Here is a 68,815-nt window from a genome sequence, read left to right on the forward strand (position 1 = left end):
AGGCAAGACAAGCCCTAGGCCCCTCTCTGCACCAACTGCTCCACAGCCCTGCCCCTGGGGGTGAGGCAGATTCACTTCCCATTTGGGCCCAGTTTCCCCCTTCCATCTGGAGTTCAGACAAGCAGTGACTGCACCACTCCACCTTTCTCCACCCCTCCCCTCTGGCTGCGATACCAGAGCTCTTATTCTGAAAGGATCTCACTGAAACCTGAAGCCACATTTCCCTCCCACTCCACAGACAGACCTCCCTCACTTCCCCACCCCCATGACCTCCCTCCTTCTTTTCCTTCTCACACTGATTGGGACCCCCCTCATCCCACAGACTATCCCAGCCATCAGAAATTCCCCCTCTCTTTTATTGTCCCCTTGCTTCTTTGCAGACAGATCTGGGGCTCTCCTCGCTGTGGAATTCGACTGTGGATGGGTCTCAGCTTGTCTGCACAGCACATCACCACGGAGCACTAACCCTTGTGGGGGTACCTGGCCTCAGCTTCTCTCCCAGCACTGAGTAGGGACCAGAACGGAGAACCAAATCTGGGTCTCCCATATGACAGCACAGGGCCAGGGCACTAACCTTTAAGAAGCACCAAAACCAACTCTGCAGGGCTCCCAATCCCCAGGGAGTGAGAGAGTGGGCTGGGGAATGTAAGCTGGGTGTCACATGCTTTGGCACCTAGATGCAAGATGAACTTAGATGGTAATAAGAAAACACAATTCAACAGAGGTTGTGGCCACTTGTATTTTTTATTCCAAAGAGTGGGGGTGGGATGGGGGGAGGAGCAGATTTGATAGCTTTGGTCTTGACTCTGCAATGAAACTAGTTCTGTCCAAATGGGTTAGTGCCCAGTACTGGGAAGGTGTTGTGGTTACTTCACTTTCTGGAAGATCTGTACACAAACCTCATCTTCTGCTGTCATGCGCTTGGAAGAAGAAAGGGAGGGAGGGAGATAAAAGAAGAGACTTTGGGCAGGTCTGCTGGGGCTTCTCAGTTCAAACCCACAGTTCTCATGCTTTCCAGTCCTGGCTCCCCCTGCACACAGCACTGCCAATGCCTCTCAAACCTGACCCACACCAACCTCCCTGCTATTCCAGTCCTGACTGCCACCTGCATGCAGCTCTGCCAGTGCCCCATAGTTCTCCCAGTGCCCCAGAGCCCTTACTCACAGCCTCCCTGCTATTGAACTCCTGCCCCCTATGCAGCTCTGGCAGTGCCCCATAGTTGTAACCCACAGCCTCTCTGGTATTGTATTCCTGCCCCTCACCCCACACAGCTCTGTCAGTGATCCATTGCCCCTACCCATAGCCTCCCTGTATTTCCATTTTTCTCTTTGTGCCTTAAGAGGTTTTGCTGAGGTTTTAAGTGTCACACATAGGAAACCTTGTGTCTGATTCATCTCTTCCCTTTTCCTCTCACAAAGCCCCAGGAGCAACAGTTAAATTTCAGGGCAGGGCAGGGACATTGGCCGATTCACACTGAGCTCAGCCTAGTCAACTTTTGAACCCTACAGGAGGATGTTTGTGTGAAGTGGCCGTTGCCCGGAGAAACTCTGCATAACCTATGGGGCCTAGCTTGGGATCCAAGGCGGGGAGGAATGATCTTCCCATTCTGAGCCTCTGGCATTCCCCCAGTGAATCCCCTCTTGAGACTCCCCTTTCTGGGGTGTTAGTGTGCCGCACCCTACTCAGAGCTCCGTCTCACCAGATGCAGATGGTCCCCCTCTAGCCAATGCCTCCAGCCGCGGTTCCTCTTCTCTCCTTGCTGCTCACACACCAGCTGATCCCCTTCCCAGGAGACGACTGTCTGAAAGGGGTTGGGGGAGAGACAGGCAACACTGTCAGGCATAGGAAAAGACCTTGTCTGCTTCTTTGTACTGTCACCTTTCTACACTGACCCACTAAGTGCCCCTCTCTCTAAGACATTTTCAAATACAGCTCCTGTTTTGAAGGGTTTTTTTGTTGTGTTCCTAACTTTAGATCCCTTGGGTCTGTTTGTCATGTATGCTGAGCAACCTCAGTATCTTATAAGGTCAGACATTTCATGACATGCGATGAATCTGTTTGTTCCAGTGGATAAATCATCTGACTTTCTGATTTTTTTCAGGGCATTGCTGCAGGGGATAGATTTAAGGGTATCTGGGTACTGAAATTTTAGACTTCTGGGCTCTATTGTTTATTTAACCTTAACTCTCATTTCCCTGCTCATCACACATATTCATCATTAGACCTGAACACATTAGCTATTAGCCCGTCAGATCCAGCATAGCTCTGAGCTGAAGTCTACTCTGGCTCCTGCATCAGAAACAGGATTATTCTGATTATTAGGCAAAGCCCGGGCCACTGGCCACAGTCAAGCTGCCCTTTAAGTCGCTGGTCTGTCCTCTCAGCCCTCTCACCAGGCACTTGCGTCCATCCACTGGCCCCAGGTCCTCTTCAAACTCCTTTCCCAGGTCAAAGTCCATGATGTAGTTGCGCAGTGAGGTGATTGTGCGGATGGTCATGTGATCTCCAGCATGGATTATCTCCTTGTCTGGCTTCAGGAAGCAAACCAGTTTTCTCAGGGCCACATTAATGTCTAGGTGGGGTGAGGTGAAGGAAACAGATAATGGGGTGTTGGCAGCAGTGAGCTTCCCATAGCAGTGCCCTTCCCTGCTCCTCCCTGGTTCTCTTGCTACATTCTCCTTAATGACCCTCACTGCCCCATCAATACATCTCATTTTCTTCTCCAAGCAGGTTCCACCTGCCCAATTCAGACTGCCCACCCCTCCTGCACAGACTGGTGGATGTGCAAGGCTACAAACTGGGTTCATAGTCAGAGAGTTTAGGGCCAGAAAGTCCCACCAGATCATCTAGTCTGACCTCCCATGTATCACAGGTCACCAACACCACTCAGCACCCACACCCTAAACTGGACAACCAAAATTAGACCAAAGTATTACAACTGCCAGGAGAGTAGACTGTTGTGTGCCACAGGCAGAGAATAGGAGGGACCAGGGTGCACCACCTGTGTCTGAGGCCCCACAATGGCAGGGAAGTGATTATGTGAGAAATAACGGGAAAATCCTGGCTAGTGACCCACACCCACCCGCTGTAGAAGAAGGCAGCTCCCCCCCCCACCCGTCACTGCCAAGCTGACCTGGGGGAAGATTCCTGACCCCACATAAGGCAATCAATTGGACCCTGAGCATGTGAGCAAGAACCAGCCAGCTAAGCATGTGAGAGAGAATAATCAACGCCACCTCAGAGCCCTTGCCCGCACAACCTCCCATCTCCAGCTGGGGCCATCTTTGATGCTTCAGAGGAAGGAGACAAAAAAGCCCCAAATCCCAGAATACATGTGCCGGGGGAGAGGCGGGGTTCTCTTCCTGACCCCTGCAGGTGACTGGCTGAAACCCGGAAGCATGAGATTTTAGGAAGATCAGACATAAACCAGAAGGGAACTCAGGGCTACCGAGCCCTGCTCTCCGCCATCACAAACAACCCATCATACAATCCCTCTTAAATTTCTCCAGCTCTTTCGAAAAACTAATTGTTTGCTTCCCCCATCCCTAACTCCTGCTGGGAAACTGTTCCAGAATCTTACTCCTCTGATGCTTAAAGTCAACGGAACGGAACGGAACGGGACGGGACGGGACGGGGGGGGGGGGGTCGAAAAATCCCACCCCCCTTGGGGTGCCCTGGGAGGTGACATCTTTGGAGAGGGAGGGGTGGAAAAGATAGAAGGGGGAAGCAACCAGGGAAGGGTGTGGTTACCTAAAGCCCGAAGGTAACCGTCCATGTTGTCTTGGGAGACGAATCGATAATAGCCGGTCAGATTGGGAGGCATCACAGGGCAGATGGGCAGAATTGATGGTTGGAATGAGACAAGGGAAGGAGAACAGAAGGGATGAGACCGAGACAAAGCTGGGGACCTTGGACTCCCTCCTCCTCGTTGGTTCCTCTCCTGCTTTCTCTCCCTTAGTCTTGGGGTGGGAGGTGTTATATAGCAGCCCCATGAACAGGCGTCTTGCTGCCGTAAGAGTCCCATTGTTCCTTACTGGGGAACACAGAAAGGGCTGGGGCTGGCTATGTTCCTGGCACCTCCACTTCAGTGTGGGAAGGACCAGGGGGAGCAACAAGCGATCAGACACCAGGCTGAGCTTCCCGGGCCTTCCACACTGGAATTTTTAACTCATGGGTGCCAACCAGGAAGTGTCTGGTCGGCGTCCTCTCTCCATAATTCAGACAGAGTGAGCTTCCTCACAGCAGTGCTCTGCCACTGCCTAACTCGGGAGACACCCCGGCAGCTGTGAGCTTCCCCACGGCAGTGCCCTGTCACTGCCCAACCCGGGAGACACCCGGGCACTTACTCCCTATCAGGTTGAGCTTCATGACTGCTGTGGCCAGGGCTGCTGACTGAGTCTGGGGAACCATGGGAAATTGGAGAGCAAGGGACCCATACTCGCTGCCGCCCTGCTATTTCGTCCCCTCCCAGCGCAGGTGCCCTCCACCCTTCACACACAGCTCTACCGCTGCCTCTCAGCACTACGCTGCAGCGCCCCCGCTATTTCAATCCACCCGCCCCCCGCCGCGCTGCCAGCGCCCCTGCAGAGCCCCTCACCAGGGGCTCTGGAACAATTTGTTTAGTGCGGGTGCTGACAGCCTTTGAACCAAACTGTGAACCCTGTACAGGATGGAAACCACTTCAAGTCAGGGGGTGCAGCAGCGCCCCTAGTTCCAGCACCTCTGTCCCTCACCCCCAGGCTCTGCTCCCCCAGCCTCCTCGAGCTTGCAGCGAGGAGGGAAAGATTGTCTCCCACCCCTGTGCCTCGCCTCCCCACCATTGGTCCCTTCCCCCCCTGCAGCACCTGGCTCCCGCGCCCATCGCATTGGCTGCTGGCGCCCATCAGTCAGTGCTGGGCTCTGCTGACATCATGCTGCAGTAGAGGGGGTGGGCTGGGGCAGGGAGCGGAGCAGTGCGAGCTCGCTCCATCCATCCCTCCCTCCCCGCTCCGAGGGGCTGCGAGACCAGCCGGCCACCTGCTCAGAGCTCTGCGGCTCAACACCCTGCCCTCCGCCCCACAGAAGCCTGAGAGGAGTGAGAGCACAGAGGGGCGGCTGCACATCACCACGGAGCAGGAGGGAGCCGGCTTCCAGGATGGGCTACCCGCCGCCCGTCGTCTCCCTTTTCTTCCTATGTGCCTTGCTGGCCAGCAGTTTCTGCAACAAAGGTGAGCGGAAGCCCCCCAGGGCCGGGTGTCCCAGGGGGATGAGGGGTCCCTCCGGATTGTGGGCTGGAGCGCAGCGCTCGGGAGCCATCTGCTTTCCAGTCATGTCAAGAGATGACACGCAGCTGCGATCAGCTCATCAGATCCAGCTCCTGGCATGGCGGTGTCTCCAGCTCCCAGCTTGGTGCTGAGCGCTCTGCAGGATCCCTGGTTCTCTCTGTTCATTGCTCCGGTTCCTGTTCACATTGTCACTCTAGTTCTGTTACCCACTTTTCTTCTCTGTCTCCCTCGCTCTTTCCAGCTCTTTCTCACGTTCTCAGGTCGCCTAGTTCTTTCTTCCTCCGAGTTTAGTTCTTCAATTCTTTCTCTCCCCACATATCCTTCCTTTATTTCAGCTCTCTGGCTGTAAGTACCTTGCTTTTTGTTTCTGTCTGTTGAAATACAACACGTAAAATAATTGAGCTATCCAGCACCACACAACATGCCTCTATCTCCATCCTTTGATCCTAGAATTGTCCTTCCAGCATCTGTCTATTTGATTGATTTAAATGGAAATATGTAACCTATGTGAGTTGCATATAAGAGCAAGAGTATTTTATGTGCTAAATATGGGGATACCAACCTAGAGCTCATACATTCTGAGCATGGATGTTGTCCAAAAACACATACAGAGAGAGAGGTTACAAGATCTATGGCTGTAGGCACAGATGGGGAGAGAGAGAGAATAATTTAATAGGGCAGAGTAGCATACAAGGGGGCAGAAGGGATGCCTAGGAACCGGGAGTTCTGGGCCCCTTCGCTCCCCATCGGAAGATGCAAAGCTGGTTCTGGTTACTGGGTGCAGAGCTATGTGTGTATCAGTTTTGGAGGGGATAACCCCCTTATTATTAATTATTATTATTATTATTATTATTTGTACTGTGGTAGCACCTAGGGGCACAATCATGGATCAGAGCCCCCTTGGGCTAAGTGTCCTCCATTTCCCCTTGCATCTGCCTTTAACAAGTGTCTTTACCTCTCATGGGATCTTTCTTGGAGGTGGCAAGGGCCTTCCTCTGCCCCCAAATCTTCCCATGATCCCTGGAGACTCCCCTCCCAAGAAATCACCCCGGTGCCTTCCAATTGAGGGACGGATACAGTCAAGATTTATCCCTCCGCCATCAGCTTGTTGCCCCAGCAACGGGGCGTACCTGGTATTTACAGCCATCTATTCCCACCTCTATTACATAGTTTATAAATCAGAACCTGGCTCAGAGTGGAACGGGATCGGGGCTTTTCTGTGGGAGGGTATGGTGAGGTATGGAATTGCACACAGGAGGGGGTCCCTTTGCATACTGATGAGAATAAAGGGACAATGGATGTTTCTCTGGGTTTCAACACAATGCAGCATTAATCAATATGGTGAGATATAAATCCCAACCCACGGCCTTTCCTGCTACGCAGGCTGGATGTCCCCTTCTGATGCACCTTAGTCCTGACCTGGAGCCCTGCTTGCTGCCTGAGTCCTGGACTTGCTACACACAGCTCTGCCAATGCATCTCAATTCTGATCTGTGGAAATGAGTGGCTGACTCTTATAGGGGTCACGCTGAATCAGGACTGATCCCAATGCCCCAACATGGTGCAAGGCAGAGCTCTGCTGCAGGAAAGGACCCCTATATTAGAAATGGTGCCCTTGAGGTGAAAGGCTCTGTATCCTTTTCCCCAACCCCTCTGAGCCCATGCTGTGTGGTCGAGCATTGCCTGGGTGTGACTGTATCCTTGTCTCCCTGGACAGGGGGTGGGGTAGGATTAGCTGGGAGATGGGGGTTGAAACTAGGCCATTGCATTATAATCCCTGAGACCCATTCAGCAGGGATTGGATGGTGGGGAGGAAGTGTTCATTTGTAATGATTTTCCTTCTCCCTCTCACTCCCTTCCTCCTCCTTTCTCTCTTTCCCTGCCCCGGAGCTTGTGTGATAAAGATTAATTTGCTATTTCTGGGCCTGTGACATTTTTCAGAGCCTCCTGTTGGCTGCTGTCTCGAAGCTGAGTCTGGCCAGGCTCCAGCCAACGAGATTAATACTTCGGGCAACAAGGAGGGGCCAAGGGAATATGGGACATACCATGGAGCCAGGGATGAAGGAGAAAGGGACTCATGGAGTGGGACATATGCATGGAGAGAGCAGCACAAAATATCTATTCTGGAGCCCTTCAAACCCTGGCCCCACAAAGAGGTGGGGCAGAAGTGGTCAGGTTGCTCCTCGGGAATATTCCCTATGGAGACCCTAAGGGCGGCTCTGTCCTTTAATAATGACTTTATTAACCTGGGGGCAGGGTGGGATTTAGTTCTTCGAATCTCTCCTCAGAACTTGACTCCTCCAGCCTCTGGAGAGTTGCTGTGGCTCTTGTCTGAGCTCCCTCCTAGGAATGAGGGCCCCAGGACAGAGCACAGTATTCCCAGTGGAAGCTCTCCAGAGCCACATAGAGTGGAACTATCCCTCCCTACCCCTTATCAGCCTACTTTGGGCCCCCTTTATTTCAGGGTTGAGCGTGGTGCCCCCAGCCTGCATCTAGGGAGCCATTAGCTCTATGATTGTGGCTAACTTGTTCATATCCTCCTCTTCCTGTACCCCCAAACCCCCTCAGCAAACAAGCACAAACCCTGGATTGAGGCTGAATACCAGGGCATCGTCATGGAGAATGATAACACAGTCCTGCTCAACCCACCGCTATTTGCTCTGGACAAGGATGCACCATTGCTCTATGCAGGTATCTGGGTAACAGGCTTGGGGTAGAGGAGATGGGGCGGACAGAATCAGAAAGAGAGAGAGGATTGGATTGTCGCTCAGCACAGGGACTTTACAGCACCTCTGGCAAGGGCCCCAGTGCAGGTTAGAACAGTGTATGGGCTGCCCTAACATGCATCAGTTGCCTGTGGCCCTGGGAGCCTTTCACAAAGCCAGGAACACCCTGGGCAAGACTCCTGCTTCCCCTAGGAATGCCCTGTACCGGGGGCTTCTGCAGAAGGTGATCTACCCACGTAACGGGTGCCAGCAATGGCATAAAGAAGCCATGAGGCAAGCATGAATCCACATGCAGGGAGATAAAAGTGAGAGCATAAGAAGGGAATGGGTGAGGGAGAAAGGAAAGGGGTGTTCTCAAGATGAAATGGTGGTGGGGGGGACATAAGAACGGCCATAATGGGTCAGCCCAAAGGTCCATCTAGCCCAGTATCCTGTCTTCCGACAATGGACAATGCCAGATGCCCCAGAGGGAATGAATAGAACGGGTAATCATCAATTGATCCATCCCCTGTCGCCATTCCCAGCTTCTGGCAAACAGAGGTTAGGGACACCATCCCAGCCCATCTTGGCTAATAGCCATTGATTGACCTATCCTCCATGAACTTATCTAGTTCTTTTTTGAACCCTGTTATAGTCTTGGTCTTCACAACATCCTCCGTCAAAGAGTTCCACGGACTGACTCTGCGTTTTATGAAAAAATACTTCCTTTTGTTTGTTTTAAACCTGCTGCCTGTTAATTTCATTTGGTTCTTGTGTTATGAGAAGGAGTAAATAACACTTCCTTATTTACTTTCTCCATACCTGTCAAGATTTTATAGACTTCTATCATATCCCTCCTTAGTTGTCTCTTTTCCAAGCTGACAAGTTTGGAAGAGGGACAAGTTGCAGAGAGATGGTGAGGTGTGGTGTGGATGGGCAAGGACTGGGTGGCAGGGGAAGGTAACTCCTTGCTGTCCTCATTGGCCTGTTCCTCTTCCCCTTTCTGTCTCTCTCCCTCTCCTCCCCTGCTCTGGGGGCCACCAGGTGAGATATGTGGCTTCCGGATCCATGGGGCAGGGGTGCCCTTTGAAGCTGTGATCCTGGACAAGGCCACGGGTGAGGGGCTGATCCGGGCCAAGGAGCCGATGGACTGTGAAGCACACAAGGAACACACCTTCACCATCCAGGCATACGACTGTGGAGAGGGACCTGATGGGACCAACACCAAGAAATCCCACAAGTGAGGCAGGAGTGGGGGGCTGTGGTGGCTGGAGCCTACCTCTTAACCTGCCAAAGCCCAAATGGGGCATTCAGTGTATCACAGAGATCCAATGTGAGGGGGACAGGGACACAAATGATTCATGCAGGAAACTAAAACTGCTGTGGGATTCTTTCCTCCAGTGTGAAGAACTCTTTCTAGAACCTCCAGTTCACCAGTCTGCATTTTTTATGCCAATCATTGCCAATAATAAAAGTGAGGGGACACCAAGTGTGTGTAGACTGTCAGTAACTATGGGGCTAAAATGAGTGACACCTATGAAACGAGAGATGTCTGAGAGCTGTGTCCTAGGGGTCAGTGCTTTGTGCTGCTGTATAGGCCGGACCCTCAGGTTACATTACTAAGAACATAAGAATGGCCATACAGGATCAGACCAATGGGCCATCTAGGCCCAGAACCTGTCTTCCGACAGTGGCAGGTGCTAGATGCTCAGAGGGAATGAACAGAACAGGGCAAATTTATCAAGTGATCCATCCATTGTCGTCCAGTCCCAGATTCTGGTAGTCAGAGTTTTAGGGATACCCAGAGTATGGGGTTGCATGCGTGACCATCTTGGCTAACAGCCATTGATGGACCTATCCTCTATGAACTTATATAATTCTTTTTTAAACTCCATTACAGTTTTAGCCTTAACAACATCCCCTGGCAATGAGTTCCACAGGTTGACTGCACATTGCGTGAAAAAGCATTTCCTTATGTTTGTTTTAAACCTGCTGCCTATTAATTTCATTGGGTGACCCCTGATTCTTGCATTATGTGAAGGAGCAAATAATACTTCCTTAATCACTTTCTCAACACCATTCATGATTTTATAGATCTTTATCATATCCCCCTTTAGTCATCTCTTTTCCAAGCTGAATAGTCCCAGTTATTTTAATCTCTCCTCATATGGAAGCTGTTCCATACCCCTAATAATTTTTGTTGCCCTTCTCTGCACTTTTTCCAATTTTAATATATCTTTTTGAGATGGGGTGACCAGAACTGCACACACTACTCAAGATGTGGGCATACCATGGATTTATATAGAGGCATTATGATATTTTCTGTCTTATTATCTATCCCTTTCCTAATGGTTCCTAACATTTTGTTAGCTTTTTTGACTGCTGATGCACATTGAGCGAATGTTTCCAGAGAACTATCCACAGTGAGTCCAAGATCTCTTTCCTGAGTGTTAATTTAGACCTCATCATTTTGCCACCTCACTCTTTACCCCTTTTCCAGATTATTTGTGAATATGTTGAACAGCACTGGTCCCAATACAAATCCTTGGGGGATACTGCTACTTACCTATCTCCACTGTGAAAACTGACCCTTTGTTCCTACCCTTTGTTTCCTGTCTTTTAACCAGTTATTGATCCATGAGAGGACCTTCCCTCTTATCCCATGACAACTTACTTTGCTTAAGAGCCTTTGGTGAGGGACCTAGTTAAAGGCTTTCTGAAAGTCCAAGTGCATTGTATCCACTGGATCACCCTTGTCCACATGTTTGTTGACCTCCTCAAATAATTCTAATAGATTGGTGAGGCATGATTTCCCTTTACAAAAGCTGTGTTGACTCTTCCCCAACAAATCATGTTCATCTATGTGTCTGACAATTCTGTTCTTTGCTATAGTTTCAGCCAATTTCCATCCCAGTCTCTCTCTCATGAGAGAGGCTGGCCCAGAGCTCCCTAGAGGTCAGTGCTGCTGTGTGGAGACCCAAATCTCATTCCCTGTCCTGGACTTTAATTCTTTGAGTGCTGGGATGCGGCTGGCACCCCCTAGGGATCAGTGCCTTGGTCTGTCTTGCGGAAGACTAGGTTTCATTCCCTGATCTGGTCTCTTGCTTCCTCTATCACTGCCTCATCAATCAGCTGCTTATTCATCTCTGTCTCCATCAGGGCCACCGTGCACGTGCGGGTGAATGACGTGAATGAGTTTGCTCCGGTCTTTGTGGAGAAGTTATACCGTGTGACGGTGACCGAGGGGAAACTCTATGACCACATCCTGCGGGTGGAGGCCATTGACGGAGACTGCTCCCCCCAATACAGCCAGATTTGCTATTATGAGATCCTCACCCCGAACATCCCCTTCCTGATTGACAATGATGGTGAGAACCTGCCTCTGTATCCCTCTGAGACCACAGTTCACTCCATGTGCCCCCTGCCACCTCTGCCTGGTCCATTCCTCCATGTATGTGTGCTGTGTGATCCTTTTAGCTTTCCTTACATTCCTCCAGCCATCTACCTTGGAGTAGAGACAGCAACCCTTTTGTGTTCAGAAGTGTTTCAGCATGTTACAGAGCACAACAAAATGACATTGCATGATGACATAACTTTTTGGTTCTGCCGTGTTTGTTATTGTGATGGCTCAACAATAAACCTTATTTTAGAATGAGACTCTCCTTATGCATTGTGAGTGGGGAAATGGAGCAATGTTCTGCTAATGTGCATTTCTGTTTCTTTCTCACTCTGTCTTCCTCTCCCTTCTTTTTCTCTTTCCCTGTCTCTTGACTCTTGTCTTTCTCTCTCTGTCTCAGTCTCTCTGCTCCCCCTCATAGAATCATAGAATATCAGGGTTGGAAGGGACCTCAGGAAGTCATCTAATCCAACCCCCTGCTCAAAGCAAGACCAATCCCCAATTTTTGCCACACATCCCTAAATGGCCCCCTCAAGGGTTGAACTCACAAGCCTGGGTCAATGCTCAAACCACTGAGCTATCCCTCCCCCCAATACCTGTCTCTCTCTCTCTCTCTACTAGGGAACATTGAGAACACAGAGAAGCTGCAATACAGTGGAGAGCACCTATACAAGTTCACAGTCACAGCCTACGATTGTGGCAAGAAGCGAGCATCTGATGATGCCGAAGTGGAGATCCAAGTGAAGCCCACCTGCAAACCCAGCTGGCAGGGTATGAAGCCTCCTCTCCCACTCAGCTCTCACCTTGACTTCCTTCTCACCCCTAGCCCCTCCCATCATGGCCCAGCTACCCCACCCATACCAACATAATCCTACCCTGTCACCCTATCCCCTTCCTTCTCATACCCTAACTCTTCCTCTATACCTTCCCCTTTCACCCTTCCTTCGTCTCCCCAAACCCATGCAGTGTTAAGACTCTCCCCTGACCCTAATCTGCCATGATAGTGTAAAGATCCTAACCTCTGACCTTTCACCTTACCCACCAACATCTTCAGACAAACACAAAGCTGATTGCAAATGTGTACAAATTTTCATGTATTTGCTTAACTACAGGCAAACTCATCAGACCCATGTGCTGTCATCCTATTACAAAGCTATGGGGTAACAAACACCAGTGTGGGGAGATCCCTGCTTGCATCTGTGGGAAGTCTTGAGTGTTTGCCAGGTGCCATATTATAGGTGGGGCTGGTCTATTATTAAGGTTGCCCAATGCTACCCATTATATGACCCTGTTTTCAGTTTCTTATAACTTTGCGAAACTTTAACTGTTAGGGCTGAAATTTCCCATGCCTGTTGCCTGCCTCCGCTTGAATTTTTTTTTTTTAATTTCAGCCATTTCCAAATACGTTTTAAAAAATTCTAGTGACCTTTACTTTGGACAGTTCTAGAGCCCCTGTGCTTTGGAGTAAGGATTGAAATTTGCCAGGGAGTGGCCATTGTGTCAGGGATGTGCCCAGTGATGAGCTGCCAAAATCTTAACAACCGGTTCCCTCCTCACCCCACGAGGGGGTTGTGGCCCACCCCGCCCCCCAGGGACTCCTGCCCCATCCAACACCCAGCATTCCTTGATGCCCCCCCCAGATCCCTGCCCCATCCACCCCCATCCCCTGTCCCCTGACTGCCCCCAGAACTGGGCAGGAGGGTCTCATGGGCCACCATAGTGAGTGCCCACCCCGCCCCTAAGAGCCAGAGGGACCTGCCGGGGGGCGAGGTGGGGAGTCCTGGTGGTGCTTATCTGGGGCAGCTCCCAGGAAGCATCTGGCAGGTCCCTCTGGCTCCTAGGGGTAGGGGAGCGTAGCTGGGGGGGGAGCAGGGGGAGCGGCCGCTCCCCCCACTGATCACATCAAAAGTGGCGCCTTAGGCGCTGACTCTGTGGGTGTTCTGGGGCTGGAGCACCCACGGGGAAAATTTGGTGGGTGCAGAGCACCCACCGGCAGCTGTCCGGCCCCAGCTCACCTCACCTCCGGTCCTTCTCCTCCCCTGAATGCACCGCCCCGCTCTGCTTCTCCGCCCCCTCCCCCGGCTTCCCGCGAATCAGCTGTTCGTGTGGGAAGCCTGGGAGGGCTGAGAAGCAGGCGGCAGCTTCGCACTCAGGCCCAGGAGGCAGAGGTGAGCTGGGGCGGGGAGCGGTTCCCCTGCGCGCCCCCTCCCGGGTTATCTTCTGCGGCACAGGCGGCCCTCCTCATGCCTCCCCACCCCAGCTCACCTCCGCTCCGCCTCCCTGGGCCTGAGTGCGAAGCCGCTGCCTGCTTCTCAGCCCCCCCCGGCTTCCCACGAATCAGCTGATTTGCGGGAAGCCGGGGGGGGGAGGGTGGGGGCGGAGAAGCAGAGCAGGGCGGCGTGTTCAGGGGAGGAGGCAGAGGTGGAGCAGAGGTGAGCTGGGGCCGGGTGTGGGGTGGGGCGGGGAGCTGCCGCTGAGTGCTCTGCACCCATCAAATTTTCCCTGTGGGTGCTCCAGCCCTGGAGCACCCACAGAGTCAGTGCCTAAGGTGCCACTTTTGGCCAGTTGTTAAATTTAGAAGCCCTTTTAGAACCGGTTGTCCCTCGGGGGTCAACCGGTTCTAAAAGGGCTTCTAAATTTAACCGGTGCAAACTGGCTCCAGCTCATCACTGGATGTGCCTTTTGCTGTCCCTGTGAAAACCCAACCAGATCTGGCCAAGTTATAAGGCTTTGAAAAATCACAGTTTGCTCATGCTCAGCACAGACTTACTGGAGTTTAACAGCTAAAATCTCCAAAGACCCCATCCGCACTGAGCATGCTCCACCCTCTCCCAGCTCCTAGTGCTGACTAGGATTGCCAACTTTCTATTGGCACAAAACCAAACACCCTTGCCCCGCCCCTTCCCCAAGGCCCTGCCCCCGTTCACTATATTCCCCCATCCCTCTGTGACTTGCTCAGTCACTTTCACTAGGTTGAGGCAGGGGGTTGGGGTGTGGGAGAGGGTGAGGGCTCTAAATGGGGCTGCAGGCTCTGGGGTGGGGCCGGGGATGAGGGGTTCAGGGTGCAGGAGGGGGAGTTTGTGGGGGGCTCAGGGCTGGGGCAGATGGTAGGGGCTCAGAGTTGGGGCACGGGCTTACCTCAGGTGGCTCGCAGTCAGCAGTGCAGTGGGGCTAACGCAGGCTGCCTGCCTGGGCCCTGCAGCACCACGGACTGGATTTTTAACGGCGCGGATCCCTTTTTGACCAGGTGTTCCAGTCGAAAACCGGACATCTGGTCACCTTAGTCCTGACCAGAGTGCATGTGCCATCTCCACAGAATGACTGAGCATGTTCCATCCAGTCCAGGGCTACAGGGGCACACCAGACTTTCCTTGTAATTGCTACTCCAGGGGGGGTGGGGCTGGACACTGGAACTGAGAACAGGAAGCCTGTGTCACCTGTGGTCTCAGTCACTCCCACCCTGTGCTGGCACTAGGCAGCATGGAGGAGGAAGCCATCTGATTCAAATGCAGAAGGTACAAAAGCTGGACCTGGGGTGCTGCTGGGGGAGTAGACTGGGATAAGATGCTGGGTGGGGTGGGGCAGAGGTTAGGACTGGAGGCCATCAGGGGGCAGAGATTGAAAGCTGGGAGCCAGAGGTAAGCAGAGACTGGGACTGGCTGGGCAATGAGACTAGGTCTGGGAGCCATGGGAGGGAAATTTGGAGGTGGTGGAGAGGGAAAACTGAGATTGGATGAGGAGCTGAGGGAAGACTTGGATTGGCAGGGCAAGGAGACTGGGAGCATGGGTAGGCTGGGACTGGGATGGGGAGTCTGAAGGGGTGAGGCTAGAATTTACTGGACAAGAAGCTTGGGACTGGAATCAGAAGCCTGACAATTGGAGACTGGGACTGATTAGGAGAGGAAAATGGGACTGGGACAAGGAGCCAGTAGAGACAGGACTGGGATTGGGACAAGTTGGAAGGAATGGGGCAGAAGGGGTCAAGTCTGAGGGGGAACAGACAGAAGAGTCAGTGCCCACTAGAGTACACTCTCATCCAGAGCCTTGAATGGAACCCAAGATCTCAGAGTCTCACCATTCCTCAGCTGTCAGCAAATACCTGGTAAACCCACTGGCAGAGTGTCCCACGCCGCTCTAGTTCTGGTCCACACAGAGGATAACAACCTACTATTGCTCTCAGTTACTCCGTTAGCTCAAGTGGCAGGGGTCTTTGTGTTGGATCTAAAGTTTCCAACCCTGCTGAGGAGCCATAAGGGTGTCAAATTCCATCATGTGTAATCATATTCTGTGTATTCAGTTTTCTTTTTTAAAAACCTAGGAAATTACATTAAAAAAAACCCTATGTTAAAAGAACATTGTCTGCAAAGTCTCACTCAGAAGTTAGGAAATGGCAGTATTAAGGTTGCATTAGAATAGTCTTTAATTCTGTGATCACTTACTCTTTTTTTCTTTTTCTTTTTTTTTTCTATAGAACCCCTGCCTTATTCAGAACACAGAATTGGTCATCATCTGAGATAAATCAGGGCTGTGTAGGGAAGAGGGCTGTTGTCTGTAGGACCCTTGCCTCATTTGTTGCAGAAATTGGAAGGCATGTACTGAAGGAAGCAGGGAGTTGCAGGAAGAGAAAAGAGGGTCTCATGGTTAAGGCTGCCCTGGAGAATTGGATTCTATGCCTGCCTCTGCCACAGAATGCCTCTGTGATACTGGGCAAATCACTTCATAGAAGATTAGGGTTGGAAGAGACCTCAGGAGGTCATCTAGTCCAGCCGCCTGCTCAAAGCAAATAAATCATCCCAGCAAGGGCTTTATCAAGCCGGGCCTTAAAAACATCTAACGATGGAAATTCCACCACCTCCCTAGGTAACCCATCCCAGTGCTTCCCCATCCTGCAAGTGAAATAGTTTTTCCTAATATCCAACCTAGACCTCCCCCACTGCAACTTGAGACCATTGCTTCTTGTTCTGTCATCTGCCACAACTGAAAACAGCCTAGCTCCATCTTCTTTGGGAACCCCCCTTCAGGTAGTTGAAGGCTGCTATCAAATCCCCCCTCACTCTTCTCTTCTGCAGACTAAATAAGACCAGTTCCCTCAGCCTCTCCTCATAAGTCATGTGCCCCGCCCCCTAATCATTTTTGTTGCCCTCCGTTGGACTCTCTCCAATGTGTCTACATCCTTTCTGTAGTGGGGGGCCCAAAACTGGATGCAGTACTCCAGATGTGGCTTCACCAGTGTCGAATAGAGGGGAATAATCACTTCCCTCAATCTGCTGGCAATGCGCCTACTAATGCAGCCCAATATGCCTTTAGCCTTCTTGGCTAACGGCATATCCAGCTTCTTGTCCACTATAATCCCCAGGTCCTTTTCTGCAGAACTGCCACTTAGCCAGTCAGTCCCCAGCCTGTAGCAGTACATGGGATTCTTCCAACCTAAGTGTAGGACTCTGCACTTGTCCTTGTTGAACCTCATCAGATTTCTTTTGGCCCAATCCTCCAATCTGGCTAGGTCTCTCTGGACCCTATCCCTACCCTCCAGCGTAGTATCATCTGCGAACTTGCTGAGGGTGCAATCCATCTCATCATCCAGATCATTAATGAAGATGTCAAACAAAACCTTTGGAGCACTACGCTTGATACTGGCTGCCAACTAGACATTGAGCCATTGACCACTACTCATTGAGCCCGCTGATCTAGCCAGCTTTCTATCCACCTTATAGTCCATTCATCCAATCCATACTTTTTTAACTTGCTGGCAAGAATGCTGTGGGAGTCGGTATCAAAAGCTTTGCAAAACAGACTTTTCACAGGTGGTCACTAATTGTGTGTTCCTTGTTTTCTGGAGTCTGACTTGAGACCCTGGGTCTGATTTGCAAAAGTGCTGGGTACTCACAGCTGCAACTGAATTTAATGGGAACTGTGCTCTGAACATATACATTTCTATATAATGCTAAGTACTCTGATTTTTCAAACTGGTGTTGGTGTTTCAAACAACAAATTGGGTGTTTCAAATTGGGCACCCAAAATTAGTGCTCACTTTTGCCCTTAATCTCTCAGTGCCTCAGTCACCCAGCTGTAAAATGGGGATAATACCACCCCCTTGTTTCACAGGGGTGTTGTGAAAATAAATTCATTGATGTTTGTGAAGTGCTCAGATACTGTAGTGATGAGTGCCATAGTAAAGTCCATGAGGAAATTAATTCTGCCTTCAGAGCAGGGTTTCAATAGTATGCAGTAAATGAGGCCTGGGGTCAGATATTGAATTACATGGAGAAAAGAAAGTACTGAATAGCTGCTTATTTAAAGAGCCCCCTCCATACTGTGCACTGAATGAAATGGGTCCTGTGGAACAGTATGTGATCACGTCACTTAAGATTGTGCCATAATGCATGTGCACAAGGAAGCAGAATTTCCGGCATATCCTAACTTGTGAGTGCTTGGCTTTGCAACCTTAATGTAGTTTTTATGTGTGTTTATTATGAATACTGTATTTAGGTGACCACTGATTTTGGGTGCTTCAGTTTGAGACAACTTGGGCCTTTCAGAAGTGCTGAGCACACATAGGTCCAGCTGAAGTCAGTAGGAGCTGGGAGGATTCAGCACCTCTGAAAATCGGGCTGAGAGATGTCAAAAATCCAAGGGTCTCTGTGATATCCATCAGTACCAGGGCTATAAACACACAAAACCCACTCTCTAATCTCCTGTGAAATGTCCACCTGTGTTGACCCCAGCTTTAGAAAACCCAGTGGATAGGTTAACTTTTCAATGTGGAAAGGGCCAAAAATCTGTCATTTCCAGGGAAAATCAGTAGTGGTGGAGGGTCTGTGCCAGCTGCCCTGACCTGGGAAGGCCTCAGGGCAGGGCCCTTAACTCCTCTTTCTCTCTCTCTCTCTCCTCCAATAGGCTGGAATAAGCGGATTGAGTACATGCCAGGTGCAGGCAGTCTGGCACTGTTTCCCAGCATCCACCTGGAGACATGCGATGAGCCGCTGTGGAACATCCAAGCTACAGTGGAGCTGCAGACGAACCATGTGGCCAAAGGGTGTGATCGTGACAACTACTCAGAGAAGTCACTGCGCAAACTCTGTGGTGTGCATTACTCCTTCCCCAAGTGGAGCCAGGGTGTGGCGGGGGGTTTACCCTCCCTCACCCTGCTCCACGGGGAGCCAAAGGGATGCAGACCTTCCAACTCCTGCAGCAAGTAGAGCCTGGGGGATACCTGGCCCACCCCCACCCCCAGCACTGAGAGGGGTCATGGGACACTACCCACACACTGAGGGGAGAGGACCCCCTACACCTTCCTGCAGCCTCTGCCTTCCGGGGAGTCATGGACCTGTCCCTCAGCACTGAGGGGAGCCACTGGAACAATCCCTGCATCCTTTCCACCAAAGGAGCCCTAGGCAGCTCCCCCTGTCCCTCTCCTGATATCTCCCACTGGCCTGAGGGGAGCTGCTGGCAACCCCTCTGCATCCTCAGAGACCCCCGGCACCTTCCCAACCCCATGTCACACTCCACCCAGCCCCTTCTACTCTTCGTCCCTGTGAGTCTGTCTCTGCCTTGACATCTGTCTCTATCTCCGTTCTGTACCTCGGTAGGTGCTGCCTCAGGTGAGGTTGACCTGCTGCCTGTGTCCAGCCCCCTGGCCAACTGGACGGCACGGCTCTCAGTGCATTACAGCCAGGACAGTAGCCTCATCTACTGGTTCAATGGCAGCCAGGTGGCCCAGGTGCCTGTGGGCATTGGGGTGGGTGCTCATGAGAGGCTCAGTGACCACTTCACCCTGTCGCTGTGGATGAAACATGCTGTGGTGCCTGGCAAGGGCAAGAAGGAGGAGGAGACAGTAATCTGCAGTACGGTGCAGAGTGGTGAGACACCCTGGAGACAGACCCTCTTCCTGTGAGACTGATACTCCCCACCATGAACCCTCAGAATAGACTCTCCTTCCAGATGGGAATCTCTTCCCAGCTCCAGACTAGAATGGACCATTCCGTCCTGGTGGGATTCTCTCCCTGCCCCCTTCCCCAGCCAGGCTGGGCTCCATTGTAAGTTCTGGGAGCAGCCAGCCCCTGGAGAGATACCCTGACCATATTGTAAGGGAGAGGGGGTGGAATGGTTTCTTCTGCACTATTCTGAGTGCAAGGCTCATGTCCTGTGTGTTGAGTGGGTGGGATCTCAGCCCAGTTGCTCAAGCTAACCCAGCTCTCTAAGGGTCCCAGGCTAGTGCTTTGTGGAATTTTCTTTGATCTTTCATCTCCCTCTCTGCAGAGGATGGCTACTCTCACTACTCTCTGGCTGTGCATGGCTGCCGAATTGCTTTCCTATATTGGCCTTTGCTGGAGAGTGCGAGACCTGTCAAATTTCTGTGGAAGTTGGAGCAGGTGAGGAAGGATCTGCCTTTCTCTGTCTCTCTCTTTCTCCCTTCCTCTGCTTGCTGATCTCTCCTTCTGCCTTTCACAGGTCTGTGATGATGAATGGCATCATTATGCCCTCAACCTGGAGTTCCCCACTGTCACACTCTATGTGGATGGTGTGTCCTATGACCCTGCGCTCATCCATGACAATGGCCTCATCCATCCCCCGAGGCGGGAAATTTCCCTCATGATCGGAGCCTGCCGGGCTGGTGAGTGCCCCCCCTCAGTATTGCCCCAACGAAGGGGTGGACTGGAGAGGAGGCAGAAGGGTCCAGAAGATGTTCTACCTAATGCCAAGCAGTGGCCAATGCAATGAGAGCACTATGGCCAGCTCAAGAGGCATTCTCAGCATCAAAACCAGTGTGGTGCCCCCCAATGGACCAACCCAACAGTGTCTTGGTGCAACTCAGTGGGCAATGGCAGTACAGGCAGCATCCCTGTGGATACCTGCACCTGCATGGATCCCCTCTAGGGTCAGAGGGGAGTTCAGTCTTTGTAGTCATTCAGTTCTTGGCCTCTGCTAAGGCTTCCAACAAGGAGGCCACTCAGTGCCAAGAGTGACGCTGGTTTCATTGATGAGGGTTCCTATATCATTAGGAATTGAACCGAGACACCTCAGCTCATTCCAAATGGGAGGCAGGGTGGGAGGGCTGTGAATGGTGTCAGATAGGAAAAGACTCTAGGCCACTACAGACTTGGGGCCAGATTGGAGCCAACGCCCTGGAGATGAAAGGCTCCTTTCCCCAGTTCCCTGTTTTCCTGCAAGGTATATTCTAGTCCAGGGGTGGGCAAACGATGACCTAGGGGCCACATCTGGCCCTTCAGCTGTTTTAATGTGGCCCTCAAGCTCCCGCCGGGGAGTGTGGGCCAGGGCTTCCCCGGCTCCATGCCATAGCTCCCAGAAGCGGCGGCATGTCCCCTTTCCGATTGCTATGGGTAGGGGCAGCCAGGGGGCTCTGCACGCTGCCCCTGCCCCAAGCACCGCCCCCATAGCTCCCATTGATCAGGAACCATGGCCAATGGGAGCTGCAGGGGTGGCGCCTGCAGACAGGGCAGCGTGCTCAGTCCCCTGGCTGCCCCTACGTGTAGGAGTCAGAGGGAGGACATGATGCTACTTCCGGGAGCTGCTGAGGTAAGCACCACCCGGATCCTGCCCCCCTACCTCCCTCCTGTGCCCCAACCCCGTGCCCTAGCCCTGATCCCCCTCCTGCCCTCTGAGCCCCTCTGTCCCAGCCCAGAGCACCCTCCTGCACCCCCACCCCCCCATCCTCAGCCCCACCCCAGAGCCCGCACCCCGAGCTGGAGCCCTCACCTCCTCCCACACCCCAACCCTCAATTTCATGAGCATTCATGGCCCACCATACAATTTCCATACCCAGATGTGGCCCTTGGGCCAAAAAGTTTGCCCACCCGTTCTAGTCCCTCTACTCAGAACCCTCAGGACTACAGTCAACTAAATGTAGCTGCAGTCTGTCTTCTCCACAGCAGGACTGAGCCCCATCTTGCAATCATGCCTCCTCTTGGACAGAGATCCTCTTATAGCACAGCACCCTACCATGTGTAAGCCACAAAAATTGTTCCGCTGCCCTGTGAGTTCCCCCTGGAATTATCTAGCTTTCAAACGAAAAAGCTAAGTGGCCTGTGAGAACTGGCTAAGATCGATAAGAAACATCAATCCATTAAGTTCATAAGGTCAATATTGGTGGGAGGCAGAAAAAACCCTATACATTCACCTCCACATCTGTCAGCCATCTGACTGTCCCCTCCCTGCTCTGCAATGTGAGGCCTTTGCTATTGAAGGGCCTAGTGCTGAGCAGAGTGTGCCAGCCAGGTGTCTCTCTCTTCCCTGGCTGACACAGCCCTCTTGTCTTTCCTGACCTTATAACTCACCTGCTCCCAAAGGCTGATACTTAGTCAATGATGGGAATGTTTTCCTCTTGCAGAGGAGAAAACCAAAGAGAAAATCAGAGGGAACGAGAACTCCACAGATCCTACACAAGGTATGGACTGGGGGTGAGGATTGCCCCCTTCTCCACCACGCATGACTTTCGTCCGCTTCTCGCATGGCATTTGTTCCACACAGCTCCCTCTCCCACCCCATCTTTTCTGGGAGGAAAACTCTTGTTATTTGACAGCATACTGATCTCTGTGGAACATGAGAGGACTGGTGCAGGGATCAGTGGAGCCTATTTTGGGGAGACTCAATATGTTTATCCTGTGGGAAACAGGTAAAATAGTCCCCACTCCTGATCATTAAAGCTGGTCACTGAGGACAGTGTGGGAAATGAAGAGCAGGGACACAGAAAATGCAACCTCTCCCTAAATTATCTAATGGGGATTTGACATTCTTTACACCCTCATGAGAACCACAGTGAGCAAAACAAGACTGGGTGGGGGAAACCATCTCTGTCAAGGACTCTGTGTCTTGGCAGACACTTCTCTCACTCTCTCCATCCTTATCTGCCTTAGTCTCTTTCCTTCTATCTGGGTTTCCCAGACTTTATTTCTCCCCCTTCCCTTAACCCCTCCTCCTTGTTGTCTTTGTCTTTCCCCATCCCACGCTCACTTTTGTCTCTCTTTACCTCCTGCATTCCTGTCTCCCTCACACTCTCACTTTCCTTCTCTTCATCTCTGTTGCCTCTCTCTCTCTTGCTTCCCCTCCCCACCCCCCGCACTGTCTCTGTCTCTCACATCCTCCTCCTCCTCCTGTGTTCCCCTTAGGAGACCCTCTGCTGATTCACCACTACTTCCATGGTTACCTGGCTGGCTTCACCATGCGCCCCGGCAGCCTGGAGAGCCGGGAGGTGATTGAGTGCCTCTATGCCTGTCGTGAGGGGCTTGACTACAGTGACTTTGACAGCCTTGGCAAAGGGATGAAGGTATGCCCCCTCCTCAGCTCGCATGAACCTCCCCCACTCTCCCCTTCCACCCTGTCTCCTGCTGCACCCCAGGAATCTCCCTGTACTCCTCTTCTGCGTCTCTTACTCCAGAATCAAAGCATCCACGAGGAACTCTTCAGTCCATTCTTTCCTTTCCCCCCCCCCCACATAGGTTCATGTTAATCCCTCCCAGTCCCTGCTCACACTGGAGGGTGACGATGTGGAAACGTTCAACCACGCAATCCAGCATGTGGTTTACATGAACTCGCTGCGCTTTGCCACGCCTGGAGTCCGGCCGCTCAAGCTCACCACCACTGTCAAGTGAGTGCAGGAACTCCAGGTGGAACCTCTCCCCCAGGCAAATTGGAGGGAATCTGTTGGAGTGCTATCCTACAATGTATCCCTTTGTAGCTCATAGCAAGTAGCACCTCATGCTAAGCTCACCAATCAGACAAGACTGTATTGTTAAAATTCACTACCCTTTGTTGCTTTTTAATTCGGGGTTGATAATCTCAAAATGTACAAGAATAAACCTAAAAAAAGTAGGAAAGTTTGTCCCAGTATATTTTGGGAGTATAAATATAATATGGATACAGAGCCATCACCAATGGCACTTGTGCACTGGCATCTGGTCGGATACCCCATTCGCTCTTGTTGGCTTTTGCTCTACCTATGGGTTGGAGCTTGTGGTGATGATGACATCACAGTGCCATCTCTAAATGCAATGGTGCAATTCCCAGAATACCACTCTGCAGAGCACAGAAGGTTGTGGGGAAGCACTTAGAAGCTGGCAGTCACAAGATGGTCCACCCCTTGCCAACAGTACTAGAAAGGCGAGTTACCCCCTCCAGGATGAAGCTGGCAGACATTGGTGTGTAGGTACTAACACTCTGTCCCGTTCCTCTGTCAGGTGCTTCAGTGAAGAATCATGTGTCTCTATCCCTGATGTGGAAGGCTACGTGGTGGTCCTGCAACCTGATGCCCCCCAGATCCTGCTGAGTGGTAATGCTCACTTTGCTCATCCTGCATCAGACTTTGAAAACCCTGATGGGGTCCCCCTGTTCCCTGACCTCCAGGTCACCTGCTCCATCTCTCACCAGGTGAAGGCCAAGAAGGATGAGAGCTGGCATGGCACAGGTGAGTGGGGCACATGGAAAAGGGGCTTACTCACAAACAGGCAATGAGAACACAAAATAGGAAGTATTGTTACTTAGAAATTGGAAATGATGTCACTAGAACAGAAAATGACGCCTCTTAGTTACAGGAAGTGGTGTCACTACCAACACAGAAACAAAAAATAATTTTGCTTAGAAATAGGACACAGTGTCACTGGAAAAACTTAAATGGGAAGTGACATACTTAAAAATAGGATGTGGTGTCACTTGAAACAGTTCTCTGTATTCTCAGAACCCTGTCTCTTTCTTTTCTTTCCCTGTGTTCAGCTCTACCCCACCCAGTTTCCTGCTTACATACTCACTCCGTGCTCCTCTCCCAGTCTCCTGTCCCCATCTGCTCCCACACTTTACCTCCCTTTCCAGAATCCATAACCTTACATTTTAACTCTGCCACCCCTATTGCCCTGAACTCTCCTCAGTCTTTCTCCTCCTTCTCTTTAGCCTCTCTCCTGCTCCCCACATGTCCCTGTCACCCTTAATCTCCTCTAACACCACACATTCTCCTGAATCCCCCCATCTCCTTCACCACACCATGTTATCTTGCTTCTCAGCCTCTTCCTGCATCCCCTTCAGATTCCCTTCCTGCACCCCACAGTCTCCTACCACACTCCTTCATAGAATCAAATCATAGAATCATAGAATATCAGGGTTGGAAGGGACCCCAGAAGGTCATCTAGTCCAACCCCCTGCTCAAAGCAGGACCAAGTCCCAGTTAAATCATCCCAGCCAGGGCTTTGTCAAGCCTGACCTTAAAAACCTGTAAGGAAGGAGATTCTACCACCTCCCTAGGTAACGCATTCCAGTGTTTCACCACCCTCTTAGTGAAAAAGTTTTTCCTAATATCCAATCTAAACCTCCCCCATTGCAACTTGAGACCATTACTCCTCGTTCTGTCATCTGCTACCATTGAGAACAGTCTAGAGCCATCCTCTTTGGAACCCCCTTTCAGGTAGTTGAAAGCAGCTATCAAATCCCCCCTCATTCTTCTCTTCTGCAGACTAAACAATCCCAGCTCCCTCAGCCTCTCTTCATAAGTCATGTGCTCTAGACCCCTAATCATTTTTGTTGCCCTTCGCTGGACTCTTTCCAATTTATCCACATCCTTCTTGTAGTGTGGGGCCCAAAACTGGACACAGTACTCCAGATGAGGCCTCACCAGTGTCGAATAGAGGGGAACGATCACGTCCCTCGATCTGCTCGCTATGCCCCTACTTATACATCCCAAAATGCCATTGGCCTTCTTGGCAACAAGGGCACACTGCTGACTCATATCCAGCTTCTCGTCCACTGTCACCCCTAGGTCCTTTTCCGCAGAACTGCTGCCTAGCCATTCGGTCCCTAGTCTGTAGCGGTGCATTGGGTTCTTCCGTCCTAAGTGCAGGACCCTGCACTTATCCTTATTGAACCTCATCAGATTTCTTTTGGCCCAATCCTCCAATTTGTCTAGGTCCTTCTGTATCCTATCCCTCCCCTCCAGCGTATCTACCACTCCTCCCAGTTTAGTATCATCCGCAAATTTGCTGAGAGTGCAATCCACACCATCCTCCAGATCATTTATGAAGATATTGAACAAAACCGGCCCCAGGACCGACCCCTGGGGCACTCCACTTGACACCGGCTGCCAACTAGACATGGAGCCATTGATCACTACCCGTTGAGCCCGACAATCTAGCCAGCTTTCTACCCACCTTATAGTGCATTCATCCAGCCCATACTTCCTTAACTTGCTGACAAGAATGCTGTGGGAGACCGTGTCAAAAGCTTTGCTAAAGTCAAGAAACAATACATCCACTGCTTTCCCTTCATCCACAGAACCAGTAATCTCATCATAAAAGGCGATTAGATTAGTCAGGCATGACCTTCCCTTGGTGAATCCATGCTGACTGTTCCTGATCACTTTCCTCTCCTCTAAGTGCTTCAGGATTGATTCTTTGAGGACCTGCTCCATGATTTTTCCAGGGACTGAGGTGAGGCTGACTGGCCTGTAGTTCCCAGGATCCTCCTTCTTCCCTCCTTCAGCCTCCCTCCTGCTGCCCACATTTCCTACATTGCTCTTAGCATCCTGTCCAACCTCCCTAGAGCTATAGCCATCTTCCCTGAGGGCAGCCTGGCTTCAGTTCCATTTAAAAGAATGGGGATTAGTGGCCACTTTACTAGGGCAGCCTCACTTCCCCATGCAATTATGACTGTCTTGACTGAGGATAGGTTGGCTTTAGCCCCATTGAAAGTAATGAGAGATGGTGGCCATTTTGAATAAGGGAATATTTAAAAGAGTTATGCCAACATTTTTAAGATCATTGTGTGGAATCTTTTTTTTAAAGTCTCATGTATCTGAGCTGGTAACACTGCAGTATCAACAGAACCATTCCAGGCAAGATGTGCTGTCACTAAAAATCCCCAAAGTGTCTCATTCTTAGAATATGAAGTAATTGTTTTAGCAAGCAGAAGCAATGTCATTAGAAGCAAGAAGTGGCAACCACACCAGCAAATAACATGACAGACAGGAAGATACCACTCACAGTGAGAACTGCCAACAGAAAGTGACATAATTAGCATGACGGCATAGTGCAGCACAGATGTGATGCAGACAAGGTCTCTTATTAAGTGGGTATCATGAGCTCTGTCCATTTTGAGCACTGGTTTTGCTTTTTTTGATCTCTTGATCCCTGTCTCTATACCTCTTAGTGACAGACACACGAATGTCAGATGAGATTGTCCACAACCTGGATGGCTGTGAGATCTCCCTGGTGGGAGATGACCTGGACCCAGAGAGGGAATACCTGATCCTGGATGGAGCATCCCTGCAGCAGCGGGGCCTGGAGCTCATCAACACCTCTGCCTACTTCACCATCACAGGTAGACTCTCCCCCAGACAGGACTTCCTGTTTCCTGTCTCCTCCACTTCCTGCCAGTCACAGCCAAAAGAATTGCTTGCCAGATGTTAGAGATGGAGAAGCCTCTTCACACTGACTGAGACCAGGGGAGGATTTGTCCTGTCCATCCATTCCCTGGACTCTTGGTTCTTAGTGTCCTGAGTGATAGGGCTCTGGGTCTGGAAAGGGAGGCGTTACCCCAGGCTCACAGCGCTGCGGTGCGGGATCTGAGTTCCTTTCCTTTGATTCAGTTGTACTCTGCTCCCCTCCCCTTGTGGTCTGCACTTCTCCATTCCAGAAGTGTTTCCCATGTTGCCTCTGGGTGGCAGTGGATCCCACTGGTTGTGTGCAGGTGCATTTCCTAGTGGGGCGTTGGAATCCGACATGTGTGACTGTGGCTGCTGGACCCTACCTTACCTTCCCTGGACATTAATGACAGCCACTAGGGATTTCCTGGGCCCTTTGAGGTTGCAGACACCTCAAGGAAGCCACACCTAGCTCCGCTCCCTTTTAGGTATGAGCCTGGTTTGTCCTTCCCACACAACTTTTCTTTAGGCTCAACAGTGTTGTGTCAGGTGCACCTTGATCATTTGGGAATGGAAGCTCCCTTACCCCACACCTGAATCTCTCTCTCTACCCCTGGCCCCAGGCGTGGAGAGCATTGCGGTGTATGAAGAGATCCTCCGCCAGGTCTCATACCACATCAGACATGGCGCTGCCCTCTATGAGAGGAAATTCTGCCTTTCCTGCACCGAGATGAATGGACGCTACTCCAGCAACGAGTTTATTGTTGAGGTACAAGGCCATCAATGACTGTGTACGTGTGAAGGCCTGATCTCATTAAATCCAGAGACTGAATCTCTTCCTCTTCCCTTTCTACAGGTGAACGTCCTCCACAATATGAACCGGGCTGCTCATCCTAACCACATCCTCAATTCCCAGCAATTCATGCACCGAGGTCACCATCTACCAGAACTATCTGGGCACAGCCTGGCCAACATCCATCACAACTCCAGTATGCAACCCTGATGATTTGGTGACAGCCTACATGCAGAATTATCCCAGGGGCAGATTTGTGTAGAAACCTACAGTGACTCCCTGCTGGCATGTCAGGACTGACCCCAGTACTAGGCAGCACTATGCTGCAAGGAGTGGTGTGATTGACTAAGCAGGGGGTGCTCTCCCCCAGAGTCAGAGCTGGCTCTGGTGTGGGGCTAGGGAAGAGGTGATGTTCAGATGAAATTTAAATCTGAAGCAACAGCTTCTCATGGTCACTGCAGATCTCCTCTCACTATTTCCCTGAGTCAGGTTATAAAACCCGGGCTCCTGGCAAAACCCAATACTGGGTGATTCCTTTCTGTCTCCGTATCCTCCCGTCTTAGTTGTAATCACCTAGAAGATTCTTCTTGGCTTTCTGTCATATACTGTCATTCATCAACTCCCAGAACTCAGTCCAGAGGTGGCTGCATTTTAATGCTTGGAGTAGTGGTTCATGAGGTTGGTTGATGTGCGTAATAGTCCTTTGAGATCCTCCTCCAGACAGAGCTAAGAAGAGTGGAGTGGCTGGGACTGCTTCATTTTACATTTCTCATAGAAACTCTGCACAGGGCTGATTAATGCAATTCCAGAGATGCCTCAGCAGCAGAGAGAAATTTAAAGAGCAGAGTCCAGGTGGAAGCTGATCTAAGAGGAGAACTGGGATTAGAAGGCAATGAGCAAGGCAGATACAGGGAAGCAGCTCCAGACAATGAGGGGGCTGCTGCAAAGGAAGTGGTGACTCTTGCTGCCAGAGGTGATAGAGAAGAGCAGGGAAGAGCGCAGTGGCCAGATTCATTGGTTCGCTTTGCTGCTTTGTGCTACTTTGCCAACACAAAGGAGCCGTAGAGCCAGCTTAACTGGCCCCAGGAGGAGAACAAGTGTGTGTGTGGGGTTCCTGGCTTCTAGAAGTCTGCTGCTTGCGAGATAGGGGGCAGCTGGTACAAGTGGAAGCAGGCCACTACAGGCATGACCTGAGGCAGCTTAGTGCCCCCTTTGCCCCTCCCTTCCTCTGCTGCACTCACAGCAGTGCAGCCAGCCTGGAGAAGCTGCCCCTAAGTGTGCAATACTGACTGGAGCTACTCCATGGAGGGTCCAGCCAGGGTCTCAGCAAAGGAGGCAGCTAGGGCTAGAGGGCAGGGAAGTGAGGGCTGGGCTGGGGCACTCAGGAAGTCAAGTCTAGGAGGGCAGGGGGAGTACTGAGAGTTTATGAAGGCAGTGAGTGAGGATGGGACATGCTTGGCATGCGGGGCTGCAGCGCACATGAAGCTGGGCCTGCAGCCAGGCAAGGAGCAGAGGCAGATTCCTGCAGCTGGGGCTGCCCTAGAGCAATACCCAAGCATCCCTGGCCTCTCACAGGTTAAAGGCAAGACAGTCTGGGAACCTTTGTTTGGTCAGATGTTAGTAACCTCCTTATCCCTCCCCCTCCAGTGGTCCCCAGTGCAGCCACCATCATCATCGTGGTGTGTGTGGGCTTCTTGGCACTCATGGTCATCCTGGGCATCCTGCGTATCCACTCCCTGCACCGCCAGGGGGCTGGGCACGAGGCCGCAGGGGCTGCTGGGGGAGGCCATGCAGGAGCCAGCAGCAAGGAGAGTGACATGTTCTGGGATGACTCAGCCCTCACCATCATCGTCAACCCCATGGAGGTGAGATGGGACAAGGAAGGTGGGGTTGGTTTCTGGTTGGCAATTGATGCTCTAAGCCAGAGGCAGGCAAACTTTTTGGCCTGAGGGCCGCATTGGGTTTGGAATATTGTATGGAGGGCTGGTTAGGGGAGGGGAGTGTGGCGTGGCCTGCCCCCCCCATTCCTCTCCCGCTTCTTGCCCCCTGACGGCCCTCCCCCAGGACCTCTGCCCCACCCAACCACCCCTTCTCTGTCCCCTGACCGCCCCTGGAACCCCTGCCCCTGACTGACCCCCCAGCCAACCCCCCCTTTCCTTCCTAACTGCCCCACCCCAGGACCCCTGCCCTATCCAACAACCCCTTCTCCCTGTCCCCTGACTGCCCCCGGAACCCCTGCCCCTGACTGCCCCCTGCCGCCTTATCCAATCCCCCCTCTCCTTCCTGACTGCCCACCCTGGGACCCCTGCCCCCATTCAACCCCTCTGTTCCCTGTCCCAACTGCCCCCCGCTGCCCTATCCAACCCCCCCTCCTTCCTGACTGCCCACCCTGGGACCCCTGCCCCCATTCAACCTCCCTGTTCCCCACCCTCTGACCACCCCCCTGAACTCTCCTGCCCTCTATCCAACCCACCCTGCTCCCTGCCCCCTTACCGTGCAGCACAGAGCACCAAGTCAGGCCAGGCTCTGCAGCTGCACTGCCCCAGGAGCTCGCAGCCCCCGCCCGGAGCATTGCACCAGCAGCGCAGTGAGCTGAGGCTAGGGGCAGGGGTGAGCCTCGCAGGCCAGGGGCTCAGGGGCCAGGCAGGAGGGTCCCGCGGGCCGTAGTTTGCCCACCTCTACTCTAAGCCCTCTACTTACCCCCATGCCCCTTCTTCCCAGTCATACCAGAGCTGCCAGGAGAGGCCAGCAGCAAGTGGGGAGACCAGAGCTGTAGATGAAGTGGAGGAGGAGGATGACGACAGCAGCGACACAGACACACCGGACACCCCAGGCAGTGATGACGGAAATGACCAGCGCATTGTGGGCAAAAGAGATGGCCCCTGCTGCTACTAGGAGTCCTGTGCTGTGGGAGGAGGGAAGCAAGGATGCTAAAAAGATAGATTTCCCCACCACCACCACCCAGCCTGAGGGAGTCACTGCCCTCTTCCCCTTTTTCTCTCTCCTTGTGTATATACACATTTCCCCCAACCCCCCTAATTTCTCTTGCCTGTTTCCTCTTCCTCTGCCATTTTCACTAGGGGGAGGGCACTTTCTACTCTTAACCCCTCTCTTCTTCTCCATAGCACCCCAGGAACACAGGCTGGGGCATGGGCTCCTTGCCCATACTCCCTCACATTAGGTCCCTCTCCTGAGGATGGGATAGTATAGGGACCCATGTGAAGGGAGTGGAGCGTTTAGGAGCAGCAGGGAAGAAGAAAACACCCACCAGCAAGGGTTGGGCAAGCGGGGTCAGCTGCAGGCCCCCACATATTATATATATATATATTGTATATTTTTTCAATGTTGTCATTTGAGGTTTATTCTTGTTTGATGCAAAAAACAAAAACAAAAAAACCCCCCACAAACCTGCAGCTTGTGTCGCTTTGTAAAATTGTCAATAACCCTAAACAAGTGAAGGAAGGAGGGAACGAGGTGGATTTTAAAATAAAAGGATTTAAAAAAAAACAGACTCAAGGCCTCTGGGATTCTTCATTCTGAAAGGCAGAGGCTGGAGTGGGTGCTTGAAGGGCAGCAGTTAGCCCTATAGGCCCTCTTAACTGGCAAAATGGCATGATTTTCCAACCTGTTACCTCCACTTAGGTAGCTGAAAACCATAGGTATTTTGTCCACAGCAGGGCCTTAGTTTTAGACAGTCTGGTCCCCCCGCAGTGGGTTCAAGGAGGTTGGGGGATTAGTCCCTCAGATACAGACTAAATTGAAAACATCAAATCTTATTTTTTCCCCATACACTTAAGTGTATTAACAAATCCCTCAACTTCAACTCTTGCATCCACCCTCTAAATGACATTCACAGGCACAAAACAGTATGTTTCACACACCAGGAATCCAGCTTGGTTTTTATATCTACTGTTCCTCATGTCACAGTACCTCCAGTAGAGGAAGGCAGAGCTGGGCCCTTGCAGGCTCCTTCCCTGCAAAGAACACACTTGAGAGAGGGATAGATGGGGCCTATAGTAACATAAGCTGCCCAGGCCAGAGCTCCCCCTGCCAGGATGCATCCTGCTTCTCTTGATACATGGGGCTGAGTTCTAACCCACTACCCTGGCCTCTCTTAAGGAGGGGAAAAAGGCAGAGTTAATTGCTCAGCTGTATGATTCTTTCCACAGGTGATTGCTCCCTTAAGGAGATGATGTAAGATGCCTGCTAAGTACCATGCACTAGGATGTCTATCAGTCAGGTTTGGAGAATCCTTTGGAAGAAGATAGAGTTGTAGGGGCTAGGACTCTGTATAGAGACCCTGACTATGTGTAGAATCCCAGGGAGTAGCTGAAGGAGTAGCAAAATCTGTTTGCTGCATCAGTTTCTTCAGATTTGTTTACTCTCCCTATCCACTGACTACATGTCCAGCTACGCCCATGGGCCAGGCCCAAGAAGAGTAGAGCTCCTGGGGCTGTTAACTATACATGTACCTTCTAGTGATGGGGATGGCCAGCTAGGGAATATATAAAAATTTATTTATCCTCCTCTCTCTTTCTCCACTGCACTCCATGCTCTTGGGCTTTGCACTAGGATCCCCCACTGAACATATTCTAGCTGGTTTACTGCCACCTTAGAGCATCAGACCAGTTACACTTTGTGGAGGTTGATGCAAGAGGCCACGCACCATCCAGAACCACCACTCTAGCCTGAGAACTCTGCATCCTGTCAGCAGACAGTAGACTGCCACACATAAGTTCATCACCACGCAGGCCTCCTGCTACAGAGTGAGCAGCACTACCTTGTGGAACAGGAAAAACATGTCAGGTTACAAGACCTTGGCTCTCCCGTGCACAGCCAGCAGCCTCAACAAGGGGCTGGTGCATTTGTGCAGGGTCACAGTTTGGTGGCCAAGTGGATGATCAGTTCATAGGTAGCCATCATGATAGCTGTGTTGGGGATCTGGCGCATCATCTGGGCCAGGAGTCCTCGGTACAGAGCCAGGGGTCCCTCTTCTTGGGCCACCAGCCGCAGGGTCTGCAGAAAGGAGCGATAACGGGACCCTTCTTCCCGCAGCCGTGTCCGGACAACCTCTGGGAAAACAAAGGGATGGGACTTTAGCAGAGTCACCCTCCAGGCCAGGCCTCACCCAGTAGGAGGGTGGTGGAGGGGAGGATGGAGCAGCTCACCGTGTGGGTATGCAATACATGAGGCACATGTCTTGGAGATGGCAGCAGCTGCCATGAGTCCAAAGAAATCATGGCTGTTAGGTGCAAGTGCAAAGGCTGTTGGGAGGAATGGCTGCTGCTCCCGCAGCTGTTGTTTCAGCGCCTCATAGATGACAAAATGGATGACTGTCTCGGAGACTCCAGCGTAGGAGGCACTGATTCCACGGTAAAATCCACGCAGGCCTTCAGTGCGGTACACTCGTATGGCACACTGGAGGGCATTACTGTGCTTCTCCCCCCTTGCCCTGCAGAGACCAAGGGGGGATTAGAATCACCCACACACAGCTCTGCCACTGCCCCTCAATACTGATCAACAGCACATCCCCCACCCCTGCCAAAACATATACCCCTTGTTATTCCTGGCCTGGGTATCTCGCAGCTGTGTTTGGAAGCTCATTAATAACTGCTACTTTTCCAGTGTCCTGAAAGCACACATTCTGTCAGTGGGTCACCCCCAGCCCCATGCAGTCTGTGTGTACGCACGTGCGTGCGCTACCTTCCTTACCTGGCTTCCAGCTGCATCCTGGTTTTCACCAGCCAGATGGGATTGGTAAGTGTGGCGGAGGTGACCCCTAGGGAGTAGAAGGTCAGAGGTCATGACAGGTACCAGAGTGGTGCTACAACAGTGCAGACAGTTTGTGGGGAGTTACTGGTGGGTTAGCTCTTTGAATGCTAGTTAATCTGCAGCTATGTACCAATTTGGGCACAGTTTGGGGGTCCCCTGGAAGTGCTCTGCTGGGAGTGAAGAGTTCTAAGGTGAAGCCTGTTTGGCTCTGCTTCCCCTTACTGGGAGCCACCCATCCTGTGCACACCTCTGTATTTGGCACTGGTACAACCACAGCTGGAATCCTGTGTCCTGGTCTGGTGTCCATAATTCAAGGAGGCTGATACATTGGAGCGTGCTCAGAGAAGAGCCAGGAGAACAATTAAAGGATTAGAAAACCTGTTTTACAGTGAGTGACTCAAGGAGCTCAATCTGATAATCTTAACAAAGGGTAGGTAGAGGGGTGACTTTGATCACAATTTATAAGTATCTACATGGGGAACAAATATTTAATAATGGGCTCCTCAGTCTGGCAGAGAAAGGTCCAATGGCTATAAATTGAAGCTAGACAAATTCATATGGCAAATAAGGTGTAATAACCATGAGGGTAATTAACCATTGGAACAATTTAGCAGAGGTCCTGGTCCTTGACCATTTTTAAAACAAGATGGGATGTTTTTCTAAAATATGTATTCTAGGAATTATTTTTGGGACATTCTGGCCTGTGTTATGCAGAAAGTCAGCTGAGATGATCACAATGGTCCCTTCTGGCTTTGAAAACTATGAATCTCATCGGTTTCATTATAGCCTCATTTCCCCCACCCCTGGTGCCTGGAACCAGAAAGAAGGAGGCTAAACCTGGAAGGAGAGGCAGGAAACAATGAGACTTGCTGAGGATGGAGGGTCTCATTAGAGCAGAGGTCGGCAACCTTTTAGAAGTGGTGTGCCGAGTCTTCATTTATTCACTTTAATTTAAGGTTTCGCGGGCCAATAATACATTAACGTTTTTTAGAAGGTCTCTCTCTATAAGTCTATATATTACATAACCAAACTGTTGTCGTACGTAAACAAGGTTTTCAAAATGTTTAAGAAGCTTCATTTAAAATTAAATTAAAATGCTGATCTTACACCACTGGCCTGCTCAGCCGGCTGCCTAGGCCAGCGGCGGGCTGAGCGGGGCCTGTGGCCGGAACCCCGGCTGGCAAGGAGCCGGCAACCAGAACCCCAGACTGGCAGTGGGCTGAGCAGTTCAGCCCGCTGGCAGTCTGGGGTTCCATCCGCGGGCTCCTGCCAGCCGGGGTCCTGGCTGCTGGCCCCCCTCAGCCCACTGCCGGTCTGGGGTCCCAGCCCTGTCCATATAGAGTAGGTACCTACCTTCTCCCTGGTTCTAGCCATTCTCTTCCTCTCTCTGCACTGAGATGAGGGTGGGAGTGTGCTGAGAACAGGGCTGGGGGTGAAGGAGCAGGCTGGGGGTTGGGGCGCAGGGTCTGGCCAGGAGCTAGAATGAGGGAGGGGGCTCAGGGTTGGGGCAGGAGGTTTGGGTGTGGAGCGCTTACCTGGGCAGCTCCCATTTGGTGCGAGGGGTGCAAGTGGGATTGTGGGGGTGTGTGTGTGCAGGAGCTCCCGTTTGGTGCTCAGGGTGGGAGTGGGGATATGGGGGGTGCAAGAGTCAGGGCATGGGGTGTGGGGGGGCTGGGTATGTATCGGGGGTGCCGGAGTCAGGGCTGGGGTCGTGGACTGGGGTCGTGGGGGTGCTCCCAGCCCCCTACCCTGAGCAGCTCACGGCAGGGGACTGGAGGGGATATGCTGATTCCACCCCCTTCCCCAAGGTCCCTGGAGCAGAGAGCGCGCTCCACTTTTCCGTTGCCCCTCTGTAGCAAGGGCCATCAGCTGATCGGCTGCAGGGAGGGAGAGGAGGAGGGGCAGGAACCCAGCACGTTGGGGGAAGAGGCAGGGGGAGGGGGAACCTTGCATGCCCTGCAAGGAGAGAGCGGTGGGGGGGGGGGTGGAGAAGAGCGGGCCAGGCAGGGTAGGATTTTTAATGGCAGGGTGCTCTCTGCCGGGGTAGGCAGAATGCAGTGTGCCATTAAAAATTGGCACGCGTGCCACCTTTGGCACGCGTGCCACAGGTTGCTGACCCCTGCACTAGAGAAAGGGAAAGCAACAGGAGAAGGAAAGGCAGTGGGACTGCTGAGATTGTGTGTGTCGGTTAAGTTACCTGGGTCCCCTGTAGGGAACCCTGTTTCCCAAGGCAATCAAAGAGCTAATGTAGTGATACTCAGACTGAGGCTTGTGAGCCGCAAGTGGCTCTGTAGTGTCTCCTGAAGCTCTTTGCAGCGCACGATATTAAAACACTGGATTTAATTATTAACCAATCAGGATGCCTTTACTAGGTTATTAACCAATTGTAGTTGATAAAATAATAGTGGGTCAGTCATTTTACTGTGAGAATTATATCTTAAAAAAACTAAATATTTCCCATCATACTGTTTAAATATGAATCTACAGCACTATAGTAAATGAAATGACGAAGTGGCTTTTTTGGGTAAGGCTGATCGCTAATTTGTCTCCTGAACCCCGCTGAGGTCTGAGCATCACTGGGCTAAGGCCTAGATCATTGACACTGAGAAGCAACATCAGGTGAATTAAGAGAGATTGTTTCTGTTGTGTTTCACTGACCTAGAAAGCTGCTGCAGCAGGATGAGGTGGGAGAAAGAGCTTCAGAAGGGCCAAAAAAGGAATGAGGGGATTATGTGAATGAGAATGGCCTGAGCAGTGACCCCAGATGGTCAAATACCCTCATGTTTACAGGGATCCCAGGCTGAATGGGCCCACTGGTCTAATCTGGCATTGGAGAAGCTCACCTGCACAGACTGCCGAGAGCACATGAACTTTCTTGGACTCAGGTCTGAAGACAACATTGAGCCTCTCCTTAGCCCCAGCATAGGCAGCAAAATAGATGGCCCTGGTTGGGGAGAGACATACATGTCCAGTAGCAATCCACCCGAGAGGAGTAACAGAAGCATAAAGGGACCTTGTTTCCACATAACTTAGCCCAGACAGACCCTGCACTGAGGATACCTCAGACAACAGCCACAAGTGGACACCAGGTGTCAACCCAAGCCTCACAAGGAATGGTGAGGGGCCTCCATTGAGTGTCCCCATGGAGGGGCCAGAGACTGCACTGTATCCAGGGCCTGGACACTGTGGGGAGGTGGGACAGTGACTGGTAAGGACCCTAGGAGAGTGTACCCTAGTGAGACCCTATTGGGGGGTGGGGGGGGATATCCTCACTGAGTGATTCTTACCTGGACGGGGCGACTCCAACAAGGTTGGGACCCAGGCCTCGGAAGAGGGAGCGGATTCCTTCCTTCTCCAGGATGGCCCTGTGGAAGAAAGGAATAAATAAAATCAGAGAAGGAGCGGGACCAGGCTGTCTGCTCTCCTAGTCCTCCTTCCCCTCCGTTTGTCCCTACCAGCCCTTCCGCTTTCTCTACATCTCATTCTCTCTGCATCTCTCCCTGGCCTCCTTCCTCTCGCTCCTTTCCTCCACATTTATCTTGCTCCCCTCATTTTCTGTTCAGCCACTTCTTCACTCTCCCCTCAGTATTTCTTCATTTCCTCCAATTTACCTGCACAATCCAGAATCTGTTTATTCACCACCAGCTGTGACCTTTGTCCCAGCAGCTGCCTCTCAGAGCTTACCTTCCTGTCAGTGCTGCACCGGTACCACTGTAGTGCTTTACTGAAGATGCTACTATTCCAACAGCAAGAGCTTCTCCTGTCAGTGTAGTTAATCCACCTTCGTGAGAGGTGGTAGCTATGTCAATGAGAGAAGCTCTCCGACTGTCACAGTTCTGTCTACACCTGGGGTTAGGTCAGCATAACTGTGGCTCGGGGTGTCCGATACAGGTCTGTAGTAAAGACCTGGCCTCAGACTCAGAGGGTATGTCTACACTGCAATCAGACACCCACGGCTGGCCCCTGCCAGCTGACTCAGGCTTGTGGGGCTCTAGCTAGGGTGTAGACACTGCAGCTCAGGCTGCAACCCGAGCTCTGGGACCTTTCCACCCCACAGGGTCCTAGAGCTGAGACTCCAGCCCAAACCTGGACATCTACACTGCAATTAAACAGCTCCATGAGCCCAAGTCAGCTGGTATGGACCAGCTGTAGGTGTCTGATTGTAGTGTAGACATACACATAGCTGAGAGACAGGAAGCACACTGAGTCACACCGAGACACACCCTGTGCCCTGAAGCCCTTTCCTCCATGACTTTCATCTCTAAGTCCCACTTCCATCCCCCACCCTTCTCCAATTGCTGGCTGGCTCTCCCAGCCTGAACCCCTCATGCTGCTAAATTGCACATGCAAGTAACCCTTGTGACATTATTGACATGAACTGTGACTGTATAGATCATTGTTACAACCAGGGTCCTATGGTGGCACCAGGTCTTGTACAGAAGGGGTCAAGTGGGATGTTTACGGAAAGGTTGTAGTTTGCTAGTTATGATTATGCTGTCTGTATGTGGGTATCATTTTTGTACTTGAAGTTATGAATATTGGCTATGTACTTGTATCTCAATGTGTTTGATTCTAAGTTGCCTCAGTGAAGCATTTAGTCAGCTTACTGAGAATAGTCCTCTCTCAGGAAGCGTCCACTCAAGAAACACTTAACTGACAATGGACTTTGGGAGACGCCAATCCCCATCTGAGCTTTCCTGGGAAGGTTCAAAGTAACATGTAAACAGTGGCATCAGCTTGCTAAAAGCTGAATCATTCATGGACATGTGACTTGCCCAGGTAGCTACAAACTCCATCTTGTTGCTGTGATTTTGCACAGGAGAACAAAGGGGTTTCCACCCACAAGAGAAAGAATATTAAAGACCCTGGAAAGCCCTCCATTTTGTCTTCAGCTGGCTCAAGGGATGGCTTCTCCACCCCAGAGGGATGCCTGAAAGAAACTGGAACAAAGGACAGTAACTACGGGGGTGTTAGTGATTGCTGGACCCAGACTAGGAAGGAGTCCAAACTATGAAAGAAGCTTATTGGAACATCTCTGGGGGTGAGATTTCATCTGTAATCAGTTTCTTTATGTATTAGGTTTAGACTTACATGTTCTGTTTTATTTTGCTTGGTAACTTACTTTGTTCTGTCTGTTATTACTTGGAACCACTTAAATCCTACTTTTTATATTTAATAAAATCAATTTTGCTTATTAATTAACCCAGAGTAAGTAATTGATACCTGGGGGAGCGAACAGCTGTGCATCTCTCTATCAGGGTTACAGAGGGTAGACAATTTAGGAGTTTACCCTGTATAAGCTTTATGCAGAGTAAAAGAGATTCATTGGGGGTTTGGATCCCATTGGGAGTTGGGTGTCTGGGTGCTGGAGACAGCAGCACTTCTTAAGCTGTTTTCAGTTAAGTCTGCAGGTTCAGGCCCTGGGTCTGTGTTGCAGCGGGCTAGCATGTCTGGCTCAACAAGGCAGGGTTCCTAAGTCCCAAGCTGGCACGGAAAACGGGCTCAGGGGTAGTCTCAGCACATCAGGTGACAGTCCCAAGGGGGACTCTGTGACCGAACCCGTCACAACCCCCTCCCCAGCTCACCTCATCAGCTGGAGCACGCCAGGTGAGGGTGAGGCTGGACGCACAAACCCCCCATTCAGCCCCTGCAGCTGCATCTCAGGAAGGCAGAGAGGGCGCAGTGCCAACGAGGATGACTGCAGACGTGTCTTCACCACTTCCAGGGGGCAGGTCAGGATGGCTCCAGCTGTGCCGCCACATCTGGGGAGACAGCGAGGGCAGATTGGAGTGAACAAGAGTTACTCCTCAGGAACAGGGGGCAGCAGCTCTGACCTCCCCTGCATTGTTTCCCTGTTGTCCAGGCCCTCTGGCCTTTGTCACGTGTGGCCTCTGGCTCTGGCACTAATTAACGTGCTGGCTCTAACAGCTCCTGGCCAGCCCTGCTCAGGTATCAGCATTTGAGAGAAGCTAAGACCAGGGAGAGGACTCAAACTCACGACCTTTGCACCGGAGCTGCCCACAGCAAATAGCTCAGCTGCCCAGTCCCACCACAGGACTTTGCTGATGACGTCAGCAGCTGACTCGACAGCCCTGAAGAGGGTATGATCTGCAGGTCCCCAGAGCAGATTCAGTCCCTGCATTAGCAGGGCCAGTGCCCACATTTTGTCCACATGCCTCAGCTTGCCATGGAGGAACCCCCCTTTTAGTCTGGAACCCATTCACTCCTGGGCAATTGCTGAAGCTGCCACTGAAGGAGCCAGTTAGTAACAATTGCACTTGTCCCACCAGGCCTGGACTGACATCCACCAAACTGGTTTATAACATAAAAGCCACTAATGGCTTATGTGACTTATGGTCACTTTTGACCCAGGGCCAGACTGGCTCTGGTGCCCTAGAGATGAATGGGATACAGGGACTTTCTCCAGTCCCTTTGAGGCAGACAGACCCCACAATATAAGGCCAGACTAGAATCAGAAAAATCAGAAGGCCCCATAGTCCACGCCCATAGTTTGTCCGTTCAGGGCCTTTGGATGAGCCCGGCTTGTTTGCACCCCAAAAGACTTGTTTACAGAGATGAATTCTAGCTGGTGACCCTGGCCCTTAGTAGTGGTGGGTGGGGCAAGAGGAGTTGAGAAGCTGACAGATTTTTCTTGGGATTGGGATTTTTAAGTCTCTTTCTCCGACTACCTGAACATTTTGCCCTCCACTTTGTGTCCAAAGGCACATGGAGGGTAAAATTCTAAGCAGAGGTCCCAGGGAGAGAGGCAGCATGATGGGTATTTGAGGTAACAGCCTAAGAGATCTGATGATTCAAACTGATACTTACAGAGGAAGTTACCCAGCAAGGTCAGATCTAGTGTGGGGAGCCTCAGAGTGGGAAGCAGAGAATGGCTGATGGGCATCAATAGAGCTGTGTGGAGGCAGAGGACTGCAATACCATGGGGTCTGATCTCTATGGCTGGAGTTCTGAAGAATGGTCTGACACAGTCGGGGGAGGAGACGGACAGAGGCGCACCCTGGAGGGTCAGCCTTGCAGGCTATACCTCTCCCCTTTCAACCCCGCATTCCCTGTCCCCTGCGTCCTCTCCCCCCTTCCTCCATCGCTGTCTCTCCTTCCCTCCTTCTCCTCTCCAGCATTTTCCTCCCTCGCTCCTTCCCCAGAGACAAAGGAAGTGCCTGGGAAATGCAACCAAGGCAGGTCACCAGAGAGCCAGCCCCGCTCGCTCGTGAGAAGATGCGCTCGGCCTCAAGTCCAGGGTACGGGCTTGTGATAAAGTGCAGGCAGCCACACCTTGCCACGGACCTCTCCCCGGCAGAGGGAGGCTGGAAGTTTCCCGTGGGGGCGATTCCCAAACCCTCTGATTCCGGCTCCTTGATTTATTTGCCCCAGAAGTTTTCCCTGGCAGGAGAAAGGAACCAAAGATGAACCCTCCTTGCGTGCACAGCTGGGTTGCCATGAGGCAACCTGCACACAGAATGGGACAGAGCTGCCCAATGTAGTGTGTGGAAGAGACAAAGAACAAGGGGGACCCGGGTACAGGGTAAGGCGGCTTAGGGGAATGGACCGAACTGCGCCCCATCCCATTTTGGATGAAGCAAAAAAAAAATATTGCGGGGCACCGCTTTTTAGCGCCCCCAAATCTTGGCGCCCTAGGCAGCTGCCTAGTTTGTCTAGTGGTTATACCGGCCCTGCCTGCAGTTGAAATGGTTAAAAACTGTAATGACATCAAATTCAGACAGCAACTCCAGCAGTGAGCAGGGCTGCCCATTGCATAAGTATTGCATTCTAGCCCTATCTTCCCATATTATTTTTGGCTTGGTAAGAACGGCACCTGATGTCTTTCAGTGTCATCAGTAGCAATTACAGCTGGCAGGAGCCTGGGGATTGGACACAATTTAGCTAGAGAGCCAGTATCAGGTTCAAAAGGCAACTCTGGGACACCCAGTTCAGGGTGGTGTGGAGAACTCAGCTGAACAGCCTGACAACATATGAGACGCAAAAGTCAGCCCCACCTGGATCCCACGTCAGATCATTGAGTGTTGTACAGTCTGGAGGGCTCGGAAGTAAATCTTGATAGTCATTTAGGGCATCAGAGCAAGGAGTTAAATAGCAAAAGGCACATGGGCAAAAATAAAACCTATCAATGCATCTATACCAAGTTGAGAAGCCTGAAGACAAAAGTTAGGTGAATTACAATGCCAGGCTATGGAAGAGGAGCTTATTGTCAGAGGCATTACTGAAACACAGATGACTTACACATCAATGAGATACCACAGTTAAGGCTAAGATTGTGTCACAGAATGTGTGACTTCCAGAGACCTCTGTGCATTTTCTGCTTCATCCCTGCCATGGGCAGACTCTGCAACTCCCAGCCACCGTGTGTAGGACCCCAGAGCCGCAGCAGGGGTTGGTCCCTCCCTCCCCATTTTGTCAGTTATTTTTAGTAAGAGTCAGGGACAGGTCATGGGCTTCCGTTAATTTTTGTTTATTGCCCATGACCTTCACTAAAAATAACCGTGACAAAAATCTTAGCCTTAACCGTAGTACCTGGCTATGAACTATATGCAGAGGACAGATGTCATAACCATATAGCCAAGAGTAGCCTAGAATTCCCCCTTACCTGTAAGGGATTAAGAAGCTCAAATAACCTGGTTGGCACCTGACCAAAAGAACCAATGGGGAAAGAAGATACTTTCAAATGGTGGGGGGGAGGGGGGCGAGAGAGAGAGAAGAGGAAGCTTTGTTTGTGCTCTTTATTTGTGTGTTTTTTCTGCACCGAGGGGAGTCAGTCAGAAATCCATCTCCTCCAAACAATCCTGAACCAGTCTCTAATATTAAAAAAAAAAAAGTAAGTAAAAGCCAGGCAAGGTGTGTTCGATTATCTTTTGTTTTAGCTTGTGAATTTTCTCTTTGCTATAGGGCGGTTTATTCCTGTTTTTTGTAACTTTGAAACTAAGCCTAGAGGGAGTTCCTCTGTGTTTTTAAATCTTTTGTCACCCTGTAAAGTTTTCTTCCATCCTGATTTTACAGGAGGTGATTCTTTTACCTTTTCTTTAAATAAAATTCTTCTAAGAACCTAATTGATTTTCAGTGTCCTCAAGACCCAGGAGTTTGGGTCTGTGATCACTTGTAACCAAATTGGTTAGGACAGGGGTCAGCACCAATGAAAAGTGGTGTGCCGAGTCTTCATTTATTCAATTTAAGGTTTTGCGTGCCAATAATACATTTTAACGTTTTTTAGAAGGTCTCTCTCTGTAAGCCTATATATTATAACACTAAACTATTGTCGTATGTAAACAAGGTTTTCAAAATGTTTAAGAAGCTTCATTTAAAATTAAATTAAAATGCTGATCTTACGCAGCCGGCCCGCTCGGCCTGTTGCCGGCCTGAGGTTCTGTTCAACTTAGGCTGGAAGCGGGCTGAGCGGGGCCTGCGGCCAGGACCCCGGCTGGCAAGGGGTCGGCAGCCAGAACCCCAGACCAGCAGTGGGCTGAGCGGGGCCAGTGGCCGGGACCCCAGACTGGCAATGGGCTGAGTGGCTCGGCCCACTGCCAGTCTGGGGTTCCGTCCGCGGGCTCCTGCCAGCCAGGGTCCCAGCTGCTGGCGCCGCTCAGCCCTGTCCACATAGAGTAGGTACCTACCTTCTCCCTGGTTCTAGCCATTCTCTTCCTCTCTCTGCACTGAGATGAGGGTGGGAGTGTGCTGAGAACAGGGCTGGGGGTGAAGGAGCAGGCTGGGGGTTGGGGTGCAGGGTCTGGCCAGGAGCTAGAATGAGGGAGGGGGCTCAGGGTTGGGGCAGGAGGTTTGGGTGTGGAGCGCTTACCTGGGCAGCTCCCATTTGGTACGAGGGGTGCAGGTGGGAATGTGGGGGGGGGGGGGGTGCAGGAGCTCCCGTTTGGTGCTCAGGGTGGGAGTGGCGATGTGGGGGGTGCAAGAGTCAGGGCATGAGGTGGGGGGGGGCTGGGTATGTGTGGGGGGTGCCGGAGTCAGGGCAGGGTGTGTGTGAGGAGGGTGCAGGAGTCAGGACAGGGGGCTGGGGGGGACTGGATATGCGTGGGGGGTGCCGGAGTCAGGGCTGGGGTTGTGGGGTGGGGGGGTGCAGAGGTCAGGGCAGAGGGCTGGGTGTGTGTGTGGGGGGGGGTGTGTGCTCCCTGTCCCCTGCCCTGAGCGGCTCATAGCAGGGGGCTGGAGGGGATATGCCGATTCCACCCCCTTCCCCAAGGTCCCCGGAGCAGAGAGCGCACTGTGGCTCCGCTTTTCCCTCCCCCACTTTTCCCTCTCCCCCTCCGTAGCAAGGGCCATCAGCAGGATTTTTAGTGGCGCGCTGCTATCTATCCGGGTCTGGCAGACAGCAGCATGCCATTCAAAATTGGCTTGTGTGCCGTGTTTGGCATGCGTGCCATAGGTTGCCGACCCCTGGGTTAGGATATTATTCTCAAGCCTCCCCAGGAAAGGGGGTGTAAGGGCTTGGGGGGATATTTTGGGGGAATAGGAACTCCAAGTGGTCCTTTCCCTGAACCTTTGTCTAAATCACTTGGTGGTGGCAGCACACCATCCATCCAAGGACAAATACAGATTTGTGCCTTGGGGAAGTTTTAACCTAAGCTGGTAGGAATAAGCTGAGAGGGTCTTTCATGTGGGTCCCCACATCTGTACCCCAGAGTGGGGAGGGAACCCTGACAACAGATTAGGTAGTGGAGGGGAGGGAGCAGTGCTAGACCCAAGGGATTCAACTATGATAAACCAATTTGAATGGATGCAAATCCCAAGACATAAGAATACAAGTATATAAGCAGGGTTTCACTCCCTGCCTGCAGATCAGGGAAAGGTTTTTGAGTGCAGTGGTGAGTGGCACCACAGAGGCAACAAAGTCCAATAAAATGCTACTAAATGGGTGATTTCAACTGGGCAAATGTCACAATGAGACAAAGTTTAGAGAAGCAATTTCTTGGTACTTTAAAGGATTACTTCTTGGAAAAGCTAGTGCTACAGCACACAGGAGGAGAGGCTATTCATAATTTAGCTGTGTGTAACACACAATTTATTCAAGTAATAACTGTAGCTGAGTCACTTAATACTAATGACCGCAATATCATCCTAAAGGGAGCAAAGATACTAAGAACTTCCATAGAAAGGAGGATTTAAAAATAAAAGTGAGGAACCTAGTCAAAAAGGCCACAAGGTCAAAAGCAAAGAAATTAAAATCCTTAAGTGAATTATAGAAGCTGCTTAAGCAACCATAAGGGAGCCCCAATTGAAATGCAGATCTGTATACTGGTATGGCTAAATGGCAAGGCTCAAGAGGTTCTCTCAGGGTGCTAAGGACTAGAAGTATATCAGGAACAAAAGGTTTCAGAGTAGCAGCCGTGTTAGTCTGTATCCGCAAAAAGAACAGGAGTATTTGTGGCATCTTAGAGACTAACAAATTTAAATTTAAAATTTGTTAATCTCCAAGGTGCCACTAGTACTCCTGTTCTTTTATCAGGAACAAAAGATATTCTAACAATAGCATAGCTCCAGTACTAAATGGGGATGGTAAAATGATTCATAATTACGCAGAAAAAGCAGAAGTGTTCAATAAATATTTCTTTTCTGTGTTTGGAAAGAAGCAGGATTATGTACTCCTATCACAAGGATGGCAAATACCTTCTAGTCCTTTAGTAACTAAAGAGGATGTTAAATACTATCCACCAGAGACAAAAAATTTATCAGCAGGCCCAGATAGCCTCTGAGAGCGAGAGATGTCCTCAACCTGCACCCAAGCACCCTAAATTAATTGGCTATCTTTTAATAAATTTTTGAACACCAGGAAAATTCCAAAAGATTGGAAGAGTGTTAATGTTGTGCCAAAATTTAGGAAGGGCAAGGGGATAGCCTGGGATACTATAGGCTGGTTAGCCTGACATCAAACCTGGGCAAAATAAGGGAAAAGAGGATATGGGATTCAATCAATAAAGAATTAAATTATGGGAATTTAATGTCAATCAACATGATTTTATGAAAAATCGTTTGTCAAACTAACTTGATTTCATCCTTTGATGAGATTGCAAGTTTGGTTGATAAAGGTAACTATATAAGTGCAATAGTCAGACTTTTGTAAGGCATTTGACTTAGTACCTGACATTCTGATTAAAAAATTAGCACTGTACAGTACCAAAGCACACGTTAAACGGATTAAGAACTGACTAGCCAACAGATCTCAAAAAGAAGTTATCTATGGAGAAATCATCTAATTGGGAGGGGGTTGGTGTCTAGTGGGGTGATGCTGTTCAATATTTTCATCAATGATGTGGAAGTAAATATAAAAATCACTGCTGATCAAATTTGCAGATAACGCTAAGACTGGCAGTGATAAATAATGAGGACAGGCCGGTCACAGAAAACAATCTGGATTTTTTGGTAAACTGGGCCCATTCAAATAAAATAATTTTAATACAGCCAAAAGCTATATCTAGAAAAAAGAATGCAGGCCATACCTACAGAATGGGGGACTGTACCTGGAGATGCCATAACTATGAAAAGGATTTAGAAGTCCATTGTGAACCAACAACTTAACATGCACTCCCAGAGAGATGTTGTGGCAAAAAAGTCTAATACGATCCTAGAATGCGTAAACAAGGAAGTAGTCAGCAGGAACAGGGAATGATTTTACCTCTGTATATGGCATTGGTGAGACTAATACAGTAATGGTTCATCCAATTCTGGTGTCCGCATTTTAAAAAAGATATTGAAAAATCTGGCGAGGGTGCAGAGAAGAGCCACAGAAATGACTCAAGGGCTAGAAACAATGCCTTATAGTGAGAGACTTAAAGAGATCAATCAAAAAGAAGATTAAGATGTGACTTGATTACAGTGTCTGTACCTTCATGGGGAGAAAATATCAGGTACTAAAGGTCTATTTAATCTAGTGGAAAAATGCTTAACAAGAACCAAGGGCTACAATTTAAATCCAGACGAAAATGCAAATTAGAGCCAAAGCACAAACTGTTAGCAGCAAGGGTGATTTAACCACTGGAAACAACTACCAAGGGAAGTAGTGGATTTCCCAACCCTTGATGTCTTCAAATCAAGACTGGAAGACTGTCTGGAAGATATGCTTTAGTCAGTTTGGGCTCAATACAATGTACGTGTAATGGTATGACCTGTGTTTGCAGGAGGTCAAGTTGGATGATCCAATGGTCCTTTTTGGCCTTACAATCAATGAATCGGGTAAACAGCTTAAGGACATTGTAAAGAAGCAATGCAGTTTCTTTGCATGAGTCTTCATGCAGGATGAAAGATGTTGGGGCGAGGATGTTGGGGCGATATCTAACACAGACCTGCTCTTTTGTGGTAACAAAGCGGAGGCACTGCCAGAAACTGACATCTCAAAAGAGGAGATGCTGGAATAAACTGGAAAATTGAAGAACAAGTCACCAGGAGTAGATGGCGCACCCATGTATTCTGAGGAATTTAAGAATGAAGAGGCTGAGTTGCTAATAGGAATATGCAACCTAATTAAAATCAGCTACTGTACTGGAGGGTAGCAACTGTTGTACCAATCCCTGAAAAAGGCACTAAGAGTGATCCTGGGAATTACAGATCAGTGAGTCTTACCTCTGTACCAGGAAAACTGACTGAAATAATAATTAAAAATAGCATTATGAACCCTCTGTGTGAACAAAACAGGGACAAACCATCACAGCTTCTGCAAAGGGAAATCTGTTATAATTCTTTGAACTTATCAATAAAATAGCGAATTAAGGAGAACTGGCTGACGTAGCTTTCAAAAAGCCTTTATTAAAGACCCTCACAAGAAGCTGTAAAGGAAAGCAAGCAGCATGGGGTGAGAGGTGAACTTCTGTCATGGAACGGAAACTAAGAGAAAACAAAGAGTAGTATAAATAGCCAATTTTCATCATGGCAAAAGGTTAGGAATGAGCTGCCTTGTTCTATACTAGGATTGATATTGTTTAGTTAATGATTTGGAAAGCAGGGAGGGGTGAACAGTGAGGTGGTAAAATTTTTAAATGACAATTATTTAGATTAGTCAAGACTGGAGAAGACTGAGGAACTTCAGAAGGATCTAACCAAGTGAGGTGAATAGACAAAATAAAAGTAGATTAGATTCAGGCATGACAAATGCAAGGCAATGCACACTGCAAGGAATCATAGGAATTCCTCCTACATCTTACTGGGTTCTCAATTAACTGTAACCTAGGTGCCCTTGTGGTCAATAAAAATCTCTGTTCCATGGGCAGTGGCAATCAAAAATTCCAATAAAATGTTACGATGCAGAGGAATGGGATGGAGAATAATACTGGAGCTATTCCAACATCTTTATAAAAGCAATGGAATGCCCTCACATAGAACACTGTGTTCATCTCTGGTCACCCTCTCTGGAAAATGACATAGATGGAACAGAGCCAGGGTATGGAGATGGGGAGCAAAAATGGCTTGAGGCCTGGAGAGGATTAGGAGGCAAGACTGAAAAGACTAGTTTAGAGAGATTAAGAGGGGATATGATAAAGGTATACAAAATAACAATGGGAACTGAGAGGGTAGGTGGGGTACTCTTTACTCTCACAATAAAAGGCAGCAAATTGAAAACCGATAAAACACTTCATACACGCATAATTACCCTGAGGAATTCATGGTCACAAGATAATCAGAGTCCAAGACCTTAATGGGATTAAAACAAAAAAGGAACTGACATTTATATGGATAATGAGAACTTCAGTTACATTAGTAAGGATTAAAACCTCCGGAAGTTTGGAAGGGATCTAACCTCTCCAGTTCAGGGAACAAGCTGACTTCTAGCCATTGGGGGTCAGGAGGAAACTTTCCTGGGGGGAGAAGAGGGGAAGATAGGTTCCCCTGCAGGGTTTCCTGCCCTTTCCTCTAAAACTGCTGGTACTAGCCACTATCAGAGACAGGGCACTGGACTAAACAAACCGTTGGTTGGACTCAATTCAGAAATTCCCATGAGATACAGTTGCTGAGCTCAGTGAAATATAAGGGCAAATAGAAACTGGATATCTGAATATAATAATAATATTTTGCTCTTTGCTGGCACCAATAATTGGAGCATTACAAAACACTTTAAAACATTAATAATTTAGGTCTCACCCTCACCGTATCAGACAAATAGCTGCTATTTTCCCCTCTTGTATAAAAGGGGAAAATGAGACAAAGAGGTGCGAAGGGACTTCCTTAAGGTCTCACAGCCAGTCACTGACAGAACTGGGATTAGATCACACACACCCCAATTATCTATTCCCATAGCTGGGAACAAAACCTTGATTCTTGACTCCCAGGCCTCCTCTAGCCACCAGTGACCAGGCCCCATTCCCTTCTAACATTAGCCAAGTGCAAAAGCTACAACACAATGTAAAACAGAAGATATACAGGAATTTGTCCTTTATTTTGCTAATCATAAGGTTTGTTCTTGGGGAGCAGCCAAGATGTCCCTGGACTGACTATGCTGAGATGAGTCCTGATCCAATTCTCATTCCCCAACTCCCCTCAATCTCTGCACCCACACATTTCCTGCTGAATTCAGGTGGGTGATCTAGGTGGAAAAACTGGCCTAGCAACCAAGCAGCCTCACTCTCTAAGGTTCTATTCTACATAAGTACAGTCCTATCCACTTGCACAAGGTACCACATACATGTTCAACATGATTAAGCCTGCACTTGAGACTGGAATAGGAGAGCGTAAATCAGGACTGAAGCGCATTGCCAGTAACCAGGGTGTGGGGAAGGATAGGATTCTCTGCACTGAAACCTTTAGCAGGGAGCCAGAATTTATGGAACTGGAATGTGCAGGGGAGGAGGCGCCATCTCTTTTCTTGTGTTCCAGCCACCATGAGGGTGAGGGACAGAGGGAGATTCATGCAGAGAATCTGGGGCTGATGTGTCCCTAATCCCACACCGTGCTCCCTTCAGGAGAGGATGGACAGAGGCGAGGTATACAGAAGCAATCACTGAAACGGAAGAACACAGGATGAGGGTGTAGTGTGAGAGTTGGGGAGACTGGAGACTCATGTCCCCATCTGGCCTTGAGAATGGACGAGTCAGGGATTTGGTGGGATAACAAGGAAAGGGACAGGGGTTTTACAGTGCAGATGTGTGGGAGAAATCTGGCACTCAAGAGGGACAGCAGAGAAATACATGAGAATGTGCCCCAGAAACAGAAGGCAAGGCATCTGGGAGAGAAATAGGTGAGACAAGTGTGTACCCCCAGAAGCAGGGTTGGGGTCAGGCATGTGGGGGACAACCCAGATATAAGATTTCTACCTTAGAGATGGGAAAGCACATGTGGGGGACGCTCAGGAGAAGGCACAATAAGAGATACACAGTTGAACCCGCCCAACTAAGAAAAGGAGAGGATCCAGATAATGGGGTGACAGATATAGGGATGGGTATCCCCTAAACTCAAGTTGATGGGACCATGACACAACCCAGAGAAGGGGTATCCCAGTCACTGCCGTGTGGCTCCATGGGGGGGCGGGAGATTTCACATCCCAAAGCACAATGTCCGTAGTCTGTGCCTGCCTGCAGCTGCCCCAGTAGATTCTGTTGATTACGGGAGGGGAGAGAACTGTGACTATGGGCTCGGGACAAAGAGCTCTTGAGCCCTATCCCCCTCCCTAGCCCCGTCCCTAGGAGGAGCCCTGCTAGCTCCCCTAGCAGTGGTGTTGGTGGATGTGGTGAGCTCTTCAGTCCCCTCCCCTCTGGGTCCCGCCTGGGCTTCCTCCGGGCTGGTTTGCTCAGGCTAAGAGACAGGACCACGTGCGCAGAAACAAAACTCATGCGTTTCCCGCCCCCATTCCCTCCTTCATGCCGCAGCGGAGGGCCTGCGGGCCAGGAACCGCGGGGGGGGGGGCTCCCCGCAGTGCAAGGGGAAAACCAACCCGCGAGCCCCGCCCGCCTCAGGGTCGCTCACCCTCCTGCGAGCAGATGCAGCAGCGTGCTCCGATAGGGCATCACCGCCGCGCTCTGCCTCTAGAGCTTCTGTCCACCAGCGGGAGCCCGCGATTACCCCCGGACCGCAAGCGCCGCGCTACGCTCCTTGCTTCCGCCCAGCGGCGCAGCCCCCCTCTCCCATTGGTCCCCAGCCGACCGCTCCGCCGTGACGCAATGGCCGGACGAGTAAGGCGCCCCGCCCGAGCGGAAGCAGTTTGTCCTTTGTCAGGTCAGGTGCCTGACGTTGGAGAGTCAGGATCCGCCTGTTTCGATTGGACGCCCGCTGCCAGCCCGGCCCTGCCAGTCCCGAGCGCGGCTCGCTGGCCCAGGGGATCTCCGGCGTGGGAGGCGGAGGGTGGCATGCCTGGGGCGCACATCGTGTGTGTGGGCGGGAGTGGGTTGTCGGGCGGCCGGTGTTTTCGGCCCTCGCACAGGTCGGGAACAGGAGGGCGCTGCAGTGGAGTCTTGGGAGTGTCGTGGGGCGCAGGGGCCGAGAAGAGTACAAGCTGGGAAAGGTCTCCAGCAGATGGAGAGGGGCGCAGGCTGGGGTGGGGGATTGGGAAAGGCAGTAAAACAGGTGGGTTGCCTGCGGAGTTCATATCTTAACGGTTAAGGATTCAACATGTCTGAAATGCCCCTGTATGGTTTTCCTGCTTCCTTGCCATTTTCTAAACTCTACCTCCGAGTGAAACGTGCCTGTTTTTTGTATTTGTGTTTCAGTCTAGCCATAGCTCCTGCGGAAAGATAGATTAACTGCAAGCTTCAGGACTCTCCCTTGCTTTCCCTGTATATCTAACGGTGCCAGCAACGACTGATAATAAAATTCTCACTCTCTCTGTAGCACCTTCTGTCCTAGGAACTCAGAGGTCTTTGCAAAAAAGCAATTAATCCAATGTCACAACAAAAGAATCTCATTATCCTTAATGCAAAATGGGGAAACTGAGGCACATAAAAGCAAAGTACCTTGTCCAAGATTGATAGCAGGGAAGTGATAGAGCCAGGAACAGAACCCAAGTGTCCTATGTTCTATTCTTCATGCTCAATCAACCAAAGCCACAGTCTCTCTCTGCTAATGTATAATTTTATATGAAATCTGGCTAGTACACACTAGAGGCAGAAAAGTCTCCTGAAAGGATTAAGTCCCTGGCTTTGTATGTAAAAGATTGCCTAGACTTGATACTGCAGTTTGAACATCAGTGTACATAGGAGATGAGAGCTCTTTAGCCCAAGAAATTGTGTGTGCTTCCACAGACTCTTTGTTTTATGGGTCTGAATTGATTCAGAATCTGCACACAAATCATATTCACCATAACACTGGCCTCTTATACTGCAGGTTTCAGGTCACCTGTGGGATTTGGGATACTCTTAGTTATTCTAATGTCATGTTTTTCTTCATTGTGTTTTAATAGTGGCTGGTGCAGGTGCTAGCTTGGCAGCCTCTGGGAGCTGAATCATCTGTACAGTGAGTATAGCCTGGGCAGTGGCAGGCCAAGCTCCCCATCCCCCAGTAACGTGCCTCAAGGGTGTGTCTACACAGCAATACGAGATGTAATTGCAGCATGGGTAGACATATGTGCCCTAGCACGGCTAAGAATAGCAGAGTCAAACAGTGGCTCAGGTTTCAGTGTGGGGTGTGCAAGCATCTTGGGAATGCTGAGTATATATTTGCATTGCTAGGCTGTGCTGAAGCCTGTGGCACCACATCTACGCTATTTTTAGCCGTGCTAGTGCTAGTAAAGCTAACGCACATATGTCTACCAGTGCTGCAGTCACACTTAGGATTGCAGTGTAGACATACGCACAGGAGAGATGGTAATTCAGTCCTGGGTCTTTCTGGTGAGACCACCAGAAAACAGCCAGTTAGAGCTCTGTGGACAGGCCTCATTACTTTTATGTTCTCCCTCTTGGGTGGAATCACAATATTCCAACTCTCAGATCAGGAAGTGGGCTGTAGTCCCATGTGTACCATCCATGATTTCTTAGCCAGGTCCAAGTCTAACTGGGTTTTGGCCCCTGCTGTAGATTTCTCTTTAGGAGCTATAACTCTTGATTTTTAAAGTGACCAAGTAGGTTCCTTAAAGAAAAGTATTTTTTGTTCAGAACCATGGCATTCAGTGAAACAGCTTCTTAAGACAATAACAGTCTATATGCATTTATGTCTTGCCTATGGCTTAGGCAGGCCTAGCTTATTCCAGACTCCCCACTTTTGGACTCTGAGATGCAACATATTTCCATGCAGATCCAGTGTCTCCCTGTCTCATTGGAAGCTTTGCTCTTAATAGTTCCAAAGCACTTTGTTTAGATTTCTCTCCTGGATCCCCCTCCCTTGAGTCACCAGCCAGGCAGTGTCCCAAGCAAGGTAGAAGTAAAACTTCAAAGGAGCTCACAACTTTATTGTTTTTGAGTACCTGCAACATTGTTTGCTTTCTGCCCAGTGTAGCCAACTTTCCGAAGATTTAGCTCTGATAGTCACATAGCAAACAATACAACAGCAATCCACAAGCAGATGGACATGTGATATTCATAAAAGCAGCTTCCACATTCTCCATGGTGTCTATGCAGGAATCCTTCAGTGAGCTCTGAAATTCAGCCACCTTTGGAGCAGGGCACTGCAGTTATTAATACAGGGATCTCATCTCACCTACCTCTGAAATGAGCCAAGAATACAAGGGATCTTCACCAGACTGAAATAAAGGCTCCTGAAGGGGTAGAGAATCCCAGTATGTCACTGTTTCCCCACCACATCCTCTGATAAGGAGGCAAAGAAAACTAGTATGTTCCTATCCCGTCAATGTAATAGCTGTTGGGAGAGGGAAGGGGATAGAAAATCTTGATCCCACCCCCCCAACACCTGCTGAGGTAGGGTTACAGAATTAAAGTATGTCCCAGTCCTCCCAGTGTGGGAGCTATTGTTTGATATCAGAGCAGCAGGATTCACAGCTCTTAGATCTGTCATTCCCTGAAACTGTTCTGCCCTGTGCTGGTCATAACACAGAAGTAAATGAGAAGACCCAAATTGCAGGGACATAGGCTGGAGCATTCAGACCCTGGAATCTAAACCTGCAGGAGACTTTCCCCTCTGACTCGGTACTGATCCCCCCCCCCACATTGCCAACAGGGTGCATAGGCTGCTTTGCTGCAAGCAGTAATGTGGATGACACATTGGAGAGTTCTTCCTTCTGAGCCAGTTCTGATCCCACGCTTTTACAATGGATGATCTTCTGGCCAAGATGCTGGAGACCAAGCAGATGAGCTTTTGCCAGCCTCCACAGTAAGATGAGGGGGACTGGAGGGCTGGGGGAAGAAATGGCTGTCCTCTGCTCAGGGGATTAGGGCTTCTGTCAGCCCCCACCCCCATCCCCCAGCAAGGTGGTATGTCTTGAGGGGCACCAAAAGAGGGAAGGGAAGGGTGTGTCTGATGATCAGGAGGTTAGGCCTTCTCTAATCCTCATGGAGAGTGGGGCTTGTTACTGAGCTTCCTCTCTTTCTCTCCTGCATCTAGGGTGACCAGACAGCAAATGTGAAAAATCGGGACAGGGGTCGGGGGTAATAGGAGCCTATATAAGAAAAAGACCCTAAAACCGGGACATCTGGTCACCCTACCTGCATCCCAGGTGTGGCAGCCCTGGCTCTGTCTGAGAACTCCCTGGGCAGCTTTCTCATGATGGTTGGTGCTAAAGAGTTTCTTTGGTTGCTTTCTCAGGGTGCCTACTGTGACACCCTGGCACCCCAATATTCACCACTGTCATAGAATAGAATCATAGAATATCAGGGTTGGAAGGGACCTCAGGAGGTCATCTAGTCCAGCCCCCTGCTCAAAGCAGGACCAATCCCCAACTAAATCATCCCAGCCAGGGCTTTGTCAAGCCTGACCTTAAAAACCTCTAAGGAAGGAGATTCCACCACCTCCCTAGGTAACCCATTCCAGTGCTTCACCACCCTCCTAGTGAAAAAGTTTTTCCTAATATCCAACCTAAACCTCCTCCACTGCAACTTGAGACCATTACTCCTCGTTCTGTCATATAATTAGGATATGTTTTGCACAAAGTGTGCCTTGTGACATATCTTTCTAAAATTCTTGGTCTTCTACACATTAATATCTCGTTGGATTGTATGTGCTATCGTATGTGAAGTTATGAAGTTTGGCTATGTATGTGTTGTTGAAATATGTTGTGAGGTTGAAAACACCCACAAGCAGCCTTTCAGGTACAACAATAAAAGGGCCAAACAATGTCAATGTCTTATTGAGGAAATGCACACAGGCACAAGGATTACCCCAGGAACTGTGTACAATAGAAATGTCTCAGAGTTATCACTACACAATGGGAACTGTTTGACCCAGGTCACAGCAAAAGAGCTTTCCAGCAAGTGGGAAGAAGATATAAAAGGGAGAAATGACATCATTATGGTACCTCACTCCTCCTACAACTCACCTGGAAACACCTGAGGAACAAAGACTGAACTGGGGGAAGTGATGGTCCCAGGCTAAAGGGATTTCTAGCCTGTGTATGAAAACCTGGGAAACCCAAGCTGCAAAGCAAAGGCAGCTTGTGCCTTAAGAATTTGCCAGTCTGTTTATCGCTCAGGATGAGAATTTGCTAATTCATATCCTACCTATCTAGTATGTTAAGCCCAGTTTGCGTTATTGTTTATTTACTAGGTAATCTGCTTTGATCTGTTTGCTATCGTTTATAATCACTTAAAATCTATCTTTTCTAGTTAATACATTTATGTTTTAATCCAAACCAGTGTGCATTTGAGCTTGGTTACCACAAGTGTGCATGGTCCTCTTCACATTGAGGGAGGGGCAGACCGGATGTTAAACCCATATACTGGTCAGATTTGACCAGGGCAGGATGGTACTGCTCTGGGGTCCTAGGCTGGGAGGCTGGTGGTTAGAAAGCCTGCATGTAACCGCAGCTGGGTGTGTCCCTACCTGTGTGAATGCTGGTGAAAGTGCAAGCTTGTAGGGCTTTGCAGCTTGTCACAGTAGCACAGTGTGAGAGGGAGCCCAAGCTGGTGAGTCAGAGGGCTCAGGTACCCCAGTTCCAGGTAGCACCCCGGGGGGAACCCGTCACACCTACCCCTTTAGGAACTCTCATTGGTAGTCTTTCAGGGTGTCTGGCCCTTTAAGAGCTCTTTAGTCCTATCCTCTCAGGTGACCAATGTCTTTAAAAACTCCTGGGATTATCCTCCAGACTAGAGCTATTTATAAAGTCTCCTCTGGGTTCCTGGCCTTTTGAGGGCTGGTCTGTCTGTTGCCATGATGAAATTAATTTATAGTGCATAACAAGAACTTTATGGAATCTATAGACTTCAATGGCACTGTTTAAATTAACGGTCTACATATAAAGAAAAGGAGTACTTGTGGCACCTTAGAGACTAACCAGTTTATTTGAGCATGAGCTTTCGTGAGCTATAGCTCACTTCATCGGATGCATAGCATATCGTGGAAACTGCAGAAGACATTATATACACACAGAGACCATGAAACAAAACTTCCTCCCACCCCACTCCCCCGCTGGCAACAGCTTATCTAAAGTGATCATCAAGTAGAGCCATTTCCAGCACAAATCCAGGTTTTCTCACCCTTCCCCCCACACACACACACACATACAAACTCACTCTCCTGCTGGCAACAGCCCATCCCCCTTTGAAAACCCCTCTTTATAATGCGCATGATAATCAAGGTGGGTCACCTCCAGCACTAATCCAGGTTTTCTCACCCCCCCCCACAGCCCCCCCTCCAAAAACCACACACACAAACTCATTCTCCTGCTGGCAACAGCTCATCTTACAATGTGCACAGCAATAATCCAAGTTTAACCAGAACGTCTTGGGGGGGGGGTTTGCAGGAAAAAAACAAGGGGAGACAGGCTACCTTGCATAATGACTTAGCCACTCCCAGTCTCTATTCAAGCCCAAATTAATAGTATCCAATTTGCAAATGAATTCCAATTCAGCAGTTTCTCGCTGGAGTCTGGATTTGAAGTTTTTTTGCTTTAAGATAGCGACCCTCATGTCTGTGATTGCGTGACCAGAGAGATTGAAGTGTTCTCCGACTGGTTTATGAATGTTATAATTCTTGACATCTGATTTGTGTCCATTTATTCTTTTACGTAGAGACTGTTCAGTTTGACCAATGTACATGGCAGAGGGGCATTGCTGGCACATGGCCACACTATCAGAGGCTCGTTCACCTGCACATCCACCAATGTGATATATGCCATCATGTGCCAGCAATGCCCCTCTGCCATGTACATTGGTCAAACTGAACAGTCTCTACGTAAAAGAATAAATGGACACAAATCAGATGTCAAGAATTATAACATTCATAAACCAGTCGGAGAACACTTCAATCTCTCTGGTCACGCAATCACAGACATGAGGGTCGCTATCTTAAAGCAAAAAAACTTCAAATCCAGACTCCAGCGAGAAACTGCTGAATTGGAATTCATTTGCAAATTGGATACTATTAATTTGGGCTTGAATAGAGACTGGGAGTGGCTAAGTCATTATGCAAGGTAGCCTGTCTCCCCTTGTTTTTTTCCTGCAAACCCCCCCCCCAAGACGTTCTGGTTAAACTTGGATTATTGCTGTGCACATTGTAAGATGAGCTGTTGCCAGCAGGAGAATGAGTTTGTGTGTGTGGTTTTTGGAGGGGGGGCTGTGGGGGGGGGTGAGAAAACCTGGATTAGTGCTGGAGGTGACCCACCTTGATTATCATGCGCATTATAAAGAGGGGTTTTCAAAGGGGGATGGGCTGTTGCCAGCAGGAGAGTGAGTTTGTATGTGTGTGGGGGGGGGGGAGGGGGGGGAAGGGTGAGAAAACCTGGATTTGTGCTGGAAATGGCTCTACTTGATGATCACTTTAGATAAGCTGTTGCCAGCGGGGGAGTGGGGTGGGAGGAAGTTTTGTTTCATGGTCTCTGTGTGTATATAATGTCTTCTGCAGTTTCAACGATATGCTATGCATCCGATGAAGTGAGCTGTAGCTCACGAAAGCTCATGCTCAAATAAACTGGTTAGTCTCTAAGGTGCCACAAGTACTCCTTTTCTTTTCACGAATACAGACTAACACGGCTGTTACTCTGAAACCGGTCTACATATAGACATCTACATAGATTACATGCAAATACACTATGCTAAAAGAAAATTATTTAGGTCACAATACCAAGCATTCAAAAGTTAGGAATATCAGAATTAAGGTTCTCGGTGCAACCTGAATCTAGCACTCTTGTGCATATCAATTATGATATCATCTTTAAAGGCATGTTTTTACAACAGGACTGCTGTGTCTTTCAGTAGACAGGAAGGGGGGTGCTCAAGGAATGAAGCGTTGCCAACTCCTGTGATTACATCACAAGTTTCATGATATTTGGTATTTTTTCTAGCCCTTATGGCTGTGGAGACAATCTTGACAGCAATACCTCAAAAGGCTCAAAACCCAGAAAGCAAACAAAAAGAACCCAGCATTTATTATTTTTAAAATATCATGATTTTGGGACCTGACTCATGATATTTGAACACTTGGGGTCAGCAATAATGGGAATGAGGCAGCTGTTCAATATTTCTTATTTCCCCTCATCTTTTACTATGTGGCCCTTTGCCTTATTTACTGCATAGCTTCCATGTCCTGCATTATTTCTTATTATTTATTTCTTCATGGGATTTTTTTGATACTCATCAGCATAGTATCTGAGCCTCCCAAATATTAATAAAAGGCTCTCCACATCTCTACTATGAAATAAGAGAGCACTATTATTCCTATTTTATAGATGGGGAAACTGAGACAGACTTTCCTGAGGCCACACAGGGAATCAATGGCAAAACAAGAATTAGAACTCAGAAATTTCTTAATTACTCAGTCTGTGCACATGCTTCCAGACCACACAGTATTACTGCCAGAGGTGCTGAGCACCCACAGCTCTTATTGACCTCTGTTGCAGTTGTGAGCACTCAGCATTTCTGTGAATCAGGTCCCAAGCTGGTCTGTCTCAAGTTGAGCATTCAGAAATTAAGGAATGCAGTTAGTGGCCACCTGCTAATATTCTGATTTGAATAACTTGTCCAACATCACATGGGAAACTTGTGGCAGAAGCAGGGATGGGACTGAGTTCTCTTCTACAGTATTAACTTGCCTAAGCCACAAGACCATCTTTTCTCTTCTTGCAGCCCTTTCTTCCTCATAATCTTTACGTGTCTTCCAACTTCTGCAAAAATGAGGCAGGGATCCTACAAACAGCCTCATTCACTGCACAACCCTGATTCATTCCTTGTGCACCTAGCATTCTGTGCACTGAATTAAGGGTATCCCATAGTGCTCTCTCAGGGTGGTATTCTCACATGGTGCCTTCTTTGGTCTTTAGAGTTCTCTGGTCTTGCCCTCTCAAATCACCTGTCACTTTAAGAGTTTCCTGTACTGCGGCTCTGGTCGTTTGATCAATGGAAAGCTTCTTGTATTACTTTAGCACATGTAATATTGGCTCATAAAAATCAAAGGATTTATCAGGACACTGAAAGTAACAACTCCAGCACACACAAGCTGGACTTGATTTCCTCCTAGAACCATGAGCAGATTAGATACAACAACATAATATGAAAACAAGACAAGAATTTAGTAGTAAGGTAAAAGATATAGTACCACCTCCTCATGGAGGGGCTGTCAACACTGATCATTACACATGGTAGCTAGCCCTTTAAGAGCTTGTGGGGTGGCCTCTCAGAACACCTAGACCTAGCACTTCACAAACTTCCTGGTGCTGCTCTGATTTGGCTCCTGCCCCCCTTCTGGTGCTGCTGTCCCCCTTCTGGTGCTGCTGTCTTAAGCTTTGTCTTCACTAGGAAAGAAAGGCTCCTCCATCTGGGTTACCTTGATCAGCTAATGTGTTAGAACTACAACAGCCTTGGCTACATTAGGGTGTCAGCATACATACATTGACATGATCTGGCTAACATATGCTTCAAACACACCTTTCTTCCTAGTGGAGACATGGCCTAAGTGGGGTTGACCCCTTAAGAGAGCTTCTAGGTTCCCTGAAGTGGTGCCTAGCTCTTTAAGAGCTTCCTGCACTGCTCTACTGCATTGCCTCACCCGCTAAGCCCTGGGTGGGTTTCTCTCTCAGGGAGAGGGTGAAAAGCTTTTTGTGCTGCTCTGCCATATTCTCTGGCCTTCTAAGAGCTCACTGGGCTGCTCTTTTAGGCAGCCTGGTCCTTTAAGAGCATTCTGGTGGTACTGCTCTGTTAGGATGCAGAGGCCGTGGGGCGGCGGGGCTTCTTCTCAGGGTGCGTGGCCCTTTAAGAACTCCCATAGCTGTTCTTTCTTGCTGCCTGGTCCTTGAAACTTCTCTTTTCTCCTGGGACTTGTCTAAACACCGAAATTGCACCGGTTTAACTCAAATCAGTTAAAACACTAGTTGAATTAAATCCTGTTTATTTAGAGCCGTTTAGTGCAACTTCTGAGTTTAGACGGGGTAGGGGCCCCTGTGTGAATGGCGCTGTAAGAGAGCGCTACCTCGCAGAGGGTGCCTGCCGCTGGCTCTTTAACACTTCCCCTGCCCGCCGCTGCCCTCGTAGAGCGCTTGTCCCTTTAAGAGCTAGCCCCGCCCCCAGGTGCCTGGTGAGTGTTGCAAAAGCTACGGCAGGGGCAGAGCCAAGGTAGCGTATGGAAAGAGGGGAGCCCCCAGTCCCCCTTCCCTGCCCCTAGCTGGGGTGGGTGAGCTCCGGGCCCCGGTGAGACAGGGAGATGTCTGGCTGACCGGAGCGGCTGAGGCCTTGCAGCTCTGGGGAGTGGGTTGCATCTGCCCAAGCGCAAGGGGACGGACAATGAGGCCCCCGGGGAAAGGGAGGCCCAGCAAATGACAGCGTGTGTGTGTCAGGGGTAGCAAAGGGTGGGGGAGGATGACTAGGTGAAGTGAGTGAGACAGCGGGGCGGCGGCGGCAAGAGCTGGGGAAGGCGGGGATCCCTCCCAAGGGCAGATGCAGGAAGGATGAGGGCGGGGGGGCTTTGTCATGGCGTCTGCAGCAATTTCCTTCTGCATCCCCCCCGTCAAGTCATTCTAGGGGTGGCCACACCACGACCTGTGAGGCCCAGGCCTGCAGTGCGGTTCCTTCTCCTGGGGGGAAAGGCGCTCTCGGCCCCCATGGTCATTCGGTCCTTGGCCTTTGCTCAGGCTGGGGGTGGAGTCTGTAACATGTGTACCCGTCATGCAGCTCAGATGAGACCCCACTAGCTTGTTTATGGAGCAGATGACTGCTCTGCTTCCCAAAGCCCTACCATCACGTGTGCTTTGTTCCCCCCCCCCCCCCCCAGACGGGGTGAGGTGCAGTGCTCCCTGCACTCACCATGGCCATGAGGGAGCTGGTGGAGCCTGAGTGCGGGGGTTCTAACCCCCTTATGAAGCTGGCTGGCCACTTCACCCAGGACAAGGCCCTGCGGCAGGAGGGGCTCCGACATCCCTTGGCCTGGCCCCCTGCAGGTCTTGGGGCAGAGGCAGTGAGTACTGGGGAATGGGGAGTCCATCTGAGGCTGATGTGAGGAGTGTTGGTATTTCTGTTATGTTGTGAGTGAGGGGCAGGGATGCACTGGGGGTTTGGGGAGTGGAGGTCTGTCTGAGCACACTGGAGGCTGTCAGGACAGGTGAGAGTGCGGAGGTTGGGAGGGGGCTGTCGTCTTAGTGGGAGAAGGGCTATGAGGGATCATGGGGCCTAAGCAGGGGATCTGTCTGGGTAGGATGTTAGTCCTGCTGTGTGTGTGGTGTGGGTCTGTCATGAGTGGGGGTATGGTACAAGTCAGTCCCATGGTAGTGGGGAGGTGATGCTGGAGGCCAGGTCCCATCACTGGGGTGATTGTTTGGCGTCTTTTCCCACAGGTGACCAAACCTTTGGGAGTGGCCTCTGAAGATGAGGTAAGAACAATTGTATCTCTCCCCTTATCATCTTTCTCACTGCTACATTCTCTCTGATCCCTCTTCACTCTTCCTGTGTCTCATTCCCTTTCTGCCCTCCCTTCTTTCTCTCCTGTTTTCAGTTCCAGAGCTCCTGCTGGGTATTTCTCATCACAGACTCTCTTTTTCTCTCCCTGGCAGCTGGCTGGAGAATTCCTACAAGAGCAGAATGCCCCCCTGCTCTCCCGTGCCCCGCAAACCTTTAAAATGGATGATCTGCTGGCTGAGATGCAGGAGATCGAGCAATCAAGCTTCCGCCAAGCCCCACAGCGAGGTGAGGGGAGGGGGGGAAGGACTAGAGGCATTGGGGCTTCTGCCAGGCCCTCCTTCCTTCCTCTCCCCCCCCCCCCCCAGGTGGTATGTCTTGAGGGGAACTGAGAGAGAAGGCCTGCTGAGCTAGGGCAGGGGGTATCTGAAGATTAAGAGGCTAGGCTTTCTCTAATCCTCATGGGGGTGGAGCACTTGGAGCTTGTCACTGAACCATCCCCATCTCTTGCTCTTTCCCAGCTCCAGGTGTGGCAGCTCTGGCTCTATCTGAGAACTGGGCCCAGGAATTTCTGGGGGCCGCGTATACTACAACTGATGTCTCCCCAGATTACAATGAGGCTGACTGGTCGCAGGAGTTCATTGCGGAGGTGACAGGTGAAGGCTCACCTTGTGAAGTTTGGGTTGGGTGTTGCCTGGTAGCATGCCCCCCTCCATTCTCCCATGCAGGGGTTGTCTGTTGTGTGTGAGATTAGAGTGCATCTGGTAGATGCAGCAGATAGTATTCAAAGTAGGGCACTCCGCCCTAGCAGCTTGCCTCGGTGGGAATGTCACTCTTATACAATTTGAGGGACGAAATTAACCTGATTTAGAGTTTAGGGCCAGAAGGGACCACCAGATCATCTACTCCAGAGGTGGGCAAACCCACGGGACCATCCTGCCCGGCTCATGAGCTCCCGGCCGGGGAGGCTAGCCCCCAGCCCCTCCCTTGCTGTCCTCCCTCCCCCGCAGCCCACTGTGCCACCCGTGCTCTGGGCGGCAGGGCTGTGAGCTCCTGCTGGGCAGCACAGCACTATGGCTGGCTCCGGCCGGGCGGCGTGGCTGCCAGTCCTGGTGCTCTAACCAGCACAGTATGGGGATGAGGAGCAGGGGGGTTGGATAAGGGGCAGGTGGTCCCGGGGGGGCAGTCAGGGAGCAGGGGGTGGTTGGATAGGCTTGGGAGTCCCGGGGGGCCTGTCAGGGGGTGTGGATAGGAGTCAGGGAGCAGGGGAGGTTGGATAGGGCGGGGGTCCCGGGGGGGGGGCGGTTAGGGGTGTGGGGAGTCCTGGGAGGGGGTGGTCAGGGGACAAGGAGCAGGGGGGGTTGAATGGGTTGGGGGTTCTGAGGGGGGCAGTTAGGGGTGGGGGCCAGGCTGTTTGGGGAGGCACTGCCTTCCCTACCTTGCCCTCCATACAGTTTCGGAACCCCGATGTGGCCCTCAGGCCAAAAAGTTTGCCCACCCCAATTTAGTCTGACCTCGTGTATGTCACGGGCCACCAGCACCTGCACTCTGGTCTCATTTTAGTTGTTGGGTTTAAAGTATTACAGCCCCCAGGAGACTAGAGTATTGTGTGTATTAGTAAATCATGCAAGCAACCCCATGTGGGCCTTCCTATTGGGGTGCAGGAATGTCTTATTTTGGTTTAGCTAAAGTCTTTTGGGAACAGGTTTAAGCTAAAGTAAGATGCTCTTACACTGAAATAAGAGTGTCCAGAGAGAAGTTTGCACCAGTTTAACTAATTTGGTTTAAAAAACTTTAATTTAAACTAGTGCAGCTTTTCCACATAGACAAGGCCGAATCGCTGGTCTCTCCCTGGCTACATATAGCTCTCTGATGCTCCTTGTTGGGGTGAAACTTGGGTCCTGGCCCAGAGGGGAATATTTTGTTGAATGTTTCAGCCAAATCTGTTGTTCAGTTTCTGTGATCTGTGAGGAGAGGGGGAAAAAAAATCTATGTTTCCCACTTCAAAATAAATGTTGTGGGGTCCTTTCTGTGCCTGAAAACAAATGCAATTAATGTTTCCTACTGGGAGGGGAATACTCTGCTTCCCACTAGCCAATACTCTAGCCAATATCTCCGGTCCCTTGTTGCACCAGCTGGGAAGTGACTTGACCAAGGTCACACAGCATGTAGAAGATGTGGGATCGACTCTAGTCTGCTCCGCTCTAACCAACAGAATCTCTACCTTAAACTGTTGGGCAGCAGTTAAACGGCTGCTATGCCCCACCCCAGAGGTGGCTTCTTTTCATTGATCAGTGAAACTGTCCATATTTATTCCTTTCATACACCTGTTGGAAACAGGCATCATAATTAACATTTATGATGATCCTGAGAGGCTCTGATGAAAGGAGCTAGAAATTTGCAATGCATTATTTGTTTTCCTGATGCATACAGCAGCCCACTTTGCTGCTGTCCATGTGGGATGAGACTATATTTTTGCAAATGCAAAAAAAAGTTTTGTTTTTTTAATATAAAAAAGTAAGAAAATTGGCACTTTGCCTAAAATGAAATCTGTCTGCATAGATTAGTTGAATCTGAGGTTTGTTTTATTTTCAAGTAAACAAACAAAACTAAGGAAATGAATGGCAAGAAACCTCTGTTAATGTAACAATCTGGACTACAAATCTAACTGTAAATTGGAGAGATCCAAATTCAAGTTTCTCTGAGCAGTGTTCTATTTTATCTTCTTGTTCCTCACTCTTCTCCCATCACCCAATCACCTGTACAGACCCTCTGTCTGTATCTCCTGCCAAGTGGGCAGAAGAATATCTGGAGCAGTCAGAGGAGAAGTTGTGGCTGGGGGAAACAGAAGACCAGTCACTGGCAGATAAGTGGTGAGTTTCTCTGTTCTTCCCTCCTACATCCACTAATGTCCAGGGTGGGTGAGGTGTTGGAGATGACAGAAATCCACTCTGATCTCAGAACTTTTGGGTCTCAGCCAAGTTCTCAGATCCTTGGTTGAAGAAAGCGGAAGAGGCAGAGCCTCCTCCACCCAAGACTGGCCATTTCTACTACAACAACATAACTAAACACGGGGATCCTGGTTTCATAGGGCTTGTCTACACTGTGGCAATAGATGCATCGGCGGTCGATTTAGCGAGTCTAGTGAAGACCTGCTAAACCAACAGCTGATTGCTGTCCCGTGGACTCCTGTACTCCACCTGATCGAGAAGAGTAAGAGGAGTCAACGGGAGAGGGTCTCCCATCGACAGCATGTAGTGTGGATCCTGCAGTAAGTAGATCTAAGCTACATCGATTTGAGTTACACGATTCACATAATTCAAATAGCGTAGCTTAGACTGACTTTTCCCTTTACTGTAGACAAGGCCATAGAGTTTAAGGCCAGAAGGGACATTATGATCATTTAGTCTGATCTCCTGCATAAGACGAGAACAGAAGGTTAGATTCACGAAGGTACTTAAGTGCCAAAACACCAGATTTAGGTGCCCAAGTTCCAGTTTTAGGCTCCATTGCAACTCACACTCCTGCCAAACTCTGTAGGTACCTAAACTTACTCGGTGTCTACGTTTGCAGGGTAAAAGTTCCCCATGTTCCTAAGTTTCTGGGCATGTGTATAGTTGCCTCAGAGTAGGTGTCTGGGCACCTAAGCCCCAGAACGATTCACAAACTCAGGGAAGATCAATGTTCACCTGTCTAAGTCCTGTGGGTGCCCAATCCAGTAGATGTGCTCAGAGGCTGCCTACTGCATCAGGTCCCATTCAAAATCCATCTGGAGGCGATGGTGGTGACAGCAGCCCCTTATAACTTTTAGCCCAGTGGTTAGAGCACTAGTCTAGGATGTGGGAGAGGCAATTTAATTCCCTCCTCTGCCATAGGGGAGAACAGATTTGCACAGGGGTCTCCCACCTCTCAGGTGTGTGCTCTAACCACTGGGCGATGGGATATTCTGGTGTGGGGCTCTGAGTCTCTCCTGCTGAAGCTGTTCTATTGTAGATAAATAACTTTAAAAATTCATGGGAGCCAGGGGACTGGACTTAGGGTCTCCCACGTCCCAGGTGAGTGCTCTAACCACCAGGCTACAGAGTCATTCTCTCTCCCTCTGGCCAATTACCCTTTTTTAAGAGTGGGCCTGGTATGGCAGTGCCATTTGTGCCATAGTATAACCGGTACTGAATCTCAGAGACATTTTTCATTTTGATCACACACCTCTACATGACTATATGCATTGCCATACACACCTCTCAGCCCCCAGTATTTCACATTGAGCTGTACGCCCATGTGTGTTTACCAGTGTCCACAGTGAGTAGAAGTTTCATAGTGATCAGGGAAACTCCCCACAGATTTATCTCCTTCCTCATTCAGATCTTCTGTAGGCATGTCTCCAGTACCACCAGTCACAGTATGTGGTCCTAGTCTCAGCTCAAAGTTCTAAAGCCAGCAGATACCTGATCAATTCTGACAAATCCCTCCCTCAGCACTCCTCCTACCATTTGAGCAAGCCACTTGCAAACACCATTTCCTGCAAGTGAGGACTTAGGCCGTGGGAATCTGAAGACACCAGCCTTTCTCCCTCTGCTTCTAGTCTACTACTTGATCACCACCACCTCTCCCCATGCTTGTTTCCTTTCTACTTTGGACATGCTCCCCAACCAGCTGGGGCTATTCTCCCACTGCAAGCCTGACCTGCTTCTTCTTTCCCTGCTTCCCTTGACATTCCTTTCCTACTGGTGACCTCTGTTCCTTGAGGTTAATTCCAGTTTCTTTATCTGCTCTCGCTTAATGGCCCCCAGTAGTCACAGAGCACCTGCAGCTTCTCTCACTGTAGCCATGGGGCCAATTGCCAGAGGCCAGCCTTAGATAGTTGTAGCTACTAGTCAAGGGAGGGGTGGCAATTCCAAGGCTGAGCATGCTTGAACCTTGCAATGGTGGCACTAGGGACTCTAAATCCTCAGCGCTGGCCCTAGGCAGTTGCAGACTCTGCAGTTAAGCACTTCCCTTCTCTAGGCCGTGTCTTTAAGTACCTGAGATGCCCATCACCTGCAGCAGAGGCCACCAATTCCCACGCACCACTCAGTTACCACATAGTCATGCAGAAAGTGCAGCCTGAATGATTTTGGAGGCTGGGGTGCCAGGAGGTTCCCATCCCCGAGCAGCAGCTCTGCAACATGCTCACATGGCCCCCCTCTGCTGTGGGACCGGGACCAGGACCCTGTGAAGACAGTGGAGTTACCCTGTGTAAACCATTTCTGTCCAAAACCTGTTGAAGTGAGTGGGAGTCTTTTTTCATTATTTTTAATGGGCTGTGTATAGAAGCAAAGGACCCCATTCTAGACTTTAGGAACAAAGTGCATTCTATGCTGCACAGGTTTACTGTTGTAACAGGAAGGTCTCACATTGCCTAGTGAATAAGCAACACCTCCCACAGCACCTAACTTTTTCTGAGAGGCTTCCCACCCAATTACTAAATGTAAACCTGCTTCACTTACAAGGGCTGAAAATATCAGGTAGTATGGTCACAAAAGCAAGGCACTTCTGAATTCAGTAGGAATTTTGGATGTGCACAGAACACAGACAGGACTGGTTCCCGCATGGTTACAGAACTGCAGTAAAGTGGAACAATTTTCAGCTTGTGTGATTGGAGGATATTTGGATCCATATTATAATACTGTCCTACATAAATGAGGAAGAGTTGAGGTGCCTTTATTATTCTTTTGTTCCACTCTTCGTGTCTATGGGGAATTTGCCAATACAATATTACTGTCTTCCTTTTAAACAAACAAAATTAAAAAAAAAATGGTAATGGCTGTTGAAAATAGCAATTCCAGTCCTAGTTAGTGCTGGGGAGATGCCAGCATTTGTTGCTCAATTTAATCCTACTTTTTCTACAGCAAATTACAGTGGATCAGCATATTTGATTTGGGAGAAATGAAGTAACAGCAGCCTAAATTGAGCTTGAGCACTCCTGAATTTTAAGGGTGTTCAAATCTGGAAGGCAGGTGCTAGATTCCCTTTCTGAATACTAGATAAATCTAGAAAGGAAAAGTCAATTTCCACTTCCATGGCTCAGAAGTGGAAATCCTACATGCCTGGTACTGTATCTAAATCTGCCCAGGTCCTCTGGTAGAGCCTCCCCTCCCTTACTTTTCATTTTAACTTCTAGTGGGATCCACATATCTCCCTTGCTAGGCTTCAGATAGAGAGGTGCACTGTCCATTTAGTCCACCCAATTCCTTCTTTGGGGGCTGCCAGGCGAGGTCACACCAGCATCCCTAATCCAGTCTGGGGAAGTCTTCTGAGGGTGATGTCTGGGCCAAAGCCTTCTACTCCTTGGGCATACTTGTTCCCCATTCACAGTGCCACCCCCTTCTAATAGCCAGCTCTCCATTCATAGCAAGCTGTGGTGCATGGGGTCTCAGCTTCCTCACTCCCTCACCCGCCCTTTCCTGTTGATAGCTGCCAAGGGAATGCTGGGAAATGTAGTTACTTCCCTGCTCCAGGGCTGGCTCTATAGGCAGGAAGCTGGCCAAGGAACTACAGCTCCCAGGGCCCTGTGGGTTCTCAGCTCGCATGCTGGATCCCTGCTGCTCCGAGGCTGGGAGAGGAGAGGAAGTGAGTGTTATGGGGCTCCTTCTGAGCTTGGGCCTGGCGCTATGGCACCATTGGCGCCATGGTAAAGCTGGTACTATTCCTAACTTGTTTTCATAAGAAATACCTTACGTGCTGAAGAGTCTGACTCTAGGAGAGGGGCTTCTGGCTGTGGATCACTAGCAGACGCAGGTGCCTATCTCTGTGCCCTGCTTAGGTGACTCCTCACCGAGTCTACTGGCTTTTGTGAATCACATTCTAAGGTGCCCGTCGTTCTTCAATCATTGTACAGGGAGCCTGGATGCCTGACTCTGGCTTTATGGATCACAGTGTTGTTCCTGTGATTTTTCTGGGTGCCCGAAAGTTAGGCATTGCAGTGCTCCACAGAACACCACCTAAATTCCTTTGTGAATCTAGCCCAGGGATGTCAGCACAAAGACCAGTAACTTCTGTTTGAGCTAGAGCATATCCATTAGAAAGATATTGAGCCTTGCTTTAAATATTTCAAGTAATGGAGAATCCACTGCATTCCTAGGAAGTTATTCTAATGGCTAGTTATCCTTGCTGTTTAAAAAAAGTTGCACTTCATCTTCAATCTAAATGTATCTAGCTTCGTTTTCCAGCCATTGGATCTTATTTTGTCTTTGTTGGCTAGATTAAAGAGCTCTCTCCCATCAGATATCTTCTTCCTGTGTTGGTACTTATAGACAGTGACTAAGTTACCCTTTCACCTTCTCCTTAATAAGCTAAATAGTCTTAAGTCACTAGAATGCTGGTTTTCCAGACCTCGAATCTTTCTTGTTCTTTTCTGAACCCTTTCCCATTTTGCAATATCGTCTTTCAAATGTAGACACCAGAACTAGACATTTCCAGGAATGGCTTCACCTATGTGTGTACAGAAGTAAAGCCGCCACTCCTACACCTGTTTGCTATTCCCATGTTTATATGTCCAAGGATTGCATTTGCCCTCTTAGCCAAACTTTGCACTAGGAGTGCCTGTTCAGTTGATTATCCACCCTGATCCTACATCCTTTCCAGAGTCACTATTCTCCAGGACACAG

General features: G+C 50.0%; 4 protein-coding genes across 17 annotated transcripts in view; 2 read left to right on the plus strand and 2 right to left on the minus strand.

The window, feature by feature from the left end:
- Positions 1-725: 725 nt before the first annotated feature.
- Positions 726-4,752, minus strand: RBP5 (retinol binding protein 5). Of its 4 annotated transcripts, none has more exons than XM_027834495.2 (5): positions 4,734-4,752; positions 3,751-3,780; positions 2,394-2,572; positions 1,700-1,801; positions 726-920 (listed from the first exon to the last, which is right to left on the minus strand). In XM_027834495.2, exons 2-5 carry the CDS (start codon positions 3,773-3,775, stop codon positions 867-869), a joined length of 360 nt encoding a protein of 119 aa, XP_027690296.1. In that variant the 5' UTR covers positions 3,776-3,780; positions 4,734-4,752; the 3' UTR covers positions 726-866. The 4 variants fall into 4 exon arrangements, with proteins under 4 accessions (XP_027690296.1, XP_027690297.1, XP_007072392.4 ...); XM_027834496.3 differs by lacking the exon at positions 4,734-4,752 and adding an exon at positions 4,598-4,689; XM_007072330.4 differs by lacking the exon at positions 4,734-4,752 and having other exon boundaries at positions 3,751-4,512.
- A 124-nt stretch (positions 4,753-4,876) lies between these two features.
- CLSTN3 (calsyntenin 3) lies at positions 4,877-31,027 on the plus strand. Of its 2 annotated transcripts, XM_007072331.4 has the most exons (18): positions 4,877-5,207; positions 7,832-7,954; positions 9,013-9,208; positions 11,128-11,336; positions 11,987-12,136; positions 18,263-18,448; positions 18,955-19,224; positions 19,625-19,737; positions 19,817-19,979; positions 21,714-21,770; positions 22,492-22,649; positions 22,822-22,970; positions 23,560-23,786; positions 26,510-26,680; positions 27,347-27,492; positions 27,580-27,712; positions 29,164-29,381; positions 30,238-31,027. In XM_007072331.4, exons 1-18 carry the CDS (start codon positions 5,135-5,137, stop codon positions 30,409-30,411), a joined length of 2,916 nt encoding a protein of 971 aa, XP_007072393.1. In that variant the 5' UTR covers positions 4,877-5,134; the 3' UTR covers positions 30,412-31,027. The 2 variants fall into 2 exon arrangements, with proteins under 2 accessions (XP_007072393.1, XP_037767099.1); XM_037911171.2 differs by lacking the exons at positions 7,832-7,954; positions 9,013-9,208 and having other exon boundaries at positions 4,903-5,207.
- Positions 30,851-50,430, minus strand: LOC102947723 (solute carrier family 25 member 33). 3 transcript variants are annotated; one of them, XM_043542898.1, is made up of 8 exons: positions 50,218-50,333; positions 47,912-47,952; positions 38,874-39,050; positions 36,576-36,653; positions 36,132-36,232; positions 33,229-33,295; positions 32,685-32,968; positions 30,851-32,588 (listed from the first exon to the last, which is right to left on the minus strand). In XM_043542898.1, the coding sequence occupies exons 2-8, from the start codon at positions 47,923-47,925 to the stop codon at positions 32,392-32,394; spliced, it is 918 nt and encodes a 305-aa protein (XP_043398833.1). In that variant the 5' UTR covers positions 47,926-47,952; positions 50,218-50,333; the 3' UTR covers positions 30,851-32,391. The 3 variants fall into 3 exon arrangements, with proteins under 3 accessions (XP_043398833.1, XP_043398804.1, XP_027690295.1); XM_043542869.1 differs by lacking the exon at positions 47,912-47,952 and having other exon boundaries at positions 30,851-32,610; positions 50,218-50,430; XM_027834494.3 differs by lacking the exon at positions 47,912-47,952 and having other exon boundaries at positions 50,218-50,405.
- A 9,388-nt stretch (positions 50,431-59,818) lies between these two features.
- The window catches only part of PEX5 (peroxisomal biogenesis factor 5), a 19,926-nt gene continuing 10,929 nt past the window's right edge, over positions 59,819-68,815 (plus strand). For 3 of the 8 annotated variants that reach the window (XM_037911180.2, XM_037911202.2, XM_037911212.2), the window contains exons 1-6: positions 59,834-59,894; positions 60,550-60,732; positions 61,109-61,144; positions 61,325-61,457; positions 61,691-61,825; positions 63,937-64,042. In XM_037911180.2, the coding sequence (XP_037767108.1) occupies positions 60,583-60,732; positions 61,109-61,144; positions 61,325-61,457; positions 61,691-61,825; positions 63,937-64,042 (560 nt within the window). In that variant the 5' untranslated portion in view covers positions 59,834-59,894; positions 60,550-60,582. Of the gene's footprint in view, positions 59,970-60,549; positions 60,733-61,108; positions 61,145-61,324; positions 61,458-61,690; positions 61,826-63,936; positions 64,043-68,815 lie in introns of all 8 variants that reach the window. The other 5 variants (XM_037911189.2, XM_043542722.1, XM_043542801.1 and 2 more) reach the window with 3 other exon arrangements.

The sequence above is a fragment of the Chelonia mydas genome, chromosome 1 (genome assembly GCF_015237465.2).
Source record: "Chelonia mydas isolate rCheMyd1 chromosome 1, rCheMyd1.pri.v2, whole genome shotgun sequence".
Classification (NCBI taxonomy): Eukaryota; Metazoa; Chordata; order Testudines; family Cheloniidae; genus Chelonia; species Chelonia mydas.

Bases quoted from the DNA above. Each gene is read 5' to 3' on its own strand.
- CLSTN3 (XM_007072331.4), top strand. From the start codon at position 5,135: ATGGGCTACCCGCCGCCCGTCGTCTCCCTTTTCTTCCTATGTGCCTTG. The intron at 18,449-18,954 runs GTGTGCATTACT...GTACCTCGGTAG, and splicing joins GTCACTGCGCAAACTCTGTG to GTGCTGCCTCAGGTGAGGTT. The intron at 22,650-22,821 runs GTATGCCCCCTC...CCCCCCACATAG, and splicing joins GCCTTGGCAAAGGGATGAAG to GTTCATGTTAATCCCTCCCA.
- RBP5 (XM_007072330.4), bottom strand. From the start codon at position 4,024: ATGGGACTCTTACGGCAGCAAGACGCCTGTTCATGGGGCTGCTATATA. The intron at 1,802-2,393 runs GTGAGAGGGCTG...AACCCCTTTCAG, and splicing joins TGGATGGACGCAAGTGCCTG to ACAGTCGTCTCCTGGGAAGG. The intron at 921-1,699 runs GTGAGACGGAGC...TCTTCTTCCAAG, and splicing joins AGGGGGACCATCTGCATCTG to CGCATGACAGCAGAAGATGA.
- LOC102947723 (XM_027834494.3), bottom strand. From the start codon at position 50,258: ATGCCCTATCGGAGCACGCTGCTGCATCTGCTCGCAGGAGG. The intron at 32,969-33,228 runs GTAAGGAAGGTA...TGGTCTCTGCAG, and splicing joins AGGATGCAGCTGGAAGCCAG to GGCAAGGGGGGAGAAGCACA. The intron at 32,589-32,684 runs GTGAGCTGCTCC...TTGTTTTCCCAG, and splicing joins ATGTATTGCATACCCACACG to AGGTTGTCCGGACACGGCTG.